Consider the following 72,089-nt stretch of genomic DNA (forward strand, 5'->3'; position numbering starts at 1 on the left):
CCCATGGCCCACATCCCCCACACCTCTGCTGCTGGGTCCCCATCCCCTGTCCCCCAGAATGATGATGGGTGTGGTGTCCCCTGTATGGGTGGCCCCCTTAGGGTGTTCTGCTCCCCCCCATCCCCAGGGATGGGGCATGGCACCATCCTGGGGGACAGGTGCTGAAGGGCTCTGAGGGATGTACCGCTGCTGTCCCAGGGCCATGGTCTGGCTAGGCACGGTGGGCCAGGGTCAACTGGATGTGTAGAGGGCCCTGGTCATGTCCCTTGCCCCCGCCCCTTAACCCGGGAATATGCACTTTGGGTACATAACTGACAGTCTGCTCCCAGAGTCAGGGGACACCCGGCGGGCAGATGCCCTGCTGGACCTGTGGGAGGGGAGGTCGATCAGGAGCCTCCTCTCGCTGCAGCCCTCCTCCTCCTCCACTGTCCCAGGGGTGGGCTCCTCTGGGGGTCCCTGGGGTTCAGGGCTGGACTCTAGCTCTGGAGCCTGCTGGGGCTTGTCGGCTGAGGTATCTAGGGTGGCCAATAGGGAGGAGGTATACCAGGGGCCCAGGATCTCCCTGAGCTCCCTGTGAAAGGGTCAAGTGGTGGGAGTGGCCCCAGACCAGCTGGCTGTGTCCCGGGCCTGGGCATAGCCCTGCCGCAGCTCCTTAACCTTACTCCTGACATGATCAGGAGTGCAGACAGCCTGCTCCTTCTGCCCTATGTTTAACTACACGGGGAATAATAATAATAATTAATAATAATATTTTCTAATTCTTCCTGTAACTACTGAGTTTTATACCAAGATGTCATATATTCTTGACATACTTTTCAGTAGTTGCCATATGGCTCTGACCTGAGTGGCTTAGGTATCAAAGCCTAAACTTTTGGCACTACTGCATTCACATCTCAGCTGCTCCCAAACCCTGTAGGTGAGTACATTTCCACTGGTGAAGTCTCCTAGGTGCCTACATTTCTATTAGTTAGCATCTGCAAAACCACCTAAATCCTGACATCATTTGTCACCTAACTCACATAAGGGGGGAAATTCACAAAGTAGGGGTTTGTCTACTTATCGCCCCAGTAAAAGTTGGTCTGGAAGGTGCTCCAAACATAACTAACCTGCACCAAAAGCAGCAAGGGTTCTCTTATACACTTTTCCCTAGTTGTCAGAGCGGTTACCGAAGTTAAAATCTCCACCCTGTCTTATTCAGAGGAAAGACTTGAATCCAGGTATCCTTCATGAGTGCCTTAACCTCTGGACTCTATAGTCACATCTACGTGGACCCTGCCTTTCAGAAGGGTCATGCAAATATGGCCAATCAAAATGTAAATGAAGTGCAGATTTACAAATCTCATGCCTCATTTGCATACTCTCATGCAATCACGTTTCCTCAAGTGCTGTTTCTAGGCAAAAAAACACATGTAGATCGGGTTCCTTCGTAAACAGACCCTATTTTTGAAAGATCCCTACTTCCTATTTTGTTTCAGGAAGAAGGGATCTTTTGAAAGTGGGGTTTGCTTTTGAAGGAACCCCACCAACACTGCTGTTTCTTTTTCAGAAAACAAGTTTCAGAAAGACAATCTCTTGAGAGTATGCAAATGAGATGAGAGATTTTTTAATCTGTGCTTCCTTTGCATTTTTGATCAGACGCATTTGCATGACCCTTCCAAAAGACAAGAGATGTGTAGACACAGGGTAAATCTCATAATCTCTTGTTGAAGCTGTTCAGCTTTACATAAATTATTCATTGACCCAGCAAGGGAATATAAATGACTCAGTAGTCTACTTGCCCAACACACACTTGAGACATCTGTCTTGCATTTAATTTTTTACTGTTTCAGACAGAGAAGGGATTTTAACTTGGATTGTCCACATGACAAGGAGGGGAAGGTCATCACTGGCCCACTGAGGGTTTGTTTGCTTGTTTTTGGCTTAGTGCTTTTTGCTTGTTTTTGACTTATTTTTTCTTAAATATATGCCAAATTATATTGGACAGATCACAGTTGTGAATCCTAAATCCAGAGAGATATCTAACTCCCTTTAAAGGACAAGCACACAGTTTTGCTCCTGTCCTGTGCATTTCCAGATTACCTCAGGCAGCTCCCTGGTCAGTGTACTGACTACTGTGACTCCCTTCTTGAGTGTCTGATTCTCCTAAGACAAAGAAAAGGGAACCTTGGTGCCTAGTTTAGAGCTATAAATGTCTTAAGACAGTAAGACACTTTTTTTTTAATTTAGCTCTTAGGGCATTATGTTTGCCCCAGACTTTGACAAAAAATGGAGTGGTTGCCTCAGAAGTAAATAAATTTCTTGGTCTGTGAATCTCGAAAGATGGAATTCTGTGAATGTTTTTAGATCCATTCTGTTTCAGGACTATGCTCTATGTGTATAAATTAATTCCTTTTCCTCATGCCCACTGGGAAGCTGACCTACAGTGTCCTGGACAAATGGCAATGCTTGGCTAGAACTGGCAATAGAAATGTCAAAATGGGATGCTGGTATTGAATATAAAGGGTATTATTATTTTTGTTTTCAATCTTACACATTTGTCTACTGGTTATTATTAGTGGAAAAAAACATACTACCTAGAAATTTTGGATGTTGGGGAGGAATATGAAGGGCTTAATTAAGTTTGGTGCTGGAGAATCTGTTAACTACAACACAGTTGCAGTTGGTTTATGTGACTTGGTACCATGAGTACAGTTACTCAGGAGATCAAGGAATAGAACACAGATTTTATTGTACTCTGTCCTGTGCTTTAGCTGCATGACTATTCTGACTCAGTTTAAATTGTTGGCAAAATTAAGATTTTTGGTTTTGTAGATTATTGAATTAATGAAGTTCATCAAAAAAAAAAACTCCATGCAATACACACATGATTATGCTTAATTTATCTGGTAATGTTTTGTAAGATTAGAGCTAAATCAACAAATGTAGCTAGAAAACCTCTGCCAATAGTAGACAGGCATTGTAAATTTTACAGTATGCTATAATGAAGTGGGGAAAGTGGCAGCCAAAAGAAAGTTGATTATTTCATGAAAGTGTCAGGATAGTAGAGGATAAAAAATCACAGGTGCATAAAGTTGTTACTGTGGTGTTCAATTCTTGTGCCAGTGGGTCTGGATTTAGTATTTGAGGCTGAATTACAGAATCATATATTCCAAAGTCTGTTCATCAATTCAGCAGTTTAATAGTCAATGACAGTAGATGCATTATACATCCTTGATGCCAGAGAGTACATGAGCAAAGATTGGTTCCAGAGTTTCTAAAAGACTCTTTTATTACCATCTGTCACTCCAAACATACACACAAGGTTTATAATTCTTAGACCATGAGTAGTATTAAGAAGAAACAAAATTCAGTGGTCGTAGGAGTGTTCAGGAGGTCTCTGAGACCATGAAGAAAGTACTTGCAGATGTAATCAAAGGTCTAGCTTAATGATTTTTTTTCTTTAAAGCATATTTGATTTTGTGCTTTCATAGCCTAAATGAAGTGCTGGGGACTAGGAGAGGGAGTATGTGAGAATTTTAGTAAATTGCGTGCAATGTAAGGCCAGAAAATAATAAAGGAAGGTCTTACTATCAGCAATATCTATACATTTTGCTTATTAAGGTAAGAGTTGAAGACCAGCAATGAGATGAGAAGAGAAGACATATCAAAAAAAGAACGCTTCAGTTAGACCAAAAGAGAAGACCAAAATAAGCAATTTCTGGGAAGACAATCAGAGAGGCTAGGAGCATCAACAGTTATGGACAAGAAGGGGTGAAAATAAAAAGCAAACAGGAGATTTTTTTGGAAGCAGGTCTGGAAACTTAGATGTGAAGACTAGTAAGAAAGTGCTTTTGAAAGGGTTCAGTGCGAATAATGGCAGTGTAAGGGTGTAAACCTTCTATGCAAATTGCTGGTATGTCACTAGTGTATATATGAAGCATGCATTGGTTCAGGAAGGGTGGAGCTTCGTGATCAAGCTGATTTCTTCCATTATAAATTGGTTCTATGCACCTTCAGTTCTTCCATCTTCTTAGGTAAACAATTCTACATTGCCAATGTAGAACCTCATGTAGGTCACAGCTACTTTTCGCAATGTCCTATAATTTATCAAATACTCCCACCCTCTCATCTCCATGTATTCCTTTCTCAACATGGGAATTTGCCATTTTTTTCCCCTAGAGAAAATTGACAAACTACAAAATCCCCTTAGCTTGCCTTTCCAACATCTGTCCTGTCGTACAACTTTTTCCTTCTCCTCCTCCCATAAACACAGGTGTCTGTTTTGGTCTTCTCCATGTTCCCTTCCAGTTGTGTCAGTGCCCCCAATTGTATACCATCACACCTGATCTTCCTTTGCACTCACTCTCTTCATCTCCCTGTCTTCTGGCTCTTTGCCCTCACACTACAACCACACATTAACCTTTCTTTGCTAACAAAAAAAACAAACAAAAAAAAAACTTGACCTCATTCAGCTCTCCAACTTCTGTCCTATCACTCTTCTCAGAGAGTAGTTATTAACGGTTCTCAATCCTGCTGGAAAAGTATAATAAGTGGGGTTCCGCAGGGGTCTGTATTGGGACTGGTTCTGTTCAATATCTTCATCAACGATTTAGATTTTGGCATAGAAAGTACACTTATTAAGTTTGCAGATGTTACCAAGCTAGGAGGGGTTGCATCTGCTTTGGAGGATAGGGTCAGAATTCAAAATGATCTGGACAAATTGGAGAAATGGTCTGAAGTAAACAGGATGACGTTTAATAAAGGCAAATGAAAAGTGCTCCACTTAGGAAGGAACAATCAGTTTCACACATACAGAATGGGAAGCAACTATCTAGGAAGGAGTATGGCAGGAAGGGATCTAGGGGTTATAGTGGACCACAAGTTCAATATGAGTCAACAGTGTGATGCTGTTGCAAAAAAAACAAATATGATTCTGGAATGCGTTAACAGGTGTGTTGTGAACAAGACACGAGAAGTCATTCTTCCGCTCTGCTCTGCGCTGATTAGGCCTCAGTTGGAGTATTGTGTACAATTCTGGGTGCCGCATTTCAAGAAGGATGTGGAGAAATTGGAAAGGTCTACAAAGAGCAACAAAATGATCAAAGGTCTAGAGAACATGACCTATAAAGAAAGGCTGAGAGAGCTGGACTTGCTTAGTTTTGAAAAAAGATGATTGGGGGGGACATGATAATGGCTTTCAGGTATCTGAAAAGGTGTTATAAGGAAGAGGGAGAAAACTTATTCTTCTTGGCCTCTGAGGATAGAACAAGAAGAAATGGGCCTAAAATTCAGCAAGGGAGGTTTAGGTTGGACATTAGGAAAAAAGTTTCTGACTGTCTGGGTGGTCAAACACTGGAATAAATTGCCTTGGGAGGTTGTGGAATCTCCATCTCTGGAGATATTTAAGAACAGGTTAGATAAATGTCTATCAGGGATGGTCTAGACAGTACTTGGTCCTGCCATGAGAGTAGGGGGCTGGACTCGATGACCTCTCAAGGTCCCTTCCAGCCTTAGCATTCTATGATTCTTCCTTTCATCTCTAAGCTTTTAGGATGTATTGTTTATAGTTGTTGTTTAAAACTACTCTTCTATTTAAGACTCTCTCCAGTCTGACTTCCGCCCCTTGTAAACTACTGAACCCACTCTTGCCAAAGTCTTTAATGATGTCTTCCTCACCATATCTCAACCAGTACTCCATCTTATAGACATAGGGTTGAGAGAACCTTGAGATATTATCAAGCCCACCCCAGGTTTTTAACTTTTCCTTTTAAGTCAGGTAATTTTCAACCTCTTGTCATTTCTGTTTTCTTCTTTGGATTCTCTCCAGTTTATCCAGATATTTTCTGAAGTGCAGTGTCCAGAATTGGACACACTACTCCAGTCTTGACCTGACCAAAGTTGGATAGACAGAAACAGTTGACTCCCATGTCCTGTACAGAAAACTCCTTTTAATAAATCCTGAAATGATATGTTTTGCAACTGAATCACATAGTTAGACCATATGCAGATTGAGATCCACCGTAGCCCAGATTCCCCACCAGGAGGAAGTCTGTCTGCCAGTTATTTCCAATTGTGTAGATGTGCATTTTATTTATTTCCCTTCAAAGGTGGACTACTTTGCTTGCATCTTCATCTAATTTCATCTTTTGATGTAAGACCAATTTTTCAATTGGTCAGTTATTTTGAATTCTAATCCTGTGCTTCAAAGTGCTTGCAGCCAGCTTGGTGCCATCTACAAATTTCATAAGTATACTGTCTACTCTACTATACATCATTAATTAAAATATTGAATAGTACCAGCCCAGGACTGACCTTGAGGGACCACACTAAATACAGACTCCCAGTTTGACAACAACCAATTAATAATTATGCTGAGTATGGTCTTTCAGTCAGTTCTCACTCACCTTGTCACAATTTCATTTAAACCATATATTTTCTCATAAAAAAGACTTATGGGATGTGTACAAATCATTATGAGGAATATAAGCTCTATCCTCAACTTCTCAATCACCTTCAACACTGCTGAGCATATTCTTCTCGAAATCTGGGGCTCCATTCTCTTCTGATTCTACTATTTCCTCTCTAACTGCTTCATCAGTGTGCCTTACAAAGTATCCTCCTCATGCATCTTCTAACAATGTGCAGGGATTTCTTCGGGCTATATGTTTGGTCTCCTTCCTTTCCTGTCTCTACACCTTATCTCTCCGTAATCTTAATAAGCTTCAAACACAAATTATCTAAAATCTTTATGTGGATGACTCACAGATCTCTTTATTATGAATCTCTTTACTTCTGTCCAAACTAAAATCTCAACTTCTCTCTCTGATACGTCCTTGTGGATATCATTTCCAACACAGCATTGCTAAAAACAAGCTTTTAATTCCTATACTACACATCCTCCCTGCTATGCCTTTTCACAGTCAATGTGACTGACATGACCATCTTGCTTGCCACACAGGTCCATAAGCTTTTCAGCCGGGTATTGTCTAAAATTTGCGGGTACCATCTTCCTAGCACTTGTAGTAGACAGCCTTTCCTATCCATTCCACTGTTAAAACCCTCACCAAACATTCATCTGCGGCTGCTGCTACACTACCATGGTCCTGTCAGAGGGGCCCTGGTAACAAGGCAATTCAAAGTAATGCATATTCAGTGCTTCATTAGAATAATGGCAGTAGCATTGTAGCCAGACAAAGTCTCCCCCTTACAAGCCAGCTTGCTCGTTGCCTCCCCCCACCGAGGAGCACACAGGGCATGGAAATGGCTGCTGACAGCACAGTATTTGATGCCCTCATTGAGGCCCAGATATGCTAGCTTATCGTGACCCTGAGAAGCAGAAAGTACAGCTAGAAGGCTAACAGGCCAGACTGTCAACATGAGAGGGGGGGGACCCTCAGAAATCACCCCAGCTGGCATTGATCAATATGATGCACACACACAATCACCCAGAAGGGGACGTGCCCCGCCCACACAAAAGAATGTCCTGTACTCCTAAATTGCTTATCTCTTGTCTTACAAGTACAAACTAAGTAAGAAATGCCCTTGTAACAAACTGGTGTCACAAAGACAGACCAGTATGATCTGGCACCATAGATAAGAAAGAGAATACGTAACCCAAAAGGGGTATAAAAGATGGGTCCAGCAGAACTCTAACTTTGAGTGCATCTCCACCAACTACCTGCTGGTTGGGTCAGGTGATTGCCTCCCGAGGTCCACTACTGGGGACGCCCAACCTCGTATTCGTCTTTCCGCGGAACTGAGTGACCGATCCAGCTTGGCTACGCTGGTATCGAGAGACGCAGAGAGGGTAAGATACACCCATGCTAGGTCTCTGACTTTTTTTTTGTGCACAGCTAAAGAATTAGAGCTCTGTAACTAGTATTAAGATATCATTGTGTTAGATGGTAACAGATATCTTCGTATTGGATTGTAACATAACTTGTTAACACCTGTACTTTGCTAGCATATAAGAAGTAAGCAATAGCCTTTTGTAACCACACGCTTATAACTGTAGCTTAAATAAACTTGTAACTAGTTAAGCTCTGAGCCTAACCATTTTGTTAACCCTTTTGTCACTGCAACACAGCCGGCACAACAAAAGAACTTTAACCGTTTGGTTACTACAGCCTGGCCGTGGGTGAGTGTGCTAGGAGCTGCCTGCTCTAACAGTAAAAAACTGGGTTGTTTAGGACCCAGGGGAGTACCTCACCGCACATTACCCGGCCACCGGCTAACAAGCATGAACACATATTGATTTTCAGATTGACAGTGAAGATGGGGCAGCTTCAAAATAAGCTCCGCGCTTGGACATCCCCTTACTCCATTCTAGCTCTGCAGGAGTAAGGGAATGTCGAAGTGGCTTATTTCGAAGCTGCCCCCATCTTCACTTGTAATCTGAAAATCAAAGTTTGTTCACATGGCTGCCATTATGCTAATGAGCACTAAATATGCTTGTTAGAGCCTCATTAGCTTGCTTCAAGTTGCTTCATTACCATGGCCCCTCAACAGCCTCATTTACCCAAACATCTTTCTCCCTGCAGGACCAGCCTTAGGGCAAGGCAAGCAAAGCAGTTGCCTTGGGCCCTCTGCGTTCAGGGCCCCAGGGAGATGGAAGTGTTCCCCCACAGGCTTCTGTACATTACTGTTCCTGATGTCTGATTTATGTCTATTTATTCTTTTTCAAACAGACTGTCCAGTTTAGCCAATGTAAATTGCAGTGGGGCATTGCTGGCACATGATGGCATATATTATATTAGTTGATCTGCAGATAAAGGTAAACCTTTACCAAGCTTTCCTCAAACTAAAATACCCTCCTAAGGAAGTGAGGAAATGGATTGACAGAGCCAGATGGGTACCCAGAAGCCACCTGCTACAAGACAGGCCTTGCAAGAAAAACAAGAGAACACCAGTGACCATCACATACAGCCCCCACCTAAGACCTCTCCAGTGCATCATCAGTGATCTGCAACCCATCCTGAACAATGATCTTTCACTATCAGAAACTTGGGGAGGCAGGCCTGTCTTCGCCTACAGACAGCCTGCTAACCTTAAACAAATCCTCACCAGCCACTACAAATCACAAACCAGTGACTCTAGGCCTGGAACCAGCCCCTGCAACAGTCCTCGCTGCCAACTCTGCTCACATATCTACACCAGTGACATCATCACAGGACCTTACATCAACTATACCATCAGGGGCTCCTTTACCTGCACATCTACTAATATAATATTTGCCATTATGTGCCAGCAATGCCCCACTGCAATTTACAATGGCCAGACTGGGCGGTCTCTACTTAAAAGAATAAATGGACATAAATCAGACATCAGGAACGGTAATGTACAGAAGCCTGTGGGGGAACACTTCAATCTCCCTGGACACTCAGTAGCAGATTTAAGGGTGACAGTCCTGAAACGAAGAAATTTCAAAAATCAAATGGAGAGAGAAATCTCAGAACTGCAATTTATTAGCAAATTTGGCTCCATTAACCAAGGATTAAGCAGAGACTGGGAGTGGCTCGCATCTGACAAAGGCAGCTTCTCTGCCCTGGGTGTTAAGATCTCCTCATTAGACTCTGACAATGGCTCACATCCCCCTGTCCGATCTGACTTGTCTTTTCCTCTTTTGATATCTACTGTTGATAATGGGCAGTTTCCACCTTGCTGAATAGACCTTGTCAGCTCTGGCCTTCCCTTTTTCTGAGACCTCATTCTTTAAATACGCCTCTGAACCCCCACCCTCACTCATTCACCTGATGAAGCGGGTCTTTGCCCACGAAAGCTTATGCTCCAAAATATCTGTTAGTCTATAAGGTGCCACAAGACTTCTTGTTCTCGAAGCTACAGACTAACACGGCTACCTCTCTGATACTTATCTAGGCTTGTTAGCAGAGGAATCAGTAAGTGAAACTAAAGATCCCCCAATATGTTCAATTAGCAGTATAGATGGAAGAACAATGTAAATTCTAAGGGAGGTCTGACAGAGACATGAATCTTCATTCTAGAAAATATTGATAAGATAAAACAAGCAGATTCTGGAGATAACTTCAAATGCTTCTTTTTTAGTCTGTGCAATGCATGCTGCTTTGTTTATTGTTAGCAAAGCAAAGATTCAAATTTGACACATTAACATGGGTGAACCTGGATGGAAATTTTCTGGGACACTATAGGGGCTTGTTTGCATACTTGGCTTAATCTAATTCTTGACTCCTCCCCCCTCACCGCCCCTCTACTCTCTGATTTGCTCACCTTGATATTTTTTTTTCTAATTTGTCCACCTTGATTCCTGTTTTTGGTTCTCTGTGCCTTAAATATTGATATGACTATGGTGGGTCTGTCCCACGAAAGCTCACCTAATAAATTATTTTGTTAGTTTTTAAATTGCTACTTGACTGCTTTTTTGTTTTGATAGTACGTATCCTAGCACGGCTTCCTCTCTGTTACTATTCAAAAATAAACTCTTTCTGTAGCCGTAATCTGGAATAAGATCCATACTCTGGAATAATCTCCCTCCCCATGGTGGGATGCTCCATGCACCAATTTTTCACAGAACCAGCATCAAAGTACGCAGACTTTGGAAGCTAAGCACAAGTCTTTAGCTTCTCAGTAGCTTTGTCATTTACCTCTACAAATCTACAACTTCATGAAGAAGTGCAGATGCAAATAATTCTGTACCTCATTAGCATAACAGCAATGATTCAAAGTCCAGAAGAAGCTCTTCCAGACTCTGAAGTACACATGCAGGCGCACAGCCCTTGAGGATATTTGGGAAGGAAACGCTCCTTCCAGAAGCCCTTTCTTCCCCGAAACCCTATGTCTGCACATGTGCTTTGGAGTCTGGAAGAGCTTCTCCCGGACTCCGAACCATGTGCCAATATGCTAATGAAGCATGGAAAATTTGCATCCACACCTCATTAGCATATTCCAGATAGCTCATTAGTGTGCCACTTCTGGAAGAAGCAGCACATGCAGACACAGCCATCCTGAGTAACCTGTCTTGCCACATTCTTAACATGCCTAAATACATGGCACTGTGCTTGAAAATATGCCTTTTTATCATGTGTGTTTTCATAGTGTATTTGGCATCTGGGACTCCCATGCATCTGTCTCAATAGCAAATGATTATTTCCCCTCCCAAAACTTTGTGATGACTGAAACTAGGCTTGATGTTAGGAAGCATATCTATTGTCTCACCATATAGGCTGTGGAGAGAATTGTCATGAAAGATGTCATTTAACACAGCATAAAATTTGCGATGTTCAGTGATGCTCATGAAGACTATCACAAATAGTGAACCAATTTCTCCCTTTTTTTGGAATCTTTGATTAATACTAAATGTCTCCATGATCACCAACAACTTCAGAAAGAAATCTGCACGATCACTTGCACAACCATTTTGTAGGGTGGTTTTGTTGCTGTTCCATCTGACAGCCTTATAAGGTGAAACATTTATTCCTCTTTTCTTATTCCAGGGTGGGGACATCTTGGTTCTGTAGTAAGACACTGATGGCTACAAAATACTTAGTATAGCATTTTGTCTGCTCCATATTTTTCTCATCAAAATATCCAGTTATAGCTGCCTTTGAATTACTTCTTTTCATAATTCTAATGATCTCCACCAAGGCAACAAATACCTGACTACCACCAGTTTACTGTTTTATCTTGGGTATATTCATCTGCATTTAATTGATATTGGAGATTCTTCTGGTTCAGAATGTGATTCTCTTTTTTTTTTCCTTTAACTACTATCTCTTTTTTTCTCTGTAGCTGGATCTGTTTTTCCCCTGCAGGGAGTTTATGGTTCACTTCTGCGGCTATAGAATCCAGTCTTTTCGTGTTGTAGATATACTGGCAGGCAGCCAACTGGGTCTTGTATTACTTATGACTTTTTTACCTGTTATTTTTCTTTTTACCCCACTTTCCCTGTCTGGTATTCCTCATAATGATGTCTCAGTGGAGGTGTTTGATGTTGATTTTTTTTTATTATTTTTATTTTAAAGTGGAGAAAAGGACAGTCACAATGAGCTGGTGAAAACTGGGATTTTTCAAATACTTCTTCTTGTAATTTCACATTATTTTGATCACAGTAAAATAAGCAGTCAAACTGATTCCCTTTTCAAAGTGAAACTAACTTTTCAGTAAAAAGAAAATCAGGTACAATTTTTGTCCCTTTCCCCCTCCTTTTCTATTTCATTTTGTAGAAAAGAAAAAATAAAAGTGAGGCCCATATTTTTATTGTTTACTGCTGGAGGAAAAATAAAGGAGTTTTTGGAGCTAATTTAACATTTTGAGGAATATTTGAATTTTTATTTCCAGTTGTCTTTATTTAAAAATGTCATATTTGGGGCAGGAGAAGAGTGATTCTTAAACCTCAGTCATTAAAACCTGAGGTTTTTTCCACTGAAACAGCTGGTTAGCACCACTTCGAAATAAACAAACAAGCAAATAAATAAATAACAATAGGTAGAGACAGCTGCAGGACAACAGCAAATGCCTTCCTTATTATTCACTAGAACTTTACCCTAGAACACCAGAGGTAAATATGGGCTACTTACACCTAATCCAACATACACAGGCTCTGCCCCTCACGTGATTGCCACAGGGCATGTCCACACTGCCCCACAGCTCTGAGTAAGAGGGAGTGAATAACTGTTTATATTAAAGTGAAGTGCTCCAGCTCCTGATGTGGACTCTAATGATGTAGACTTAAAGGTTCCTAATACAAGTTAATATGGTTCTCTTTGAACAGGACTAGACTAGTATGAGCTAGAGATCTTAACATTCAAACTGAAGTGTCAAGTTGGCAGTGTAGGAGAACAGAACATGAATAAGAACAGCTATCCACACTCCATTACTTGGAACTGTGGAGCAGTGTAGAAATGCTCATATTCAAGAAAAGCCTCTTTTGCATTTAAATAAAACTCTAATCTGTCGGGTTACTTTTGTATGTAAATATACCCTTCTGTATCCGTTAGTCATTTTTAGTTTATCCTTAGCATCTTCATAGTGCAATCAGACGTTCCCTGGCTCAGTTTTTTTTTTTTTTAATTGTTGGTCAAGCCTCTTTTAATATCACATTTATTTATAGAACTTAGCCAATGCTGCAGTATTTCTGCAATCATAACTATTATAGTAGAGATACAGGGTACACTGACTGTATAAATCTCTCTTTTAAAGTATATAAAAGGGAGAAAGGAGGACCTGGAAACTACAGAGCAGACAGCCTAAGTTAACAAGATCTTGGAATCAAGGCCTCCCAGAGATTTTGTGAGGGCCAGTGCACATTTAAAACCAAGTCCCCATCTTCCAAAAGATATCATAGAGATGAAAGTTTAAGAGGAGGGGAAGAGATGTGAGTTAAGAAAAGGCCTGTGCCTGCAGGGTCTTCAACCCCTCTGTAAGGATGCATGTGCAGAGATTATGCCTATCCTTCATGTGGCAGATAGGACTGATCCTGCCCCTCCCTCTACCTGTCCTCCGTGCCCTTTTCTGGATGAGAGGAGTGGTACCCCTGACTCTGCTCTTGGCTCCAAGATGCACTGTTGGTAGCCACTTTAGGATCTTAGCTCATCTTGGCAAGGTGGGTCGCTCCCTCCACTAATGGTGGCATGTACCAAATTTCTGTGATGTTGTCAACTGAGCCGCGTCTACACATGCACTCTACTTCGAAGTAGTGGCGCCAACTTTGAAATAGTGCCCATCACGGCTACACATGTTGGGCGCTATTTCAAAGTTAACATTGACGTTAGGCGGCGAGATGTCGAAGTTGCTAACCCCATGAGGGGATGGGAATAGCGCCCTACTTCGACGTTCAACGTCGAAGTAGGGAAAGTGTAGTCATTGCGTGTCCCGCAACATCGAAATTGCGGGGTCCTCCATGGCGGCCATCAGCTGAGGGGTTGAGAGACGCTCTCTCCAGCCCCTGAGCTCGATGGTGGCCACGTGGAGTGGCCCCTTAAAGCTCCCCACCCCCTCCCTTCCTGTGCAGGAAGCTGAGAGAACGGGCAGGCGGCAGCCCCGACACGCGGCCAGCCTGCACGTCCCTCAGCCGCCACAGACACTCCCCCCAGCTGCAGTGGCCGCACGCCAGCCCCCTAAGCGCCCCCAGGGGACCCCCCCAAGGGAAGCCAAGGCTCCCAGCCCAGAAGCCAGGCGGGGAAGCAGCAGCGGGGCCCCTCCTGGACGGAGGCCGAGCTGCGGGACCTGCTGGGGCTCTGAAGCGAGGAGGAGGTGCTCCAGGTAATGGGGAGCAAGAGGCAGAATGCGCATGCATTCGCTTTGCTGGCCAAGGGCCTGGCCACCCGGGGTCACCCTGACCGCACTCCGGATCATGTCCGGAGTAAAGTGAAGGAGCTGAAGCAGGGTTATGCCCAGGCCCGGGATGCGGCCGGCTGATCTGGGGCCGCCCCCGTCACTTGCCCCTTTTACAGGGAGCTCAGGGACATCCTGGGCCCCCGGCACACCTCCTCCCCTCCGGCCACTCTTGATACCTTGGCTGAGGAGCCCCAGCAGGCCCCGAAGGTGGATTCCGCCCCAGAGGCAAGCTCCGCACCCTGGGGGCCCCCCCAGGGTCCCACTCCCGGGGCACCGGAGGAGGAGGAGGGGGAGTCCTCCTCCAGCGACACCAGCCTCCAGATCATCCTGCCATCCAGGAGCTCCAGCCGGGCATCCGCCTCCCGGGTGTCCCCCTACTGTGGGAGTGGACCATCAGGTATGTACCCCCCCCGGTGCACACCTCCAGGGTTGAGGGGCGGGGGTAATAGATATGACCAGGGCCCTCCACATGCCCAGATGACCATGGCCCCAAGGACACCAGTGGCATGTCCCTCAGAAGAATGCATCAGCCCCTGCACCCCCCCCAGCATGACAGTGCCATGCCCCATGCCTGCGGCTGCAGGGAGCAGAGCCTCTAGGGTCCCCCGGGGGGAGGGGGTGGGACACCCAGCAGCAGCAGCAGCAGCAGCAGTAGCAGCATGTGATGGAGTAAAGGGGGAGTGCAAATGTGAGACTCAGGCTACATATGAGAAACAAGCAGAATAGCTCCCAGTGGCTAAGGATGATCCTGGGGCTACAACTGGCAGGTTACACCTCTGCCCTGAACAAAGAGGAGGGAGGAGCCGAGCTGGGTTTGAATCAGGGGTGGCAGTTAGAGGCTAGGGGAAGGGAGAGCTAGAAGGCAGCCAGCCTGAGGAGGGGGAAAGCTACACCCCAGAGGGGCACCCCTCGGGGTCTTCTCCCCAGGACGGGTTGGAAGGACTGTCTCTTACTGCTGTACTGTCGCTTCTGTGAGAAACTGGGCATCTGTTGCCTAATAAACCTCCTGTTGTACCTGCTGAGTGAGAGTCACTCCCACCAGGGGATGGGGTGCAGTGTAGGGGACCCCTGAACCCCATCCATCACAGCAGCATCTCCCGGGGACGGGGATGGGGAACCTGCAGTGGAGGGGTGGGGGGACAAGGGCCATGGCTCGGGGCCCACACTAATGGCTGTCTCCACTCTTCTTCCCCCACTCCTGTGCTCCGCAGCTGCATCATCAGAAGGACCGGAGAGCACCAGCGAGGCATCAGTGGTCCCAGACAGCCCTCAGGGGCCATCACTCCAGGCCAGCCCCTCGGCGGAGGACCGACCAGCCCCACGGCAGGGAAGACAGCAGACCCAGCACCACCAGCCGATGGCAACGGACCCCCAGCTGCTGGCCCTCCACCATTGGCAGCTGGAGGTCGCCGAGCAGAGGCTGCGGGTGGAGGAATGCCGCCTGCAGCTGCAGAAGCGGGCGCTGGCCTGGCGCCAGGAGGCATGGGGGGCCTACATGTGGACCTTCAACCGTATTGCGGACTACCTGGCCCCCCATGCTTCGCCGGCTGCCGCTGCACCCGCCCTGCCTCCTCCACCTGCTGCTCCACCCACTGCTACAGCCGCTGCGCCGTCTGCCGTCACACTGCCACCCACCACCAAGGGCCCTTCCACCGCAGGGGACCTGGGGCCAGCTGACACCCGCCGGCCATATCTCCCGGTCCGCCCGGCCCCAAGCCAGCCCCGGACAGGGCTGAGGCCGAGGCGGGGATCCCGGCCGCCCACCCCCAGTGCTGGACTTTAGGGGGTGTGGGGCCCCGGATGTGGCCCCCCCTTCCCCTTTGTATATATTCCCCCAGTTTTAAGTTAGTTTGTTGTAAATAGTTTGTATATTTGACCCCTGTTACTATGCTGATCCTTACCCCCACATGTAAATAGTTCTCCCCTTCCTTGTCTTCCCCTTTCATCTTATCCCTATTTATAATACATATATATATGTTAGATTTTGCCTGTAAATAGTTAGTCTTGTTGATAATGATAATAAGAGTTCTACAGATATTTGAGTTGACGAACAACTGTCTGCTTTTATTTACAAGAAAAGTGGGAGGGGTGTGCTCTTGGGTGCTCTGTGGTGTGGGCGTAGGGGCAGGGAGTGTTGTGGAGGATGGAGGGGGGAACAGTGGGGGGCCTGCCAGCATTCACCCCGTGGCCTTATCGAACTGGGCTTGCAGGGCCTTCCGGACCCGGGTCCCTTCGGGGTCCACCTGGCGACTGGGGGCAGCGGGTGGCTGCACATTGGCCCTGCCGGCCTCCGCAGCCCAGCCCTGAAAGAAGGCCTCCCCCTTGCTCTCCACCAGGTTGTGGAGGGCGCTGCACACACCCACAATCTGGGGGATGTTGGTGGGGCCTGCATCAAGGCAGGTGAGGAGACACCTCCAGCGCCCTTTGAGGTGGCCAAATGTGCGCTCCACCACCTGGCGCACATGGTTCAGGCGCTGGTTGAAGGGCTCCTGGCTGGCAGACAGATGGCCCGTGTACAGGTTCATGAGCCAGGGCCGGAGGGGATATGCCGCATCTGCGATGACGCAGAGGGGCATGGTGGTGTCCCCCACAGGGATATCCCGCTGGGGGATGTAGGTCCCCGCCTCCAGCCGGCGGCACAGGCCCGAGTTCCGGAATACCCGGGCATCGTGGGTGCTGCCAGGCCAGCCCACATAAATGTCCAGGAAATGGCCCTGGCTGTCCACCAAGGCCTGGAGGACCACTAAGTGGTAGCCCTTCGTGTGTAAGTAGCGTCCTCCACTGCGTTCCGGGGCGTGGATGGGGATGTGAGTCCCATCCAGAGCCCCGAAGCAATTGGGGAGGCCCAGGGTGGCAAAGCCCACGATGGCGGCATCTGGGTCCCCAAGCCGCACGAGCCTGTGGAGGAGCAGGGCGTTGATGGCACAGACGACCTGCAGGGGGAGCACATGGGAGAGCACCAATGAGGGGTGTGCAGGGTGTGTGTGGCCCTCCCCTGCCAGGGCCCCCCTCCCCACCCACCAGGGCTGCCTCCCCCTCCCCCCATGGGTCCTCTTACCTCCATGAGGACAGCCCCGATGGTGGCCTTGCCGACGCCTAACTGCTGGCCCACAGATCGGTAGCTGTCTGGAGTGGCCAGCTTCCAGACAGCGATGCCGACCTGTTTCTCCACACTGAGGGCACGCCGCATGAAGGTGTCCTGGTGCTTGAGTGCGGGGGTGAGCCACTGGCATAGCTCCAGAAATCTCTGCCGGCTCATGCGAAAGTTCCTGAGCCAGCAGTTGTCGTCCCACTCTCCAAGCACGAGCCGCTCCCACCAGTCGGTGCTCGTGGGGTAGCTCCACAGCCGGCGGCGTGTGCGGCGGGGGGAGGGGGCGGGGTGCTTCAGGGTTGGGGGTTGTGTCCTCCTCCCCTGCGGGCAGCTCCTCCTCTGTGGCAAGGAAGTGCTCAGCTGCCTCCTGCATGGCATTGAACAGGGCGAGCACGCTCCTGCAGGGGCAGCTGGGTGGACCTCTGGCTGCTGCTGCTGCTGCTGCTGCTGGGGGTCCATGACTGCGTCACTCGAGGTGTGCATGCCTATGGCTCTGCAGACTGTGTGCTGTGCGGCTGCATGTGTCTGGGAGGGGCCCTTTAAGGGAGCAGCTAGCTGTTGCCCCGGAAGCGCTAGTCAGCCCTGTGACCCTGTCTGCAGCTGTTCCTGGCACCCTTATTTCGATGTGTGCTACTCTGGCGTGTAGACGTTCCCTCGCAGCGCCTATTTCGATGTGGTGCTGCGCAACTTCGACGTTGAACGTTGACGTTGCCAGCCCTGGAGGATGTGTAGACGTTATTCATCGAAATAGCCTATTTCGATGTTGCTATATCGAAATAAGCTATTTCGATGTAGTGTGCACGTGTAGACATAGCCCTAATCTACCAGGTCTCTCTGCCTATTACTCAAATATGGCTCAGCCATACCTCTGTGATTTTAAGCTGCCCTTTCAAATGAAGGACAGGGCACATTTACCCTTTTTGTCTCCTACTGCAAGTCCCTAGATGACTCGTACAAGTAAGTGTTTATTACAGGTTCTAGTAAACACCAATCTATGTCTATACTAGAGTAATCTGCTGACAGATGTTGCTGTTGGAAGAGTTCTTCCAACAAATCTTCTGTCAAAAGACTGTGGCCACACACGAAAGGTGATTGCCCTATATATCTGCTGTGATGACAGAGAGCAGCCAGAGTGCTTGTTCGCTCTCTTGACAGAAAGGCCAACTGGAAGCACAGCAGACAGGGCTGTCTGGTGACCCAGAAGTCCAGACTGTTGACACAGGGCCCCCCAGAGCATCCAAATGGCTTTTTCATTGACAGGTTTTGTCAAGAAAAGCATTCTGCCTCATGGGAGTGAGGCAAAAGGCTGTGGACAAAAGTGTCAAGTTCTGTCAACGGTATATTGACAGAATGCATTTTTAGTGCGGACACTCCACAGGTTTTGTCAACAAAATACTGTAGGATCGATGTAGCGCTAGTGAATAATAGGCTTATAAGGAATAGTCAACCTTGAATTAGCCAAGAACAAATAATCATAGAATCATAGAATTCTAGGGCTGGAAGGAACTTCAGGAGGTCGTTTAATTTAACCCCTTTCCTAAAGCAGGATCATCTCTAACTAAATCATCCCAGTCAGGACATCATCAAACCAGAATTTAAAAACCTATAGGGATGGAGATTCCACCACCTCTCTAGGTAGTCTTCCAGTGCTTCACCAACCTCCTGCTGAAATAATTTTTCCTAATATCCAACCTACACCTTTCCCTCTGTAACTTCAGACCATCACTTCTTGTTCTGCCACGACTGAGAACAGCCTGTCTCCATTCTATTTAGAGCACCCCTTCAGGAAGTTGAAGGCTGCTATCAAATCACCCTTCAAATCCTCAGCCACTGCTCATAGGTCACAAGTTCCAGTCCCCTAATAATTTTCATTGTCCTCTGCTGAACCTGCTTCAATGCACCCACACCCTTTCTACATGGGGGCAGAATGGGGGTGGGCAGAATTCCAGATGTGGCCTCACCAGTGCTGAATACAGGTTAATAATAACTTCTCTAGCTCTGCTGGAAATGTCCTTCCTAATGCACTCTGATATGCCATTAACCTTCTTGGCTACAAGGGCACACTGTTGACTCATTCCCAGCCTTTCATCCACTGTAATCCCCAGATCCTTTTCTGCTGCACTGCTGCTTAGCCAGTCATTCCTCAGCCTGTAACAATGGCTGGGTTTTTTTTGTCCCAAGTGCAGGACTCTGTAATTGTTCTTGCTGAATCTTATCAGATTTCTTTTGGCCCAATCCTCCAATTTATCTAGGTTACTCTGGACCCTATCCTTACCCTCCAGTTTATCTATCTGTCCCCTTAGCTTAATGTGATCTGCAAATTTGGTGAAGGTGCAATGCATCCCCTCATCCAGGTCATTAATAACGATGTTGAACAGTACTGGCCCCAGAACAGATCCTCGGGACATTCCACTTGAAACTGACCACAAACCAGACATAGAATCATTGATCACTACCAGTTGGGCTCAACTGTCTAGCCAGGTTTTTATTCATCTTATAGTCTATGTACCCAATCCATCATTAAGGGCAAGAATGTCTAGTCTATGTATCCAATATAGTCTATGTATCCAATATACGTATATGTATAGTCTATGTATCCAAACCTTAATTAAGGGCAGAAATGTTCTGGGAGACTGTACCAAATGTTTTGCTAAAGTCAAGGTATACCACATCCATTGACTTCTCCATGTTGATGGAGCTGGTTACCTGACCATCAAAGCTAATCAGATTGGTCCGGCGTGACTTTTCCTTGGTGAATCCATGTTGACTACTCTTGATCACTTTCCCCTCTTCCAAGTGCTTCAAAATGAACTCCTTGGAGATCGCCTTCATCTGGAGACTGAGGTAAGGCTGACAGGTCTATAGCTCCCTGAATTGTCCTTCATTCCTTTTTTAAAGATGGGCACTATGTTTATTTTTTTTCCAATCATCCATGCCCTCTCCCATTCTCCATGAGTATTCAAACATAATAGCCAAAGTCTCTGCAATGATATCTGTGTCTTCCTTCAGTTCCTTGGATGCATTGAATCTGGGCCCATGCATTTTTGTGCATCTAACCTTTCTAAATCACTCCTAACACATTCTTTCCCCACTGAGGGCTGCCTACCAAATGTCAAATCAATATAATTTCTTCCTTGACAGGCTACGGAAATGTGGAAAAAAATTAGGAGTGTTTAGTCTAGAAAGACTACTACATCCCATGTTCAAGGACATACACATTTCCTATAAATGAGATAGTGATCAATTGTTCTCTCTCTTGGCCAATGGGAGAACAAGAAGCATAATTTGAAGCACATGAGATTTATGTTGGATATTAGGAAGACCTCTCTCACCTTAAAGATATTTAAGTTTTGGAATAGGTTGTGGAATCCCCATATGTGATATTGGCAGACCAGGAACAAGCTGATGCCAAGTCCCATAGTCCTCACTGTATTCAGAAATGCATATCAGTCTGGCTCAAATACATTTGTATCAGTAAAATAGCTATTAGATTTATAGAGATGTATAGTGTTTGGACTTTATGAAATTTTTGTGAGTTGCTGCATGCATTAATCTCATGAATAAGATCTGTGTTCTATGATATAGAATAATATTTAGGTGTTTGCTTGGTAAATATAAAAGTACCTGCTAAGAAACTGGAAACCCTTACACTTGGGAAGAAGCATGATCGAGCATAAAATATTATGATAAAATACTAGACACGAAGAGGTGTCCTCCTGCCCAACACAATAATTCCAGTGGATACTGGACAAAAGACTGTGAAATGCCAGTGGACACAAGACTTTGACTGCTACCCCTAAACTCATGAAGAGATGACCTGTACAAACCTTTTCCCATTACAGTTGAACTTTGGGGGAATGGAATAAAAAATTCTGATCAAAATTATCTGTATCACGTTGCTGCTTGAGGTCTGGAAAGGAAAATATTTCTATGCATGAGAAAGGGTTCCCTGATCTTGACTTGGGTTTCTCGCAAGAAAATAGAAACCTTGCATATCACAGCAGTTTCTAATAGATTTGGAACCTAAGATGGTAACTCATTTGTATATGAGTTTACCTGCCTTAACTGTGTAAATAACTTTCATTTATTTTTTCTAGTTAATAAACATTTATCTTAGCAACATGTGTCTTTGGTTTCAAATCTGAGTTATGGATCTTTTTGGGACTGGGATTAACTGAAATATTATTGTGAGTTGTGATGAAAGGTACCATCTTTCACAATGCCAAGTTCATCGGCAGGCAAGATAGAAGGTTGTCTATGAAATCAACTAGATGTGACTCCATGGTTAGGCTGCTAGAGAAGAGGAGATCACAATTACTATAGGAGTTCACCATTGATATTTGGTTGAAGAAATCTAAGTATGGCTTGTACCTTGCTTCCTGACAGTCTGACCTTCTTGACACTGTCACTGGACATTTTTAAAGATCTGGTTAGAAAAAACACACCTGTCAGGACTACATATAGATAGACATAGTTCTGCTTCAGCATAGCAAGATGGATTACATGAACTCCAGGTCCTTTGCAGCCTTATGTTACTATGATTTTTTAGAACCTTATAACAGGATGAAAAGCTTGATTCTAAATGGTCCTGAGACCCCGGCCCTAATGAATTGAAGCACTGAAAATATATTCTTGATCGTCAGCACATGAGTAGTACTGTTCAGATGCATAGTTTTGGTTTTTTAAAAACGATTTATCCACTGTTCCATTTAGCATTTGAACACTTGAGTCTTATTGAAAACAGTGAACAGGAGCAGCTAACAGGGAGTTTGCCTTGGAAAGCTTCCAAGAAGAGTTCAAGTTAGTGTGGCATTTGGGGGGCTGTGCTGTGAGCTGGTGGGTTGAATTTCTGCCTGTGTGTCTGAGCATTTGTTTTGTATTGCAGAGAGGGGCAGTTTGAATAGCTGCCTGTGTGCCTGAGCATCTGGTTTGTAGACAGGGGCAGTTGGAAAGTGTGTTTGGCAGTTTGGCAAGTTTGCAAGGTGTGAAATGGGAGAGCTCCGTTCCTTCCTTCCAGGTGGGCCTTCAAGGGCTGATTAGATTGGAGGCAAAGGCTTTGAGCCGGGCCTAACCAGCTAGCAGCTTTATAAGAAGGCAGCCACTGTGAACACTGTGAGCAGCCAACAGGAAGTTTGCCTGGGAGTTTGCCTTAGGGAGGAGCCCCATATCTGTTTCCCTTTCTTATATGTTGTTTCTCTTGTGCCCTTCAGGGCAACACTAGAAACAAATAAGGGATCTCTCTGAAAAAGGAAAAAATGAACAGTGACATGATTAGTGAGAAATCTGCTGTTGTGACCTGCATGACATATGCCCTGTTTGTCTTCCTCCAGGACGATAGAAAGGATTTTCTTAATGCAAGCTGGTAGCCATTTTGGAAGAGAAGGTTAGAGGACTTGAGGTGCAAATATGGAAATATGGATTGGATCCTTGGACTTTAAGATGGATAGAAAGCTGGCTCGATGGTTGGGCCCAACGGGTATTGGTCAATGGCTCAATATTTGCATGGCGGTCAGTTTAAATTGGAGTGCCGCAAGGCGCGGTTCTGGGGCTGGTGTGTTATTCAACACCTTTGTTAATGACCTAGATGAGCGACTGGATTGCACTTTCAGCAAGTTTGCAGATAACGCAAAACTAGGGGGAGAGTTAGATACGTTGGAGGGTAGAGAGAGCATCCAGAGTGACCTGGATAAACTAGAGGACTTGGCCAAAAGAAATCTGATGCGGTTCAACAAGGAGAAATGTAGAGTCCTGCACATAGGGCAGAACAATCCCAAGCATGGTTACAGGCTGGGGATTGACTGGTTCAGCAGCAGCATGATGCAAAGGGACCAAGGGGTTATGTTGTATGAAAGGCTGGATATGAATAAACAGTGTGCCCTCGTAACCAAGAAGGCTAATGGCATATTAGGGTGCATTAGGAAGAACATTTTGAGCAGATCTACAGAAGTAGTTATTCCTCTTTATTTGGCACAGGTGAGGCCACATCTTGAATATTGTGTCCAGTTTTGGACCCACCAATATAAAAGGGATGTGGATTTGCTGGAGCAGGTTCAGCAGAGGGCAACAAAAATGATTAAGGGTCTGGATCTGAAGACATATGAGGATAGGCTGAGGGATTTGGGCTTGTTTAGTTTACAGAAGAGAAGAATTAGTGGTGATTTAATAGCAGCCTTCGACTTCCTGAAAGGGAGCTCTAAAGAGGAAGGTGAGAAACTGTTCTCAGTGGTGTCAGATGACAGAACAAGGACTAATGGTCTGAAGTTGAAGAGGGATAGGTGTAGGTTACATATTAGGAAAAACTACTTCATCAGGAGGGTGGTGAAGCATTGGAATGTGTTGCCTAGAGAGGTGGTGGATTCTCCATTCCTCGAGGTTTCTAAGTCCTGGCTGGACAAGGTCCTGACTGGGATGACTTAGTGGAGGTTAATCCTGCTTAAAGCAGGGGCCTGGCCTAGATGACCTCCTGAGGTCCCTTCCAGCCCTATGATTCTGTGATTCTGTTAAATATCAACACTCAGATCCATCAGAGAGGGTGAAGACTTTCTGGATAGAAGGCAACATATATTACTGCAGGAACAGCAGGCTGCTCAAAACAAGGAGGAGAACTGGAAGCATGTTACCTCCAGGAGGAGAAAACCATTTCAGGTCTCTTCAATTCCAGTGGAGTTAAGTAACTGCTTTCAGACTCTCTCCACAGGTGATATGGCAGAGATAACTGTGGATGATACCTCACAGGGATTGGATCAGAATGCGTCTAAGGCATGGGATCTGCAGTCCTAGGGATGGGGGTTCTATGACCACCACCCCAAGTGAAAAAGACTTGTGGTGGTGGTCAGGGACTCCCTCCTACAAGGGACAGAGTCATCCACATGTTGTCCAGACCTAGAATTCAGCAAGCTTGCTGCTTGCCATGAGCTAGAATCTGGGATATTACAGAATCTCTGCCAAAAATTGTTAAACCTGTAGACTATTACCCCTTCCTACATCTCTGTGTAGGATCCAACGATACAGCCAAGAGCAACTCTGATGAGATCACAGAAGATTACATAAACCCTAGGAGGGAAAATCAAGGAGTACCGAGCACAAGTGGTGTTCTCATCTATCCTCCCTGTGGAAGGAAGGGGGCCACATAGGGACTGTCAAATCACAGAGGTAAATGCATGGTTGTGCAGGTGGTGTAGCAGAGAAGGATTTGGATTTTTTGACCATGGGATTCTCTTTTGTGAACAGGGATTGCTGGGAAGAGATGGGATCCATCTAATGAAGAGAGGAAAGAGAATCTTTGCAGGCAGGCTCGCAAACCTAGCGAGGAGGGCTTTAAACTAGGTTTGTCGGGGGATGGTGACACAAGCCCTAAAGTAAGTGGGGAAGAAGGAGGGAAAAATCAAGCAGGTGTCCTGGGTGAAGAGGAAAAAGTGGGCCAATTAATCACTTCTCTATGGTGCTTGTATACAAATGCAAGAAGCCTAGGGAACAAACAGGAAAAATTAGAGGCCCTGGCACAGTCAGAGAAGTATGAGGTGGAGACTTGGTGGGATGATTCGCATACTGGAGCAGGGTCATGGAAGGTTATAAACTATTTAGGAAGGACAGATAGGAGAAAAAGAGGACGGGATGTGCTCTATGTGAGGGAGCAGTATGATTGCTCAGAGCTCCAGTATAAGGAGGGAGAAAATCCAGTTGAGTGGCTTTGGGTTTAGCATAGAGGAGGAAGTAACAGAGATGATGTTGTAGTTGGTGTCTGTTATAGACCACCAGATCAGGGAGAGGAGATAGATGAGGCTTTCTTCAGGCAGCTTAGTGAAGCTTCCAAATCACAGGCCCTGGTTCTCATGAGAGACTTTAATCATCCAGACATTTGTTAGGAGACCAATGAAGCAGCACACAGACAATCCAGGAAGTTTCCGGAGAATGTTGGGGATAACTTCTTGGTACAAGTGCTGAAGGAACTGCCCAGGAGCTGTGCACAACTTGACATGCTGCTCACAAACAGGGAAGAACTAGTAGGAGAAATAGAAGAGGGTGGAAACCTGGGCTGCAGTGACCATGGCTACGTCTACACGTGCAGCCAACATCGAAATAGCTTATTTCGATGTTGCGACATCGAAATAGTCTATTTCGATGAATAACGTCTACACGTCCTCCAGGGCCGGCAACGTCGATGTTCAACTTCGACGTTGCTCAGCCCAACATCGAAATAGGCACAGCGAGGGAACATCTACACGCCAAAGTAGCACACATCGAAATAAGGGAGCCATGCACAGCTGCAGACAGGGTCACGGGGCGGACTCAACAGCAAGTCGCTCCCTTAAAGGGCCCCTCCCAGACACACTTTCATTAAACAGTGCAAGATACACAGAGCCAACAACTAGTTGCAGACCCTGTATATGCAGCACGGACCCCCAGCTGCAGCAGCAGCAGCCAGAAGCCCTGGGCTAAGGGCTGCTGCCCACGGTGACCACAGAGCCCCGCAAGGGCTGGAGAGAGAGTATCTCTCAACCCCCCAGCTGATGGCCGCCATGGAGGACCCCGCTATTTCGATGTTGCGGGACGCGGATCGTCTACACGTCCCTACTTCGATGTTGAACGTCGAAGTAGGGCGCTATTCCCATCCCCTCATGGGGTTAGCGACTTCGACGTCTCGCCGCCTAACGTCGATTTCAACTTCGAAATAGCGCCCAACACGTGTAGACGTGACGGGCGCTATTTCGAAGTTACTGCTGCTACTTCGAAGTAGCGTGCACGTGTAGACGCAGCTCATGAGTCGTAGATTTCAGGATCCAGACAAAAGGAAGAAGGGTCAGCAGTAACATACAGATCCGTGATTTCAAAAGAGCAGACTTTGACTCTGTAGTGAGCTGCTGTGGCCTCCCACTGACTGAGAGGCAGAGGAGGCTGTGCAGAGGCCCTGGTGGGTGGGCCCGGAGCCAGAACACCAGTGGCCCGCCCCTCAGAGTGCGGGGCCTAGAGCCAGAAAGTCCAGGGGCAGAGCTCAGAACCCATTAAAGGCTGGGCATCCAGGCTGGGAGGGAGCACCTTCGCGGGCTCCTGGATGCCAGGGGCAGAGAGCCCGCCACCGGCCGGCTGGCTGGCTGGGAGGAGCAAGCTCGCAGCGGCCCAGACAAGCCAGGATAGCTATGGATGCGGGTGCCCCAGGGGATGTACCCAGACTTCCCAGATCTGCCAGGGCCCTCATGCCAGTGGAGGACCCCCTCCTTGAAGGAAATCCCAGCCCCAGCCAGACAGGCGGGGGCTAGCAACCACGAGGCCCCAGGAGCGGCCTGCTTTGGAGTTCCAGTGGACCCCTGCAGCCCCCAGGCCCAGGATCACCTCGGACCCACCATGCTACTGCCACTGAACTACCCCAATGATGTGGAGATGACTGACTGGCTGGAGCCCCAAAGGTAGACAATTTGGAGGGGGCTGACCCCTTCAGACCCCCTGACCAGGTGGACTGGGACCCTGCCCCAATGGAGGTGGGAGTAGGAAGTGGCCCAGGGAATGCAGCACCAGAACCCATGGTGCTGTGGAGCGACCTGGATCCCCACTGCTGTGGTCACATGTAAGCAACCTGTAGGGCCCCAGGCTGGGTCGCAGTGGTGTGGGAGGGCCTGCAACCCCCTACCCCCTATCCTTCTTGACGGACTTGTGCTACAAACCTTGGGCTGCTGCCCCGCCCTGAACTGAGGGCTGGGCTTGTGCTACAAATTGTGAGCTGCTGCCCCGCCCTAAACTGAGGGCTGGGCTTGTGCTACAAACCTTGGGCTATTGCCCCACCCTGAACTGAAGGCTGGGCTTATTCTGTAGAGCCTTGTGCGGTGGCCCTGCCCTGAACGGGGGCTGGGCCTGTGCTGTAACCCTTGTGCTTTCGCCCCACCCTGAACTAAGGGCTAGGCTTCCCAGGACAGCCAGTGTGGCTGCGGTCCCATCCGGAGCTATGGGCAGTGCCATAGCCCCGGGTGCCTACACACTCCCTGAGAGAACTGATGAGCAGGATCCCTTGGGAAATGAAGATGAAGGGGAAAAGAGTTCAAGAGAACTGGCAGTATTCTAAAGAAGTCTTACTGAAGGCACAGGAACAAAAGAAATGCTAACATGGTAGGCAACCATCTTGGCTCAACAGGGAAATTCTTAGTCAGCTTAAACTCAAAAAAGATGCTTATAAGAAATAGAAAAATGGACAGTTGACTAAGGAGGAGAATGCTGGAGAATGCCAGGAAGTAATCAGGAAACTGAAAGCAGAATTGGATATGCAGCTGGCAAAGGATGTGAAGAGTAACAAGAAGGGTTTCTATAGGTATGTTAACAATAAACAGGTTATCAGAAAAGGTGTGGGGCCATTACTGGATGAGAGAGGTAGCCTAGTGACAGGTGATGTAAGAAAAGCTGAAGTACTCAATGATTTTATTACATCAGTCTTCACAGACAAAGTCAACTCCCACCCTACGGTCCCAGACAATGGAGTATGGGAAGGTGGAGAGCAGCCATCTGTAGGGAAGGAACAAGTTCTGAGCCATCTAGAAAAATTAGATGTACAGAAATCCCTGGGTCTGGATTTAATGCACAAAAGGGTACTTAGGGAATTGGCAGATGTCATTGCTGAACCTTTGGCCATTATCTTTGAAGACTCTTGGAAATCAGAAGAGATCCCGGATAACTGGAACAAGGCAAACATATTACCCATCTTCAAAGAAGGAAAGAAGTATGATCCAGGGAAATATAGACCGGTCAGCCTTACCTCAGTCCCTGGGAAAATAATGGAAGGGTTCTTAAAAGTATCCATTTTGGAGTACTTGGAAGAGGGGAAAGTGATCAAAAGTAGCCAACATGGATTCTCCAGGGGCAAGTTCTGCCTGACTAATCTCATTAGCTTCTATAATGGGGTAACAGGCTCTGTGGACATGGGGAAGTCAGTGGATGTGATATACTTTGTGTTCTGCAAAGCTTTTGTTACAATGTCCCACAACATTCTTGCCCATAAGTTAAGGAAATATGGATTGGATCATTGGACTTTAAGATGGATAGAAAGCTGGCTTGACGGTCAGACCCAACACATAGTGGTCAATGGCTCAATAGCTGGATAATGATCAGTTTCAAGCAGAGTGCCACAAGGCTCAGTTCTGGGGCCAGTGTTGTTCAACATCTTTATTAATGACCTGGATGAGAGACTGGATTTCACCCTCAGCAAGTTTGCAGATGACACAAAACTAGGGGGAGAGGTAGATAAGTTTGCGGGTAGAGAGAGAATCCAGAGTGACCTGGATAAACTGGAGGATTGGGCGAAAAGAAATCTGATGCAGTTCAACAAGGAGAAGTGTTGAGTCCTTCACCTGGGACAGAAGAATCCCAAGCATTGTTATAGGCTGGGGACCAACTGGCTAAGCAGCAGTACAGAGGAAAGGGTGCTAGGGGTTTTGGTGGATGAAAGGCTGGGTATGAGTAAACAGTGTGCCCTTGTAGCTAAGAAGGCTAATGGCATACTAAGATGCATTAGTAGTAGCATTTTGAGCAGCTCTAGAGAAGTGGTTTTCCCCCTCCATTTGGCACTGGTGAGACCACATCTGGAATATTGTGTCCAGTTTTGGGCCCCCTGGTATAAATAGGATGTGGATGTGCTGGAGCAGGTTCAGTGGAGGGCAACAAAAATGATTTAGAGGCTGGATCGGAAGACCTATGAGGATAGGCTGAGGGATTTGGGCTTGTTTAGTTTACAGAAGAGAAGACTTAGAGGTGATTTAATAGCAGCCTTCGACTTCCTGAAAGGGAGCTCTAAAGAGGAAGGTGAGAAACTGTTCTCAGTGGTGTCAGATGGCAGAACAAGGACTAATGGTCTGAAGTTAAAGAGGGAGAGGTGTAGGTTGGATATTAGGAAAAACTATTTCACCAGGAGGGTGGTGAAGCATTGGAATGCATTGCCAACAGAGGTGGTGGATTCTCCATCCCTCGAGGTTTTTAAGTCCCGGCTTGACAAGGTCCTGACTGGGATGACTTAGTGGGGGTTGATCCTGGTTTAAGCAGGGGCCTGGACTAGATGATCTCCTGAGGTCCCTTCCAGCCTTTTGATTCTCTGAAAGTTAAAAGGATTTAAGTAAGTGCCCACATCACTTTCAAAAGTGAGATTTAGGCTCCCAAATTCACATATTGCAACTATAACTACATGAATGTCTAAATATCTTTTAAAAAACATCCCAAGATCTTATCTTGGTTGGAACCACCATGTTCGAAATGCTTGAATGTTATTGAATGTTATTCCCGTAATTCCAAATAATCTGCAGAAAAGTATATATTTGCTTTAGTAATTAGAGATGCAAAATTTCATATGTCCTGAAACACCTGAATGTATGAAAGATATATAACCTTGTGCCATAATACATAAGAGTGAAACTGACTCTGGTACAGTGTCTATGCTGCAATTATATCCCAGTTAAATCCTTAACTGTTCAATATATGCTCTTCATTCTGGCCTTTTGTACATGAGGAAATATTCTACACAACCATTATTTTAAGCATGTCGGATGCTGAATGCTTTTGTTTTATCCAGATTCTTAGAGAGGCATCTGTCAATATTGTATGTGGTTTCTATCACCTTGGTGAACTCCCAAGTATCAATATCTTCTCTGATTTTAGATATCTTGATTCTGATTTTTACATATTGCCATTTTAGAATGTAAATTCTGCAAAACAGAGTCTGTTCATGCGCTTGTAAGCACCTACCCCATCCTAGCTGTGGCACTTCATTCACTGCCACAATATAAATGTTTTCTATTATTTATTTTATAAATTTATCGTGCTAAGTCAGACATTTACTTCATTAACATTTCTTATGACTAATCTGCCTTCTTCTAAAGGAGTGAAAAATAAATGCCAAAACAGAAGGCAAATATTTTGCTACATTAAACATCACATCCATGTATTTGGATTAGGCAAAAAACAAACAAAAAAACAAACAAGGAATTCAAGTTTAAATCCAAGCTGTTTTATGTAATGATGCAATTTAGTTCTATTGTTTTTATGATTCATTGACATTAATTTTGCAAGGACATGTCACAGGATTAGTGTGACAACTATTTCATATTAGTCTGAATCTATTTATATGTATTTTCTTCTGTTTAACATGACAAGCCATGACAATAAAATGTCTACAACAGAGTCATAAAGAAATTAGTTATGGGAAGAAAACGCATTAAAAAGATTTTATAGCTCACAATTCACGTTTTCTGAACACGTCTATTTTAGAAAACACTGTGGGCTGATGCGTATTCAATGGTGTTCAATTTTACAAGTATTTGCATCCATGAATCAGTGCTTCATATTAAAAACTAAAATAGAAATATGTCAAAGTAGGACATTTGAAGTTGAACATAGTAATTTAAGCCATAATATTGTCAGCATTGTTGTTTTGACTTCACGTTCATTATTTTTTGATCAGCAAGCACAAATTTTCATTTATGTCAGCATTGTATTTTACCTAAAACACTTTTCAGAAGTTGATAAATGCATGATGGCAAAAAGCATGAAGAGATCAAGTACTGAGGCTTGAGCTATGCTAGTTTGTTTTTATTTAAAAACAAAAACAAAAACAAAAACAATAAAAACAGAACTGTTCTCAGTGCTGCTATATGACTACATTCTCCCCTCAAACAAATGTCCTGTTTAAGTTACTGTAAACTTGGGCATGAATCTAATGGTAAAATTTGAACCTAAATATTTTGAGGACCTCCTCATTAAATGAGGGTACCAAACTGCCTATGTCAGGGTCAAGCATCTACCCTCAAGCAGGATAGATGTTATTTTATTCTTCTCACCGACCAAAATTGTTCTTCTTGGAGTGGTCAATGCATATGGCTAGAACATGTTATTTAGGACTTAAAACCTGTTATGCCTGCTAGAAAAAACATCTGACAAAATCCACTTTGCTGTTAGGCACTTCCATACTCAGAGATTTTTCAGTCTTTTCCTTCCTTTTCCAGTACTGTATATTCTGAGGCTTTCCTTTTCTTGCTGCTCTAACCACTGCACTGCATTTAAATATTCACAGCTGGCCCAAGACAACCGAGTAAGGGGCTGTTTAGCAGCAGTGTAGACATTCAGACTTGGACTGAAGCACTGGCTCTAGGAAGTTGGAGGGCCCATAACCTTGAATGCAGTCTGAGACTGAAGGTGTGCAGTGCAAATGAGCAACCCCTTAGTCCATGCCAGGCCCACCACTGGGGGAGGTAGTAGCCCCATGAATTGGAAATACAAAAGGACCCAGACCTTCTAGCCACAGTTATCACTACTGCAGCAGGGGCAGCTGTAGCCCTGGGCCCTTTAAATTGCTGCTGGAGTACTGCTGGAGTGGGTATGCTCCAGGTGGCTCTTAGGGATGCTGGAGAAGTGGCAATGCCCTGCCACCTGCTCCATGCAGTGATAAAGGCTGGTGGGACAAGCGTGTGCAGTGGTTTGGGCAGTCCTAATGGCCAGCTGCCCCATCCCCACCCAGCTTTTCGAGGAACGATCCCTTCCAGGGGCACAGCAGGGCCCCTTACTTTGCTCAGGGATCCAGTGAGGCTCTTTGCTCTGCTGGGCCAAGCTCCATAAACCACAGTCAATTGGCATAGGTATCTAATTGCCAAACGTAATGGTTGGCTTACCCTCCGCAACAGAATTGAAATTTCTTTAAGGGTGCCTTGCCTGCAGTGCAACATGCCCACTTTATTATTGAAGCAGCAAGACATAGCTGATAACAGCATGCTCAACATGATACGTGACCCAGAACAACTCAATGAATATGTCACGTTATATTACAAATGGAAAGAGATACCACTTTGGGGTTAAAAGCAGGTACAAGTAGATAATTGCCTGTGAAATGTGTGTATTTTCCATCTCCGGTGGATTGGTGAGGAAAGAGGCTTTTGAGGCTGCTAGCACATCTACTACTAGACCAAAGTGGCAAGATAAGCTTTTAGGGAAAGGGCATTATCCCAGTACCTTGTGTAGCTTTCCAGATTTAGCATCACTTGAAATAAAGAGTACAAATGTACAGCATTCTTTTCTAGCCTCCAAATCCTGTCTCCTCCCGCCAGGGAACAAATTTTGTGACCTTCACTTCAATTACATAGAAAATCACCTTTGACCTCAGTGATAATGACAATAGTTCCAGAGGTACTATTTTTCAAATAGTAACAGAGAGAAAGCTGTGCTAGTCTATATATTATCAAAATAAAAAAGCAGAGAAGTAGCACTTTAACAAAATAATTTCATTAGGTGAGATTTTGTGGGACAGACCATAGCCATACCAGAACAGACTCAATATTTAAGGCACAGAGAACCAAAAACAGTAATCAAGGAGGACAAATCAGAATGAAAAATATCAAGGTGGGCAAATCAGAGAGTAGAGGGACAGAAGGGGGGCGGGGGGGAGTGGAGAATTAGATTAAGCCAAGTTAGCAAACAGCCCCTATAATGACCCAGAAAATTTGCATCCCGGTTCAAACCACGTGTTAATGTGTTAAATTTTAATATAAAAAGAGTTTGGCAGCCTCTCCTTCCAAAGTAGTGTGAAAATTCCTCTACAGTAAGATGCAAACTCTTAAGTCATTAACAGAATGGCCCACTCCATTAAAATGTCGGCTGACATATTGTAATACTACTATTAATTAATATTTTAATATTAATATTTTTGAAATACTCCCCCACCATGTTCATACTAGATGACCCTTCAGGATGCAGCAACTGGCAATTTGTTTTCCGCCTTCAGTATCTGTCCAATGTTCCTTTGAACCTATTTAGCATAGGCATACTGAGTTAGTGAAGACGTAAACAAGCAAAATTAATTTTAGATTTGATGACAGTTAGTACTTGAAATTCAATAGCCATATTGTATTTCATTCTATGTTTGAGACCTATTATGTATTCCAGGCAGGTATACAATACTGGACCTCATGTAGTTACCACTTTTTCTTGCTGCTCCATGAAGGGAATATTATTAAGGAGATGGTGACAAGCCTCAATTTCTCTCACATGCCAGGTCACATGTTAGCTATACTACAGAGTAGAAACTAAGTATTTTGGATGCAACGCTTTTGAAATTATTGGCACTTTTGCTCCCATTAAATAGTCAAATCTAATATCAGTAGACTGGTAGGACTTGAAGAACACCAAGAATGCTAGTAACCTAATTACAAAATCCTTGCTAGTCAATGTGTGCAGTGAGATCCTAGATGAAGCCCCTTGGAAGAGACAACAGATGGCATCTGAAATAAGTCTGCTCTGTACCCAACATGCACTTCACCTAAAAGCAAATATTATGTGCAAAGAAACTTCCGTTGAGATCTAGTACCCAAAATGCCCTCCAAGGTCTGATCTTTCTTTATGGAAAATAAAGCCCTTTACCTTTAACTTCAGAAGCATGAGCCTTGATTTAAATTTTCCCCCAGTATTCTGCAAACTGTCAGAACCATGTTGGAAATGGTACTGACACAGTTCACCAGAAGCAAGGTGACTTGTTCCCCTTGCTAATTCTTTAACAGTTTGTTGAAGCTCAACTAAATAATGGCCCAGTGGGCTTTTAACTCCACAACAAAATTAAGTGTGTTGTAAGGGTTATACGGACCTAACCAAATCTAAGGGTTGCCTAGTCACAAAAAAACAAGCACCCCTGCCTTACCCCCTTTCATTTTCCTTACCATGGGATGGGAGTGGGGTGAGGGCTGTGTGATGGGACCAGGAATGAGGGGTTTGTGGTGCAGGAGGGGACTTTTGGTTGGGGCAGGGTTTTGAAGTGCAGGGGAGCTGGGGTCTGACTGGGAGTACAAGCTCTGGGTGGGGCCAGAGATAAATAGTTCAGCCTGTAGAAGAGGATTCTGGGCTGGGTCACAGGATTAGGCTCTGGGAGGGTGAGAACTGTGGATGAGGCTGAAGGCTCTGGTCTGGAGCCAGGGATAAAGGTTTGGGATATAAGAGGGGCTGGGAGCTGAAGGCAGGTGGTGCAGGATATGATCTCTGAAAGGGAGTTTTGGTACAGGAGGGAACTCTGGGGTGCAGCAGGGGGTTGGAGTACATGAGATGGTGTGGGGGTTTCGTAGAGCTCACCGTGGCTCTTGGGAAGCAGCCTCCAGGTCCCTACAGTTCCTAGGTGCATGGGCAGCCAGGGAGGTTGCAGTCACTGCACTTGCATCATCAAGCCATCCCATCAGTTGCAGTTTCTCACCAATGAAAGATGTAGAGCTAGTGTTTGGGGTAGAGGCAGGAAGAAGAACTACCCTTTGCATAGGAGCCTCAGGGACCTCCTGGTCACTTCTGGGAGCTATGCGCAACAAGGGTAGTTAGGGAGCCTGCCTTAGCCTAAGTCCTCCACTGCAATGCTAACTGGAGGTTTAATGGGACTTAACTGATAAGAGACACCACAATCTTTTTTCAGTCATGTGTTCTGGTCAAAAACATGACACTTCACAACCATTCCCAGGCTTTGGTATGGTTGGGCATTCCTCCTGTCCTCTCCCAACCAGCACTCCTCTCTATGTGCACAAGTCAAGCCTCCTTATCTTAACTGGGAGAAGGGGTCCCAAATGGGTACTGCCTCCTCAGTGACCTTCTAGCGTGTTGGAGGACCAAGGCTTGTTGATTCTGCAGATAGCAGAGCCTGAATTGCTTCTCATGGCAGAGCCCAGAGATCCCAGCTCAATGGCTCTCATTCACAGGTGACACTTTTCCTGTAGGCAGGTGAGTCAGGAAAGTAACACTTCCAACAGGGAACAGAGAAGGCCTGGGATGCTGTTATAGACACCTTTTCAATAATGTTGGAAAAATATATTCTCTTACCAGTCCCTTTCAACAGCTAAATGATTATAACTTCTTCTTCTGACCTGTGACTCAGGCATCCTGTGTGGCTTCTGCTCAGTTCCTTGCCTCTTAGCCATGCATCAACCCTATTTTGTAGAAAGTGAATTCAGTAGCAAGATCTGTTCTGGCTGCACCTTCAGTTATCCATTGCTGGGTATAGTCCAGTTTCTCCTGGCTCCAGTACTGCCAACTTTTCTGGTTCTATTTTATTGGTATCTAAAATAAAGTGCTTTATGCAATTTGTTTAAGATGCTACTCCTGTGGCCTCTACTGAATGTGTTCCCTGATTAGATGTGAGCAGAAACAGTCTTACATTATCCATGCTCTAGAGCTATGTCAGTGCATTCTAACACCCGTTAAAACTTTGCCTTTTAGAACCCTTACTTTAGGGTTGTTCATAAGTGTGGCTTTGAAGCAAACTGGAATACTCTGTTTGAAGATCCTTATCCTACAAGTTGTGGAGCCCCAGGCCTTTGGATCTTCAACAGAGGACATCTTGCTGCACACAAGATCTGATGGGAAACTGTTTAACCTTGCAAGGCTGAAAGCTAAGTCTAAGGTGCGAGAAGTCCTCATCAGAGACATGCTGTTCACAGACGATGCTGCTGTAGTGTCTCACACAGAAGACCAGCTTCAAAAAATTCTGGATCGGTTCTCCAAAGCGTGCAAGGACTTTGGGCTTACCATCAGCCTAAAGAAGATGAACGTACTCAGTCAGGATGTTGCTGAATCCCCATCAATCAGCATTGATAACTATACGTTAGAGGTTGTCCACGAGTTCGTTTACCTCGGGTCCACCATCACTGACACCCTGTCGTTGGACACTGAGCTAAATAGGAGGATCGGAAAAGCGGCCACAACTCTGTCCAGACTCAGCAAGAGAGTGTGGAATAACAACAAGCTGTACACTCACACCAAAATGCAAGTCTACAGAGCCTGCATCCTCAGCACCCTCCTTTATGGCAGCGAGACTTGGACCCTGTATGCCCGCCAGGAAAAGAGGCTGAACGTCTTCCACTTGCGCTGCCTCAGGTGCATCCTTGGAATATCATGGAAGGACAGAGTGACCAACACTGCCATCCTCGAGCAAGCTGGAATCCCAACCATGAACACCCTCCTCAGGCAGCGTCGACTCCGCTGGCTTGGCCACGTCCACAGGGTGAATGATGGAAGGATTCCAAAAGACATCCTGTATGGTGAGCTAGCCTCTGGCAAAAGACCTCCCGGACGCCCCCAGTTGCGTTACAAAGATGTCTGCAAGAGATACCTCAGAGAGGTAGACATCGAGCTGGACAACTGGGAAGATGTAGCAGACGACCGCAGCAGATGGAGGCAGAGGTTACACAAGGGCCTTCAGAAGGGCGAGTTGAAGATCAGACAGCTAGCAGAGGAGAAGCGAGCGCACAGAAAGCACAATAAGGACTTGCCAGACACCCACTACATCTGCAAGAGATGCAGCAAGGACTGTCACTCTCATGTGGGTCTTTATAGTCACAACAGAAGCTGTAAATGAAGTCCTCAATTGAAACTTTAAAGGGCGCGATCCATAGTCTATGCAGACTGAAGGATGCCTACTAACTTTGAGAATAGGTATCGTGCTCATTGACTTTCTTTCTTTCTTTCTTTCTTTCCCTTTGATACAATATTTCAGGTTGCATATCAACTCTGTCCCTCTTGCTTGGGAGTTGAGGGAGGGGAATTCCCTCAGGAGACATGCCCAGAAATCAGTATGCATCTATAAAGCAATTACTGTTTTGTTCTGCTTTTAAAACAAATAAATTCTGTCACTATAATCATCCTGAGAAAACATTTCTTATACATGGCTGTGCCCTATGCAAAACATTAATTCAAATGCAGCACAGGGGAAGCTAGAGAGAGGATGATCTTTTATTAGACCAACTTCAGTTAGTAAAAAATGACATGATTTCAAGCTTACATAGAGTTTTACTTCTCCTCTTGAAGTAAGATTAAAAGTTTGTTTCCTTCACCACCAGCACCTGGACTAATATTAAGGCTTATCTCACCCATCTTGTCTCTCTAGTATCCTAGGACCAAAATGTCTACAACATCATTGCATAGAAAAACAGCTAGAAAATTGCCTTTCTGTGACTCAACTCATTAGCTTTCTAACTTTGCAGGATGGGAAAAGTTTGACCATACTCATCAAGAATTCTAATATCAGTCACTGCTTGTGTCTTCCTCTGACACTTTACACATGATACATTGTCCTCTGATTTACACGTGGTGCAATCCTTTTGACTTCCATGGATTGCATCTAATGCAAATCAGGGCAGATTTTAATACTTGTTCAGCGATCACTGTCAATTAAATGATGTTCATTTAGGCAAGAGTCCACAATACTAATACATTCTTTATTTTCTCTAAAAAGCTCTTGGGGACCATAATGAACCCCAGTTTTAAAAAAGCCTTCTATATAACAGCTTATTTAAGACATAGGGTTGGATACACACACACACACACACACATACATACATATATATATTCATAAGTGAAGGTATTCATCTTGAAATATGAGAAAATAAACACATTAGTCCAGGTACACTATTGATATCTGGGTCATGCCCCCTTAGAATTAATAGGTTTTACCTGCTTTTGTCAACAACGTCTCTAGCCCATCACATAAAATATACTAGTAATTTCTTTTTCTTTCTTTCTTTCTTTCAGCGAACTTTATTAAAAACCTTTACATTTTTAAACAGCATAATTCAGCAATTTAAAAAAAACATGGACTGTACTGAAGGCCATTTAGTTCAGTACCTTGTCTGTTGATAGTGACCAATGCCAGCTGCTTCAGAAGGAAAAAAACAGAAGAGATCAGACATGGAGTAAAGCATCCCGTCATGTCCTCTCTACTTCTGGCAGTTAGGGGTTTAGGGACACCCAGTGCACAGGGTTGTATCCTGACTGTCTTGATTAATAGCCACTGATGGTCTAATCCTGCATAAACTTTCCCCTTTTTGTTTTGTTTTGTTTTTAAGTTTCATTATAATTTTGGCCCTCAACATCCCCTGGCAATGAGTTCCAGGGAATAACTTCGTTGTGCGAATATGTACTTCCTTTTGCTTGTTTGAAACCTGCTGTTTATTAACTTCATATGGAAGAGCTGAATAAGCTTTGTCCATTAACTCCAGCAGATCCCTCTTGACCCTCTTCTGAAGTGCAAGCCTCTTCTCAGCTGGGGAAGAGTGTTGCACCTTGGGATGAAGTCATCTCAGTGAGCTGTCATGCGGACAGACCAGGTGACAGCTTGTGCTATGGCCCTTAGATCTCACTAGACATTAACAAATGCACAGTTCAAAATCAGCCTCGTTCAACAGTCTATTATCTTTGTTAAATAGTCTTCATTGAATGCTTGTAAGATGTTGCATGGGTCGATCTCATCATATCAGTAGCCCTTGGTATAAAGTTATATTTAGAGTTTGCATTGTAAATGTCTGTAATTGTGTAACTTGTCAAACAAGAAAGAATCATTTAAAAATTCCACTCATATTGATATCTACTGAGTCTTTATAAAATAGATGACAAAAATTTTGTTGATTTCAAGTCCCACCCCAAAACAATGAAGCAGAGACAAAATAAGTGTCACTGTTTATCACTCTGGGGGAAGGAAATAAAAATGCCAGACCAGAAGGAACTGTGCCAGGATGCTGCTTTAAATTCAAAAGGGCAATATTTCTAAACATATAAGTGTGGGAACCCCATGCTTGGTAGTTTGGGTGAGCCTTAAAGGATGTATAGAGTTTGCATATGTAGCAACAACCACTTATTTTTCTGTGTATGCATCACCTTTTTATACAGCACATTTTTTCCAGTTAATAGAAGTTTTAGTTAGTATTGTATGTGGCACTTTGCTCATAGGAAGGGCTGTACTGACACTGCTCAAACAGCGCAAACTGCAGAAGAGACTATACTCAGAACTGGTGGTTTATTCTTACACTTAAAGCAAGCATCACAACAGCTTCTATAATATATTGTCATTTACTAAGCAGCTAAAATACAGTTCTCTTTAAGCAAACCAGCCTTTAACTCCTACCCAAGACAGCCAAGTCTATACAGTGAGAATTATTTAAAACTCTGTTCACATGATGTTCTACCAGTTCCAAGAGATCAGACACGTTACATACCAAGACAATGAGTATTTCAGACTCTACCTATATACCTACTAAAATGCTTACAGACAATTCTTATTAATGTAAACATTATTTTAAATGGAAAGAAATTCACTGTATTTAAAAAATGGGTATACATAAAGACAGATATGAATAAGGACAGATATGGGCTATGGCCATTTTGAAGTTTACTAATGAAGCGCTGAAATACATATTTAGCACCTCATTAGAATGCCAGCAGACACGGCACTTCGAAATCGACGTGGGTAGCTGCCATGCAGCTTGTCCGGAGTGGGCTCGTTTTCAAAAGGACCTTGGCAACTTCAAAATCCCCTTATTCAAATCTGCCTTTAGGAAAAGGGGGATTTCGAAGTTGCTGGGGTCCTTTTGAAAAGGAGCTTCATCTGGACAAGCCAAGCAGCGGTGAACCGCATCAATTTCGAAGTGCCACAGCTGCTGGCATTCTAATGGGTCACTGAATTGCATGGCCATTTTGAAGTTTTGGGCTAGTGTAGACACAGCCATGGTGGTGATGATGGTTTGTGAAAGTCCTTTTATGCTCAGTTCTGTGAGTTATGGTCAAATACATAGTCCGTGTGTAGTTTCTCTAATTACTTCAGGAGAATTTACAGGGATGAACCAGGACAGATCTGAACATGTCAATCCTATAACTGGTGTCAGGGGGTAGACAAGTTAGTCTGTAGTTTTAAAAACAAAAATAAGTCCTGTGTCACCTTAAAGGCTAAAAGACATTTTGGAGTATAAGCTTTTGTGGGCAAACACCCGATTCATCAGAGGCAACTTGACTTAGCTATGATTTGAGCATCTCTTGAGAAAGTTAAAGCAAATCATTATCTGGCTTACAGCTTCTTACAGCAGACATCACAGAAAGCATTCTTGGATGAAAAATAAGGACTGAACATTGTTGCTTTGAAGTAAGTCTTTATTTGCTAGGCATACACCAGTAGCTAGTTAAATTAATTAACATATGTTAAGTAACCATTGAAGTGATTTGGAGTCATAAATTTAAAAGAGAAATTAAGATATAATAAAAACGATGATGACGATGATGATGATTGATGATTTATAGTCTTGCAAGCAGAATTCTACTTGTAGATCCTCTCATCTACATGATTGTGATGCTGGTAAACCAGGTGCCAGTTCTTCTAAAGATTGTAGGTGTCAGCTGTACACTGAAAAGTCATATCAGAAAATGAAACCAACTCCCTTAAACATTTCAAGCTTGTGATGAAGTGGGTCTTTGCCCATGAAAGCTTATGCTCCAAAATATGTTACTCTATAAGGTGCCACAGGACTTCTTGTTGTGCCTTAAATATTAGTAACATTCAAGATAGGTGGGTAATTTTTAGTGTTTAGGGTCTACAAAATGCTTGTAAGTTGCAACAATCTTACTTGTAATGTTTGTTTCCAGTGCTGTATGGTAATATGAAAGTTTTGCTTCATAATTGGAAAATAAAAGGTGTGCTCCAAACTTATGCATGTTGGTAGGGAGAGTGGTTCCCAGGACTATCAAAGAGGATTTTCAAGACTAAAGTTGCCTTTGTGGAACAAATATTTTTTGACTGCCCCATCCCCACATGAAGGAGTTTTGAGCTCTGGGGGAACAGTATATAATGCTCAAGAGAAGCAATGGTTATCTCTGTTCAATTTAAATTATCTCAAGAAAGCAAAGCAAAGATCCTAAGAAGAATATGGAATATCACTAAAACAGATTCAGTGCTGATAAATTACTTTTTCTGTTACCTTTTGGAACTATAGTCACTTGTGCTTATCTTGCCTGCTTAAAACTGTACATAACCCTCTTATTTTTACTTAATTATTAAATCTTTTGTTAGTTTACTATAGGATAAGCTACTAACATTGTCCTTGCTATGAGATCTAGGTTACAAATTAATCTGGGGTAAGTGACTGGACTTGGCATTGGGAGCAACATGAGATATTTGTGATCTTCAGTGTGTGGCAACCTACTGTTACTCTGGGCCCAGCTAGCCCTGCCTTGTTGTAAGGCAGTTAAAATATTTCAGGAGTTTATATTTTTATTAGGTTGATGAAATAAAATTACAGAACATATAATCAGTTTGAGGTGTGTTCCCTGCTTTTTGACAGTCTGCACTGAATTTGGCACTCGTGGTCATTAACAGCTCCTCACAATGGCCACATCTATGTGGGTGCTTAGCACAGCGCTGTTTCTGACAGCACTATGCTAATGAGGTTTCTAGAAATTGCAAATGAAAGCCCATTTGCAAACCTGTATGGGTAATTAGCAGAGCCACACAAGAGTTTGCTGTCAGCAGAGGGTTGCTGACAATTCAGAGGCCATGTAAGCTGTGTCTACACATGCATGCTACTTCGAAGTAGCGGCACTAACTTCGAAATAGCGCCCGTCGTGGCTACACGCGTCGGGCGCTATTTCGAAGTTAACTTCGACGTTAGGCGGCAAGACGTCGAAGTCGCTAACCTCATGAGGGGATCGGAATAGCGCCCTACTTCGATGTTCAACGTCGAAGTAGGGACCGTGTAGACGATCCGCGTCCCGCAACATTGAAATTGTGGGGTCCTCCATGGCAGCCATCAGCTGGGGGGTTGAGAGACGCTGTCTCTCCACCCCGTGCGGGGCTCTATGGTCACCGTGTGCAGCAGCCCTTAGCCCAGGGCTTCTGGCTGCTGCTGCTGCAGCGGGGGATTCATGCTGCATGCACAGGGTCTGCAACTCGTTGTCGGCTCTGTGGATCTTGTGGTGTTTAGTGCAAGTGTGTCTGGGAGGGGCCCTTTAAGGGAGCAGCTGGCTGTTGAGTCCGCCCTGTGACCCTGTCTGCAGCTGTGCCTGGCACCCTTATTTCGATGTGTGCTACTGTGGCGTGTAGATGTTCCCTCGCTGCACCTATTTCGATGTGGTGCCGCGCAACGTCGATGTTGAACATCAACGTTGCCAGCCCTGGAGGACGTGTAGACGTTATTCATCGAAATAGCCTATTTCGATGTCGCCACATCAAAATAGGCTACTTCGATGTAGGCTTCACGTGTAGACGTAGCCGTAGACATCTATATGGCCTCTGTACTACTGGCACCCCTCTGCTGACAGTGAAATCTTGTGTGACTATGCTAATTAGCTGTGCATGTTTGCAAATGGGCTTCCATTTGCAATTTCTAAAAACCTCAGTAGCATAGTGCTGCCAGCAGCAGTGCTGTGTTACGTGCCCATGTAGACACGGCCAGTATGACTATGACAAATTAATTTAGCATACGCTAATCCTCTTTAGTATTATTTAGTAGAGTCTCTGTGTTAAATAATGTATGATGGTCTAAAGAAAAGGCAAGAAATAGAATAAATATCCCTCCACCATTTAGATTTAGGACACTCACTATAACATGGGGCTTGGAGGGCCATGTGGTCTAGTGGATAGTACACCTGACATCCAGCATCTTGCTTCCCTAGTTGATGTGCCTCAGTCTCATAGGTGTCAGGACAGGGCACACAGGCTGTTCTAATCCACCAGATCACAGCTGTGGGCTTTGTGTGAATCAATCCTTGAACAAGAAACCTTTTTCATGGGGAATATAAATCCATTGCCTTGGCTACTTCCATCCACTCTGTGTTCAGTTTGGCTCATAGTCCATACAGTTCAATTTGCTGAGGGGGCTAGCCTCCTCTAATGCCCTTTCATGGGCTATGTGCCACACACTGTCATGTTTCCAGGCTCCTTTGGGTGGTCCAGTCACTCAGTTATTGGAGGTTCCTAAGTCCTCTCCATAGTCTCCTTTGGCTGGGATGATAGTACTCACTCTCTGGTGGCTTCTTTGACTCATTCTTTGTCTATAATGCAGGCTTCTGTCAGGAGCACAGTGGTGTCCCAACAGAAGTCTGCTGTATCAGGAATGTTCTGCTAACATCCTGGTTGTCCTCATACCATGAAGAAGAAGGGATGTCTCGGTGGGGGGTCAGGGGAGGCGGTCCTGACCTTTGGCCCCTTGTGGATGGGCCAAATGTCAGAAAAACATCTCCCAACTGAACTGTCAGCAGGAGATACACAAATGCATTGCACAATTTGCATATCTTTTGGTGACAGTCGTTGGTGATCTAGACATAGCCAAAGGTTTGAATCCCTTCCCCTCAGATAGAGAAACACCTAGTCTTTTCTGTAGTCAGCCCTAAGCTGAGCCAAGTTCTGTCCTCTCCTCCCCTTCATTTAAACAGCTCCTTAGTCCAAGGACTGTGAGCCAGTTACCTGATATGGGGCAACCATGGCTATTTTAGGAGGTGAGGGGTACTAGTTGAGCCAGCTTGCTGAGTACCTTTGCCCTGCCTATACCTTGTCCATACAGTTATAAGCTTGGTTTGACTAGCCCGCTCCACCTGTTGAAAGATAGAACTGGATAGTAGGGTTTTAATACTTTTCGGGGGAGGGGTAGCTGAGTGGTTTGAGCATTGTCCTGCTAAACCCAAAATTGTGAGTTCAATCCTTGAAGAGGCCATTTAGGGACTGATGCAAATAGATGTCAGGCATGGTGCTTCATCCAGCCAAAAGGGCAGGGACTAGACTAGATGATCTCCCAAGGTCTCTTCCAGTTCTAGGAGATGTGTACCTCCAATTCAAATGCAGACTTAGTCTTACCTCCACCTCCAAAGGAAGAAGTAGACACATTACAAAGCAGAAAATCCTGAATGTTACATTTAAGACTGAAGTCAGGCTTAAACTTTTCAGGGTTAAACTTAAGCACACACATGACATATGACTACCACTCTTGATACAGTGGCCAGTCCCATAAGATATTAAAATCACTGAGGGGATGTCTACACTTATGGGTGATCAACACATTGGTGATCAGTCTTCTGGGGTTTGATTTAGCATGCCTAGTAAATCAAACTGTCATGTACTACAACCATCAACTACAATATTCCTGGCAGTTGCAAGGAGCAAGGGAAGTCAGCAGGGAAGCTTCTCCCATTAAGCTCCCATTGTAGGTACAGTGGCAAAAATTGACTTTAGGTATGTAGATTCCAGCTATGCAAACCTCATACCTGGATTTGTGTGTCTAATCTTGAATGTTACCCACTAAAATACATCTGGCTTGAGATAAAGCACGGAAACTGTCCTTCCAGGTTCAAAGGCTTTGGGCCCAGCTAGGTCTATTTTGTTATACTGCAGTCCCTTCCTGACTTCAGAAAAGTTAGAAATTGTCTCTGATTTGAGGGACTTTTTCATCAACACTTGATTTTAATTCACAGTCCATTTTCCATCACTCATAACTTTCTCTATTAGGTTTCCTAACCTGACCAAACAGAAAACACGATTTTCAGATATTATATGGTCCATAACACAAACATTGAAAGTCTTACGACCTAAGTTCTGAATAAAAGCAGTCAATATTATGGTCACATGCATATGACTGATGTCCAAAGACAAAGTCTTTATGGAAAGAATGAACATGGTTTCTTTAGTTTAGTTTAGGTTAGTTTTTTTTAGTTTTGTTTTGTTTTGTTTTGCAAAGAAAGAGTTTTTTTTCCTTTTTAGAGAAGGCAAATTTAATTAAATAATTTTCCAGCAACAGCAATTGACAGGTAAAACTCCTGATCAAAACAAGTTATAAGCTATCACTTTGCTGCATGAATATCTGTACTCGTTGCTGAGAATGTCAAAACGTGTATCTCTGAAATATATGAACTTTTGTGGAAATGTGCAAATATCTGTTTTTAAATATGGAGAGTGCAGCAGTGCTTTCAAAATAACACAAATGGCGCACAAACATCTAGATAATCACTAACTGAGTAATTATGAGATCAGTAAATGCAACTGGGAAATCCTTAAGGCCTTCAAGTGACTTCCCAGGATGAAGGGAAATACAAATGCAAAATACAAATCTGCAAACAGATTACCTGACACATAAATTTCGTAACTGTTTCTTTGTCTGGTAAAGTATTTATCTTTAGCAGGAGTGATGAGTTCTGGAGTCAACATGTTAAAACATCCAGAGTCTTGTCAGCATTCTACCTGCAGTATTGTAATGCACAGAATGGTTTAATTACAGTATTTTGTCATGTATAATTTAGTAAATGTATAAATCTTCAGTAGCTGTGGCACAGTGCAGAAACCCATGCCAACAAGAATTGAATACAGGCCAGGAAGACAGAAGGTAAGAACCAGCTGAAGTCAATTATGACCACTGTAAAGATTTGTCTTTCAGACAAGACTCTGAGGTTGCGTCTACACTTCCCTGGATGATCAACAGCTTCTACACAATTTTTGGTATGCCAGTTGTGTACCAAAAACTGACCTTGCAGCCATCAGCTTCCATGCCTGTCTTCGTGGCAGAAGGTCGATGGAAGCACTCCTCCCGCTGCTCAAAAGAAGTTCTTGGGTCAACATTGATCCTGGAATGTGACATTTTGCACATGCTCGTGCACAAAATGGCACCCTGGAAAGTGGAACATGAGTGTTCGATCTTGTGCGGTGAGTGCATACCCAGCCACAGTGGAGAAGAGTGACTGCCTCCTCAGAGCTTGGAGAAGAGGACACAAGGTTACTGAACTGCAGGATCATGGAGGTCATTTTCTTGGCCTGGCTTGCAAAAAAGTCACAGGCCAGTTTCTCTTGTTTTCTTTGTGCGTATTCTAGAGGGCACGGACACTTTGGCTGTGACTGTGGTGCTACATTGCCCTGCCTGTGAAGGGAAAACTGGGCAAAATGAGAGAAAGGAGGGTCGTGGAAGGAGGGGACTTGCATCTGACACAGAGGTAAGGCATTTTTTCCACAGAAGACTAGATAGTGCTGAGCTGTTAGTGATATACTTATACTGCAGTAAATGAGATTCGGTTACTAGAATATCTAGAACCACTGCAATGAACAATGTGGGCTTGTTGAAGTAAAGTTAATGGCTCAGACTCTGTTCTTGCTTAACATCTTGTACAGTTCTGTGGCCTCCGCTGGCTTTTGTGATTGTAAGACATCAATGCAGTGTTTACTACAGTTACTTTGCTATAATGACAACCTGAAAATCCTTTATTTAGCGAGCATGGTAGAACCTTTAACAATTCTCTAACTGGAGAGTACTCTAACTGATGTGGATGGGACCAGGGTTTGTCCTTGAAATTTGTAAACACCCACTTAACAAAATTATTCTGAAATTTGCAAAGCCTGTGCATAATTTTGTCCTATGGCCTTGGTTAAATTCAATAGAAGTTACCTAGTTACATCCTTTGAAACTTTCTCTTTTTTTTGAAAATCCATCCCCATTGAACATTTTGAAAATGCATCCCCTAAAGGAAACTACAGGGGCTGCACACATATGAAACATCAACATCTTAACCTTAACAAGGGCAGTGTCTGAGAGAAAAATGGTCTCTTTGATCCTCAGCATGACTTTAAGAATCAGCAACTAAGATTTTGAGATTCTTTGAGAACATTTTGGCTTCTGCAGATCAGACAAACAATACTGTATAAACACAGAAAGAATGTATCTTTTGAGAGGAAAGAAAGTGAAATGTCAATGCAACATTAAGGTTCAATTAAAACAGGAAAGTCAAGATGTTTGAAACAAAAAAAAACATGGGCTTTGATCCTACAGAAAGGATGTGTATGCAGATTCTGATCACTTCAACAAAACTCAGCACAGTTAAAGGTCCACATGGAGGCTGAGATAAAATGCCAGTTTTCTGTTTTATCGCTGCCTCTAAGTATTTTCACAATATCTGTAAGCCACACTTGTCAATGATATTTTTTAATGATTAGAAGAATTCTGCTCTCTGATTTGAATATATATATATATATAGAGAGAGAGAGAGAGTTTTTCTGTCCCTTCTTTTTCTTCTTAAGCATAACCCTGAATGCTTGAATGTGGATATTTTAAACTCGGTTTAGAACATACAGGAAACACAACATTGATAAGAATAAAGTAATTCAAGCGCCTTAATTCTGTTATTCAGGGCTTTATTTTTTTCCCCCAGTGGACATCAGTTGAACTATGTTCCACCACCATTATTCCTGGCACCACCATTTTTAAAAGGTGACTGGACACTTCCAGCAGTGAGTGGCTCTTTAAGGAGATACTTGCAGCTACTGCAGCTGTCACTGCTCTTCCTCCAGCTCCCTGCCAGCCACAATGAAAGAACAGAACTCGATTTAATTGATTTAATGGCCAGCAGGAGGGATTGGGCCATTAAACCAATTAAATTGAATCCTGTTCTTTCAGTGTGGCAGGTCAGGGAGCTGACCTTGCTGTGCTATATGAGTGGGGAATGGGAGGACTGGCAGGAGCCACACAGAAGAGAAGATGGTGGCCAGTGAAGGAGCAGCAGAACACGGAGCTCCTAGGTAAGGTAAGTGAATCCTGGGTTTAGTGGAGAGGTGGTTTGGGGCCACCAGGGAAGGTGATTAAAGCCTGCGGACTGTTTGGGGCCAGGTGGGGTGTTTAAAGTCTGAGGTCAGTTTGGGGGCCCTGGGGGTGGTTTGGAGTTGCATGGGGTGGGAATTTGCCAGGGGGTTAAGCCTTGGAATGTTTTGGGTCTGTGGGTGGGGTTAAACTGGGGGTGTTTTGGGGCTGTAGGTGAAATTAAGCCGGGGGTGTTTTGGGGCTAATGGGGGGTGTATGCCTTGGGGCTGGGAGCAGGTGGTTGGGACTTGTGTTCCAGCACCTTTTTTATTTCCTAGAAAAATAGTTCTGCTTTTATTCCTTATACTTTATACATTAAGGCTATGGATATACAGTGGTTGTTATTTCAGGATACATTGGTATTCAAAAATAGCAACCTCACAACTACACTCCACACTCAAAATAGCAGGGGTCATGAGAGGGGTTGCAGAAATTTTGAAATAGCTGCTTATATCAAACTTCAGGTTCACATGGCAATAAGTTCAAAATGATTTAACTTGAAATAACTTACACAATGTGCACTAAGCAAATTGCATAAGTTATGGCTACAGTCTAGCTGTAGCTTAATTCTGCAACTTGAAACAAAAAACAGCCTAACAGCCTAATGGAGCCAGTTTAAACACAAAATACTATCACCGCAAAATTAATGTTTTTGTCCAATAAATCCCAGTACAGCAAGTAAAAGAGTTTAGCCTTGCCATAGGATAGGAAACTTAAAATACACCTCAGATATTTCTATACAACTTGATAAAGATCAGAAGCGACTTTTATTCAAGCAGAACTCTTATCTGAGTTCTATTAGCCATTTAGCACTACTACCATTTGTTTATAATACATAACACAGCAAACTTTATTTTAAAGAGAAAATACTAAGATACACTAACACAGCTGTCAAAACAAAAAGCAGTCAAGTAGCACTTCAAAGACTAGCAAAATAGTTTATTAGGTGAGCTTTTGTGAGACAGACCCCCTTCTTCAGACCATAGCCAGACCATAGACAGACCACTTCTTCAGACCATAGCCAGACAGCTGTGTTCCTGACAGATACTCTTATTACGCTAAATGTATGTTGATAGACAATGTAGGTTTCTGAGCAGTGAGGCATATATATCAGTAGCAGATAAGTTTTAATTATTTAAGTGCAAGTACAGAGTGTATCGTATTAATGCTTACTGGTACAAGTGTTGAACCCAATGGCTGGAACAGGGCTTAATTACACGGACTTGTCTGTAACTGTCTGTCTTACTTACTTAGGATTGTGGTGGATTCCCCATCAAGATTTGGATGTTTTTCTAAAGAGGGTCTCTCTAGTTCCTCTAGTTCAAGATTTCCATGAGTAAACGTCCTGTGTTAAGTCTGATTACAGGATCACAGTGGTGCCTCCTGGGCTTCCGGCAATGAATCTAAATGTTTTTAAAAATGAACTTTTGCTCAATCAGTGTTAATCAAATGGCACCATATTGTGGTAGCTGCAGCTAGGTTTAACTGAAATATGCACATAGTTGCTATAAGATGTTTAAATGCCACCTTGCTGATATTGTTTTAACCTGCTCTATGATGGCCAACTTTCACATGTGTCTCAACCCAACAACTTGGTTAAAATAATGCATCACAAAAAATCTGGGTGAACTACTTTTGCATCTGTAAAAACATAATTATACAGACTTGGAAGGCCATTCATTCTGAATGGTTCTATTTGCATACAAATCACTGTAATGTCATTCTTACCATCCGAACAATGCAACATCACTCATTTTGTTTCTTCATCTGGCAGCAACTCATTTACTTATTATCTTGCTTCTTGCTTGCTCTCAACTAATTATACAAGTGCCTGTAAGAAGATCTTCAAATCCTTCAAATCATAAAGCAAGCTCTAAACTGAATTTAATTTCAAAGTAGTTATATAATTGATCTGTCTGGCTGACAGTTTCTTTAAGATGTTTGAAAACCTTCATAAATTATCTTGAAGGCAAGTGCTTCTGTATACCATAATTACTGTATGCTCATTTTTTTAAGGAAGGTTTTGTTTCAAACTCAACCAGGCATACTTCAAAGTCTCCCCACTGAGGCAGTAAGCATGGATCATTTTACTTCCAATAGCCAAAGGAACATGCATAAATTGATTTGAACACAGGTTCTTCAGCTGTCTTTTCAGTCGAATGTCTGCTGGTGCCTTTGTACTTGCTTAAGGCACTCTTTTTTGCATTTTTGAATGCTTAGAATTGAAATTATAATATAGGCCACCAACATCAATTAAATTCTTAAGTTTAGTACCTCTATAATTATCCCAAGGGTGAAAATTTCTGCATAGTCCAACCTAATTGGTTTGGCTCTAGCTCAGGTCTGCTGGGAAAGAATTTTGATCTGGGTCTTTGGTCCAGAAGATTACTTTCTGACTAACCAAGAAATGCAAAAATGACTCTGAAGTCACTTAAAAACTAATCACATTGCTAATTGCATCTGGATTTGAAGCCATCTTGGTGTAATTTCTCTATTTTAAGGTACTGGTGCCAGTTGTAAATTGTAGACAGAATTTCTGAGAACTTCCTTTGTTTGAAATTCCATAAGCAGAGCAAAATTAGTGTTAAATCGCAGGTTATTTCTTTCAGTTCAAACTTTCTTTTCTCCTATTAGGTACCTGCAAATGTAAATAATCATAGGCTATTTGCTTGGTAGCTTGATTTAGATTAAAATACAACATTCAAAAAGTGATCAAGGCTTTATTAATGTTAGTATACCACTTGTTTGTAATGAAATGTCTTTCATGTTGAAGTAAAAATAACTGCAATTTTTATACTGTTAGGCTATGTCTATGCTAGCAAGTTTTTTTGAAAAAGCTGGGGCTCTTTTGAAAACTCCCACAGATTGTCTACATACAAAAAGAGTTATTTTGATATTAAATCAGAACACAGCACTTTTTCCAGTGGCTCTCTTCCTCTCCTGGATGAGGAAGAGCACCTTTTTCTGAAAGATTATTTCATTAAAAAATGTGTGTAGATGCAATGGGGACCCTTTTTTGAAAGATCAGTCCTCATAGCTCCAGATCTTTCGATCCCTGGCCTGTTCCTTTGAAAGAGCAGGTCTGCGTGGACATTTGATTTTTTCATTCCCATTTTTTTGTGTGTGGACATACTCCTTTGAAAGATGTTTTTTTTTTTCAGAAGAGACTTTCCAGAACTTCTTTCAAATGATCACCGTAGTGTAGATAGTAACAGAGAAGAAGCCGTGCTAGTCTATACCTCACCTTGATTATCTTTTTCTGATTTGTCCTTCTTGCTTACTGTTTTTGGTTCTCTGTGCCTTAAATATTGAGTCTGTTCTGGTCTGGCTATGGTCTGAAGAACTGGGTCTGTCCCACAAAAGCTCACGTAATAAACTATTTTGCTGGTCTTTAAAGTGCTACTTGACTGCTTTTTGTTTTTGTAGTGTAGATGTAGCCTTAGTGGTCTGCTTCTGCTTTGTGTGTGTGTGTGTGAGAGAGAGAGAAAGAGAGAGAGAGAGAGATGTAAGATATGCCTATTTTAATTTTAAGCTGCTGCTTCTTTGAAGTATTTACTGCTTTTGCAAATTTTAGTTATCAGTATAGGCTTCTTTTTATTAGGTTTTAATCTGAATGTTTAGAATTTATGAACTCACAGAGTAAAATACTACAACAGCCTTCAGTGTTTTGTCAGACATAATTTGTTGATTTATAGAACATCTTATTGAACTGAAAAATTTCTTCTTGCAATAAGAGCTAGACATTCTTGACATTAAATATGCAAACTGAGAAATTCCCATCCTTAAACCCTGTAGAATTGAGTTAAGACACTTTTATTAAACAGGAACTATGAGCACTCAAGTCAGGATTTATATGTTTGACGTAAATATCCATTAAATAAGTGCAAGACATTGCCCAGTACAAGTAAAAGTAAATAAGTCACCACAATGTGTAACATCATAAATTATTATATTCTTAATAGGTACAGGCCATCCTGCCAAACAACCACACTCCTATAAAAATCCACATAAGTTTTGGAAACAGTAATGTGTACAAAATAGTTTACCTGGTTTATTAGCACCGAAGAGTGGCGACGTATAACCTTTCATTTAGGGTCTGAAATGCACAAATCACTAATAACTTGTTATAGAACCACAGGGCTAGAAGAGATATGAGAGGTTTTCTAGTTCAGTATCATGCACTCATAGTAGGACAAAATACTGTCTGGACCATTCTTGATGGTTGTCTCTCTAGCCTGTTCTTAAAAATCTTCAATGACATATGTCACAACCCCATAAGTAATTTGTTTCAATGCCTAACAACCCTGAAGGGGAGATTTTTCTAATGTGTAACATAAACCTCCCTTTCCCAAACTTCTAGCTTCTTCTAGCATCAGTCTCTCCTTTTAATGGGCTTTTATGTATTTGAAAATGCTACATCTTCTCCAGAATAAACAACCCCGCTTTTTTTTCCCTCATGGGGCGTATTGTCTAGGCTTTTAATAATTTTTGTTGCTCTTTTTTGGACTTACTTCAATTTACTCACTTCTTTTCCAAAATATAGGTCTCAGAACTGGATATAATACTCCAATCAAAACCAATGGAGTAGACTGGAAAAATTATTTCTTATATCTTTCTTACAACACTCCTGCTAATACAGGCCAGAATTATGTTTGCTTTTCTTCCAGCAGTGTTACACTCTTGAATAATATTTAGCTTATGGTGCACTATGACCTCTAGATCCCTTTCTCCATAACTCTTTCCCAGGCAGTTCTCTCCCATTTTTTGTGTGTGCAAATTATTGTTCCAGAACTGATCCCTAAGTGACCTCATTTTGTAAGCTATGGCAATTTGCCTTTGAACTGCTGATAACTACTCTTTGGGAATGATTTAACAGTTGTGCTCCCACCTTTATAAATCTCCATCTAGTTTGTTTTTCACTCGTTTGTTTATGGTGTCATGCGAGGTAGTATTGAAAGCCTTATTAAAGTCAAGATATACAACATCTACCACATTCCCCCATCCACAAGGCTGGCTACCCTGTGAAAGACAGCTATTAGGTTGTTTTGATATGATTAGTTCTGACAAACCCATGCCGTTACTTATCTTCGAGGTGTCTGAAAATGGATTAATTATTTGCTCCATTATCTTTCAAGAATTACGAGGTATACTTCCTTGCGTTGTCTTTGTTTCCCTTTTTATAGGCTGGATGTATACTTTACTCTAATGGCCATTCCACCTCACAGGCCCCATGGGTAGGGGAGGGAGTGACAAGTAGGCTATAGCTGAAAGCCTCCAAGTTGGGGGCAAAATTGAGAAGATAGAGAATTTAGCACGTCTCAACTCTTCATTTTCCAGATAAGGTAGACAGAAAGTACCATTCTAAGCCTCTCAGCAGAACAGAGAAGGATGTGGGGTTTAGCTAAGGCAGTCAGCAAACACGTGTTCTAGACCTCAGCAGCCTGATGGCAGGGGCAAGCCAAAACAACATAGAGGCCTTCCAGCCAAGTGGGTGTCAGTTGGCATCATTGGAATGGTGGGAGGTAAGAGAATATGAGCCTAGCCTACTTCAGTAGTCCCCGCCCCAAGGTCCTAAGAATGACAGAGGGGTCTGCCTGTAGGTCAGCATGGATCTCACTGAAACATACTGACTTGCATTCTGACAGCAAAAGTGGACTGCAGCCTGGCTTCTTCCAGCTATTCAGCAGGGATCTACATGTCAAGGGTCTTCCATCTCCTTGGAGGACGAAGAATTTGTCTGATAATACTTTATAAACCCTTTCCCTTATGTCCCCACACAGCCAGAATCATACCTGATCATTTTTTTGCCTTCTTGTTCCTAGCTGTAGTTCTGAGGAACCATAATTAGGGTTTTGATTGGTAGTGTAAGGAATGTGCCAGCAGGAGCTCAATACTGATGAAGGATTTGGAGAATGTCTCCCTCAGAGATCATGCGAATGAAAATGCAAAGATGTCTTTATGTAATGCTTTGTAAACAAAGCCTAATGGGATTAGGTGAAGCTATGAGTTTTGTCTATTGTAAACAACACATTGTTGTAAAGTCACAATTTATGCTATCATCCAGTGTAAGATATGTTGAGTCTCACCTATGCTTGAAGTTGTTGTGGTGGTACAGGGCAGTCATCACTGTGGTGTAAGATATGGCTTGCACAGGCCTCCCTCCATCTAAGCATTGTGAGGTGAAAGGTGGGAGGGATAGTGGTTGAACCATCTGGCTGGAAGCTTTTTGGCTATACAGCTGTAAAACTGTTTTGACTATTCCCCCCGTCCCCACTGCCCTGCTTTTCAAAGGTAGACCTAAAGATGGGTCTTTAGTTATTCTGTGAGAATCCACCGTGGTGACACTATGAGCTGAAATCACTGAGAACTGAAACTATGGAGAACTGGAATCACAGGGTTTTGCCAACAGCAAAACCCAGCAGATAACAATGGGTGGCCAGCAGGAGCAATGGGTGGCTGGCTGATAGGGGAAGCAGTGGGCAGCCAGTGGGAGCAACCAGTGGCTGGCCAGTAGGAGAAGCAGCAGGTGGCCGGTGGCCAGCTGGTAGGAGAACCATAGGGCAGTGGGCAGGATTGACTGGTGGGCAGCCAGTGGGGCAGCTGGGAGGAGCAAGCAAAATGCCGGACCAGTACAAAGGTGGCATTACCTCAGGTTCAATATGGGAATGCAGCAGCGTGCTGTGACAGGACCTGCACAGACTGGACAGAGTTGTAAGTGGGGCATTTGAAGCCAGGTGTGGAGAAAGTTTGGGTGTGTGGATTGGCCGCTTACATTATTGGACTGGTGAGCCTGAGAGGCAAAGGGCACTGCTCAATCCACTTGGGAAGAGACAGTTACTTGAGGGTTGGTTATGAACTCTGGGTGTTGTATTTTCACAAGCTTATGCCATATGTCTTTTCTGCCTCTTTCATAAAGTTTCTTTTCTACACTCAGACTCTGTGCTTGCAAGTGGAGAAGCATTGCCTCTCCTAGGCACCCAGGGGAGTGTGAATTTCCCAGGCTACTAGGTGGGGGCTCAAATTGATTCTATGTGAGATGGATGAGAAAGACCCCCAAGATGTTGAACCCGGACCTGGTTGCTGCCGACTCCTTCTGGCAGAAGGGTTACACAAGCATAATCCACATGAATTGCTACCAAAACAAAAAAGCAGTCAAGTAGCACTTTAAAGACTAACAAAATAATATATTAGGTGAGCTTTTGTGGGACAGACCCACTTCTTCAGACCATACCCATACCAGAACAGATTCAATATTTAAGGCACAGAGAACCAAAAACAGTAATCAAAGTCAACAAATCAGAAAAAAAATGATCAAGGTGAGCAAATCAGAGAGCAGAGGGGTGGGGGGAGGCGGGGGGGAGTCAAGAATTAGATTAAGCTGAGTATGCCAAAGGTCCCAGCTGGACAAGGTCCTGGCTGGGATGACTTAGTAGGGGTTGATCCTGCTTGAAGCAGGGGGCTGGACTAGATGACCTCCTGAGGTCCCTTCCAGCCCTATGATTCTGTGATTCTGTGAAGAAATGGGTCTGTCACATGAAAGCTCACTTAAAAATTATTTTGTTAGTCTTTAAAGTGCCACTTGACTGCTTTTTTGTTTTGATAGTATATAAATTAACATGGCTCCTTCTCTGTTGCTATTGAATTGCTACATTATTCAATAGTTTCTGTGCTCCATTTTTTTTCCTTTTGCAATTGTCAGGGTGCCTCATTTAAAAGGAATTTGTTCTTTTTTCCATATTCTCATTATAAGTAGAATGCACACCTCCTTCTTGCAGCTGGATTCAAATATCAGCTGCTGTCAGTATCTGATTGTCTCAATATCGACAGGAAGCAGCTTTCCTAGCATTGTCAGATTATTAATATGCAGTTTGCTAATGCAAATACAGCAGTTTTCATTCTTCCATTTCATTTACATTGCTCTTGTGTTCAGGCGGAATTTTTCAGAACATCTTTAAAAAGGGAGTATTCACTACAGTTTCTGAGCTATTGCTTTTAGTTCCATCAGGGTTTAACAGGAGTTTATATTCTGTTTAAAATGAGCCACAACACTGTTATTTCCAGTAGGAAAAAAATGAGCTTGTAAAATAGCCTTTTTAAATTTAAATGGCCCTTTATCTTAAATGGATATCAAAGTATTTATTGTCTATTTACTTGACAATCCCAGTGTGACAATCAGGGTCCAGCCACCCCAACTGAAGAACAGCAAGTTTAAACCCCCACCACCAAAAACAGAAGGCACCAAACCAACTGAATGCATGCTGTGTTATCACGCTATAAAACGAACTTAATGGTTCTTATGAGAGATACAGACTGTGGTTACAAATTTATGGTTTTGTGTATCTGGAAATCTCTATCCATAAATTGTGCTGCAGAATTCAGCTACATCTCACAGCAGAGAAATGGAGGCAGAGCTAGATGGTGCTGTGGTCCAAAATCTGCTATTTGTGATGACACCCGTTTCTGGGTATCAAATGGTATGGGCCAAAACTCCACTAGGGGTATGGGAACCAGCTAGTTGAGATGACTCAGTGGTGAAGTTAGGCAATGCTGTGACCCAAAAAGCTTCTGTCAGCAGGATAACTCTTCAGGGCTGTTATGTTATGTGGGTCAGAGCTTCCCTGTAATGAAGGAAATTCTGGCTGGTAAAAGTTCTGACAAATGCATGTTACCCGGAGTGGTATGAAGCAAACTCTGGAGCAAGTGTTGATGTTAAGGAGCCACTGATACGAGATGGAGTTGAATCTGCACACACAGTATAAGCACAGGTTTTGACATGCACAATATACATCTCTCATTATTTATGGGTAGTGGGTGGCACCATGGCTTGGGAAGGCAAGACCCCACCAGCCACACCCCTTCTGCCCAAGACCCCACCATCCCACTGTGGTCACAGCCCTCCCTCTTGCCTCCCCACCCCGCTCTGACATACACACACTCTGGGGCCACAGACGCTCAAGTCTACAGTGCTCCAGGGAGCCGGTGGGCAGCATGGTCAACTCCCAGCCTGCCTCTGCCCAATCTCTGCTACCCACAAGAGCAGCCCTGGGGGAGGGAGTCTGGGGGCTTCAGTAGAGCAGGGGTGGTGACAGGTGAGGCAGTTTAGGAAGTCATTTTCTTCCTGTGCCTATGATAGCTGCCGCATATGCAACAATCGTTAATCTTAATACTTTACAAGTTTTCATAATAGATCACACTCAATACACATTTACAGTGCAGTGAGGCACTATGTAATCAGTTGGTTCAGCTGTTCATTTTGGGGGTCAAAGTTTCTGTTCTCCACTCATTATCACACCTTGAAAAAATGGTTAATGGGATTATTGGTTGAATGGTTTATTAACAGTTTATTAATGGTTTATTCTGGGTTTGGTAACCGTTGCGTATGAATTGCCGAATAACTAACTCCCCAACTAATATAAATATTGAGACTCAAATGGATTCTTCAGAGCATGTATAGTTTGGGCATTTGATTCCATATTTCTACACCAAATGTATCTTTTTAATGCATCAGGATTTAATAGCATGAAGCAGGTTATACAGGAAGTGGTCTCCAAAACACTTTCAAAATGAAGCTTCTGTGATTTTTAAACTTTTAGAGGGATGTTAAAATTTTCCTCTTCAGGGGAAAAAAACAGATAAAAATTAGCATATCTTTTGAAAAAAAATGCATGGTTGGAAAATGTCTTAGTTTAAAGAAATGAGATTCAATAAGAATATTCCTAGAAATCTTTGGTGCACCTTTAAAACTAAAGACTTCTTTTCTTTGCAAAAGGAAAAGTGAAAAGTTCTGTTTTTTATTTGTTCTGACTTAGTTATATCTCCGATAACACCTTCAGCACTTCTGTCTGGAATATCCTGAATAAAGTATATCCTTGCTCCTTCACATGACCAGGTCTCTTTCTAAACAATAAAAGTCCTATAAAGCTTCTTTTTCTCCTTGGAGTTAAAGATCATATCTATATTAGGCTGCTGTCTTGTGTAATGGGGATGATACCCTATTCTCTGAGAACATACGCATGGTGTTCATAGTCATAGTGATAGCCATTGTCATCATGCTAGACAATGATTCCTAAATTTGTAGAAAATCTACAATTTGCATTTGGGCTTGTATCAAATAATAAATAACAAGAATAAATCACACTAATTAACCCTTAAATGCAGCATTCAAAATGAAGTCTAAGAGTCACAGAAATTTAAAACATGCCAAATCTGGAAACCTGCATTGCAGAGTCTGTATAAGCGCACTTGGAGGTAACAAATATGGTTTTATGGTAGAGCTAGGTAACATTTTTTCAGATGCGGTTTTGGATAAAATGAAACTCTATGGCTGTGTCTGCATGTGCACATTATTTCGAAAAGACTGGCCCTCTTTTGAAAGAACAGAGGGAGCGTCTCCATGCACCATGCGCTCTTTCGATCAGAAATCGGAGAAGCATGGCCCAGCCGTTGAAAGCTGGACCCCAATCCCCATTGAAAAACAACATTGAAAGAAGGCATGTGTAGACGCTCCACAGCCCGCTCTTTCGAAAGAGGAGTCCTCTACAACAGCACCCACCTGGAGCACAGAGACGCCCTGCCCCGCAGAGTGGAGCTTTAGTACCCACATGTTCAGCTGCTCTTAAAGCTGCACAGACCTGTAAACCCCATGGCAGGAAGCTGAGCGCAGGCAAGCTGCGAGCGCACAAGCTCCTCACAGCACGCCTGCTCAGCTGCCACCAACGACAACCCAGGCCACATGGCCAGTGCCCAGCAGCCCCTTGAGACCCAGGGCCCCCCTCCGAGCCCTCACAAGGATCCCAGGATCCCATCCCAGAAAATAAGAAAAGGGGTGCCTCCTGGATGGACCCCAAACTTAGAGACCTCCTGGGCCTCTGGAAGGAGGAGGAGGTCCTCCATGAGATGGGAGTCAAGTGGAGGAATGCCACCACATTTGCCCTTCTGGCCCATGGACTCTCCAGCCAAAGACACCCAGAGCGGACCCCAGAGCAAGTCTGGAGCAAAGTCAAGGAGCTCTGACAGGGCTATGCCTGGATTTGGGATGAGGCTGGGTGCTCAGGGGCAGGTCCCTCCTCCTGCCCCTACTATTGCGAGCTCCACACCATCTTGGGGCCCTGGGACACCTCCCTGCCCACAGTGGTCCTGGACACCTCCACAGACCAGCCCGAGCTGGAGGAGCCAGGACTGGCCAGCCTAAGCCAGGGGGCAGACACCACCCAGGAGTGGTCCAGTGATGAGGGTGACCTCAGCATAGTCATCCCCTTGAGGTCATCCAGCCGGGCCATGGGGACCAGGGCATCACTGGAGATCATCGTGGTCCCCCCAGTAAGTGCACAGTGGGGCTGGAACCCCCGCTGGCAGGGCAGGGGTGGCAGCATTGTCAATGGACTGGGCAAAGGCTCAGAGGCCCGGGGCCAGACACCCCGGCTTGCCACAGCCCCCAACTTGCTCCTTACGCCCGCCTGCACCACCCAGCACCCAGACCCGTGGACAGATCCAGGCACACAGTTGCCCACTGGGATGCCCACAGGCTGGCCCACACCCAGGGACGGTCCCACCTGAAGGAGAAGTCCTGTGCGTACCCAATGCCGCAGGGATACCATGCCCATCATGGCGGGGCACTTGGGAGGGGACGGGGATGTGGGTCCCTGAGGGGACAGAGTCCAAGGGGAGACAGTGGGATGGGGTCCTGCTCTGGGACTAACATGCCATCTGTCTCCCCTTCCAGGCGCAGTGAGCGAGGGCCCCCACAGCCCATTGGCCTCAGTGGTCCCTGAGAGCTTCCCGGAGGCATTGGACAGGGGCCAAGCTCCTGCAGCTGCACCAACGTGCCAGATGTGCAGCTATTGGTCACAGTGGTGCATAGGGGATGACCTCACCAGCCTCCGCCAGGCAAAGCTCATGGAGTGCCGCCTCCAGCTGGAGGAAACCAACCTGGCATGGTGGAGGTAGGCGAGGGACTGGCTCATGTCCCACCTGGAGGGCATCCATGGGACTCTATGGGAGCACGTGGGCAATGTGGCACAGCTCCTGACCCTCCACACACAAGATGCCCACCTCCATGGGCCCTCCACAGAGGCCTCCCCCTGAAGAGGCCCCTGCTCACCCCCCCAGAGAGACCCCCCACCCCACCCCACAGCAATTACCCTGCTGCCATCCCACCTACCTCCTGGTGCTCGCCTCCCTATCCCAGCTCCACCATGGAGCTCGCTCATGTGGAAGAGGATCCCAGGGCTGGTGGGGCTCTCGGCCTGCAACCCCCTTGCACAAGTGACCCTCCCAGTTCAGGTCCCTGCTCACCCCCTCCCAGTTCAGGACTCCCTGCCCACCCGCCTGCCATTTCAGGCCCCTGACCATGCCCCCACCCCAGTTCAGAATCTCCAAGCACACAGCATACAGGGATATCTCCCCACCCACATTGTAAATATTAAAATGTTCAAATAATACATGGTCTTTGGTTTAAGTTATAGATGTTTATTGTGCACCAATGCCCATGTCCTGTGGTCCCGTGGTGGGGGAGGCATGGGTGCAGTGGTGGTGTTTGTGCATGTGGTGGGGGGGTGGATGTGTGGGGGGCTGGTGAGGGGTGGGCATCGGGAGGATCAGTGAGGCCCAAGGCTGAGCCTTACCCAGAGGGCCTCCCAGATCCGGACCCCATCAAGGTTTGCCCAGCAGCTGGCAACAGCGGCCAGCTGATCAATCCCTATGGTGGCCTAGGCCACCCATCCCTACATGTAAGAACCCCGCTGCCCTCCATGATGTTGTGGAGGACACAGAAGGCACCTGCCACTTGTGGGACATTGCACACCCCAACCTCAAAGCAGGTGAGGAGGCACCTCCACTGCCCCTTGAGGAGCCCAAAGGCCCGCTTGACTATGTGCTGGGCCTGGTTGAGGCAGGTGTTGAAGGCAGTGGGGGTACGCTGCATCCATAACCATGCATAGCGGCATGGTGGTGTACCAAGCCAGCATCTCCCAATGCTGGGAGATGAAAGTGCCGGCCTCCATATGCCGGCACAGGCCAGAATTGCGGAAGACCCTGGCATTGTGGGCTCGTTGTGACCAGCCCACATAGGTTTCCATGAACCAGCCTTTGTGGTCCACCAGGTCCTGGAGGACCACCAAGTAGTAGCCTTTCTGGTTGATATAGCGGCTGGTGCCATGTGGTGGGGTATGGATGGGAATGTGCATCCAGGGCACCAAAGCAGTTCAGGAACCCCGATGATGGCATCCAGGTCCCCGATGCAGACGACCCGGTGCAGGAGCCTGGCCTTTATAGCACCGACAACCTCCATGGGAAGGACACCATGCACTTTCATGAGGATGTGGCAGGGTGTTCCCAGCCAGTGACCCCCTCCCAGCCAGCAACCCACTCCCAGCCCCCTCCCAGCCAGCAGCCCCGGAGGGGTCCCTGTCCTCATGGCCTTCCTTCCCCCTTCCCATGGTGGGAGTGTGTCCTGGGCCTTGCTTACCTCCATGAGCACCAATCCGACAGTGGCCTTGCCCACCCTGACCTGCTGCCCCACTGAGTGGTAGTAGTCCTGGAGTGGCCAGTTTCCATACCACTATAGCTACCCACTTCTCAAGGGAGAGTGCAGACCTCATGGTGGTGTCCTGGTGCCTCAGTGCAGGTGCCAGCCAGTGACACAGTTCCTGGAAGGTGTCCCAGCTCATGTGGAAGTTCCAGAGCCAGGTGGCATCATCCTACTGCCCCACAAACAATCACTCCTACCAGTCCGTGCTGCTGGGGACGCTCCAGAGATGCTGGGGTGCCTGGTGGCAGAGTGCAGGCTGAGGGGGGTCCATGTCCTCAGGGGGCTGTTCTGTCTCCCAAGGAGGAGGGGAGTGGCTGTGGTGACCACGCAGACAATGTGGGCAACAGTGCCCACGATGTCTGCATCCAGTGCGAGAAGCAGGGTGTCATCGGCCATGTTACTGCTGCACTGGGGACTGCAGTCAACTGCTGCACTGGGGTCTGCGTCTGGCAGCTCAATGGGCCTCGGCTAGTGCATGGCGGAAAACTGGAGGGGGGCTCTTTAAGGTGGTGGCAGGCTGCGGGCCTCAAAAGGGCTTGACGGCCATGTGACCCCGTCCGTGACTTCTCCACCTCCCTTCTTTCAAAAGAACACTCATACCCATGTGGACACTTCCTTTTGAAATAATGGAATGGGTCATCGAAAGAGGGGGTCGGAACCGTGATCTGCCTTTGCTGTGTAGTTGTGTTCTTTCAAAAACCAGTATATCAATTTCTGGCTTTCGATTTTGCCCTTTCGATGGTGGGCTCCCATGTAGACACAGTCTATATGAATTTGCTTTACATTTACCAACCCTGCATCTGAATTTGCTAAACTGTACATGATTTTTTGTAGGAGGTTGAAGAGGTATGTGCCTAACTCACAGGAGAAACTGGTGCTCTTCACAGAAGTGGAGGGAGAAGGTGTACCTTATAACTAATAGTTCAGTGGTCAAGCCATTCATGTGTAATGTAAGATCCCTACTTCCAAATTCCTTGGAAACTTAGGTCTCCAAGATTTGTGGCCTATTCACCAGGTCTATGGCTATTATGAGGTTGGTGTCTTTCTTGTTGGCGTTCTACTTCTCATGAAACATGCAATTATTCATTGAGCCCAAGAAAAAAATGGAGAGTGACTATATATCCTGGTGTTTGCGACACAAGCCTGAATTTTGGAGAAACTACAATAGGAATTCAAACTTGGGCCTCCCACATCTTAACTGACTGTCCTATCCATTTTGAAAGGACTCCCCTGCCTCATGAACGTTCTCCTCTACAATTAATATAAAGCTTGAAATGCCAGGAAACAAAGGTTTTCTTTAAGGTCAAACAGAAGATATTTGACCCAAGAACATTGGTCACATTTTTAAATTTGCTCTAATATTTTGCAATGTTTACAATTTTTATTGTGTTGTTTTCCAGAGCTGCCAATGAACTAAGCCATTATTTATCCAACTGTACTGTATGGCTGAAGAGATATAGTCATCTAATTCTACTGGTGCTTGTCACTGCTTGGCTAACAGAACAATATTTCTAGGAATGTACTTAATTAGTTTGAACATTTTGATTTGTTACAAAGCATTTGAGCATATCCTGCAAGCTTCACATGTCTAAAAATATTTGAAATCACCTCTTAATTCAGTAAAAGACATAAAATTAGAGTTTTGTAACATGTATATTTCCCTCAATATTGAGTTCAGCCTTCACAATGGTGTGAGACGAAAAACAAGAAAGACAAATAATTAGTCGGAAAACTAACAGTTGTAGTTCTTCCTATCATTAGGGTTTCCTGGAACTTCCTTTTCATAAGGCTATTTTCAGTAGCCTAATTCTATGCCATATTTCAAAGCAGGAGAGAGAACTCCTTGACCTTTGGGTAGAGTTAGAATTCCGGGATGTGGTCTGTGCTGCTCAATTTTGTTAACTGTGACATGTCTGTTTCTGTTGAAGTATGAGGTATATTCTGTTAAAAGTAAAACTCCTTGCTTTTATGGATTTTTCAGGTATGTTGTGTGGCAAATTTATTTGAAAAAAAAGCCCTGAATAATTGTGTTTTTATATACTCGTTTTGGCCACTTGTACACATGCAGGATCTTTCAGAAGAATGGTGCCTTCTTCCAGAAGATCCACAGAGTGTCTATACACGCAAAGTGCTCTTCCAGAAGACGGCACCCCATCTTCCGGATTCCATACTCCACTATGGAATCAGGAAGAGGGTCTTCTTCTGGAAGACTCCTCTGGAAGAGGGCATGTGTAGACGCTCCCGGACTGCTTTTTCCAGAAGAAGCGGTCTGCCATGGTGGCCGCCTGCTGGAGATCAGGGATGCTTTAGGCGAACCCAGTGGGCACCTGTGGACGCTGGGTCCTGCTGCTTTTAAAGCTGTAAGGACCCGGAGGCCCCATGGCAGGAAGCTGAGCTTGTGAGACAGGCAGCACCTGGAGGGCTGCCAGCCACACTTCCCCAAGGCCCTGCAGCATCCATCGAGCCCTGAGCCCAAAAGATGGCCAGCATCCCACACCACACAGGGGAGCCTCAGAAGCACAGATGAGGGCAGCCAGGACTCTGACCAGGCACCCAAATAGAGGGCCCCTCTTGAACTGAGCCAGAGCTCCAGGACCTCCTGGGGCTCTGATGTGATGAGGAGGTACTCCAGGACACCAGTGGAGGAATGCCCCAGCCTTCACCCACCTCACCCAGGGCCTGGCTGCCTATCGACATCCCTCCTGGATAGCTGAGCAGGTTGATTGCAAGGTGAAGGAGCTGCAGCAGGGGTACTTGAGGGCCCGGGACAGTGCCTGCAGATCTGACCATGCCCCAGCCAGCTTCCCTTTCTACTGGGAGCTTCAGGACCTCCTGGCAGTGGAGGATGCCTCACCACCCTGTGCCACAGTGGAGATGGCTGCACCCGAGGCCCCTGCTGCACCAAAGGAAGAGGGGCCTGCCACTGTGGATGTCCCATCTGACTGGGAGTCCTCGAACAGGTCCTTTGTCATACCACTGCCCTCCACTGCCAGCAGCCAGGCCCCCTCCTGTCAGGCATCACCCTATGTATATGAGGCTACCTCAGGTAAGTGCACACCATGGCAAAGCCCTGGGGACGGGAAGAGGCACACCTGGGCCCCGCCTAAAGCCCTGAAGCCCTATAGACCATCCCTGGTAGAGGCCCAGGACACATCTGTGCCTGCGTATGGCATCTGGCTCCCTCCCACATGGAGCACCCCCTGAGCATGTCCAGGGTCCCTCAAGCAATGTGGCTGTGCCCAGACCCTCCCATGGCCATGACCCCCCAGCCTGCAGGCTCGTTTCCAGGGTGGGTCAGCATGGGCAGCACCCCAGCCCTGGCACCATGCCGCAGGGCCCAGTGTGGCAAGTGCACGCAGGCCCTCACAGTGGCATCCCTGGGTACATGGCTGTCCCGTGGGTCTAGAGAGGGGGCTAACACCCAGGGGGACGGGGGCCATGCCACCCAGGGTTGGATGTGGCACTGACTCGCCTCTCTCCCCCCCAACCATCTTGCTCTTACAGCAGCACCACCTGAGGGCTGGGCAGCCGGATGAGGAGCCTGGGGCCTGCCAGCCCCATCCAGGCTGGAGCACCCAGAAGCACACCAGATGAGCCCAGACCAACCCCCATGGTGCACCAGCCATGGGTGCACTGAACCAAGTGCCAGGGCCACAAAGACAAGCTTGCAGCCTGCAAAACATCCTTCCACCACCAGAACACCCCCGCCAAGAGGCGGCTGGCCCTCAACAAGACCAAGTTGCAGTGGAGGCGGGACACATGGGGGTGGTGGTGGGGATGCTGTGCACCATGTGTGGGGCACTTGAAAGCCAGCATCCAACCCCCTAATACCCCTCCCCCTTGTGGTCCCTCATGCTGGCCCCTCGAGGCCCTGCCCACTGCATTGGCCCCTTGGCTGCTTCTGTTCTCCCAGCCCATGACCCTGAGCCCCTGGCTGCCCTACAGCCCCCAGGACTGCCTGCAGCTGCTTTGAGGGACCATGCAGCATAGCTTGTGGCCATGGTGGGCCCTAAGAAGGGTCCCCCGAGCCACAGCCCACGCCCCCAGCCCCTCTGCTGAGGCTGGGCCAGGTACCGACCGACCATACCTGCCTGTGCTCCCGGCCCCATCAGTGCCTTGTAGGGGACCACACACTCGGGGAGGACTTGTAGGGGACCACACACACTTGCTAGGGTACCCACATTCCTGTCCCATTCCTGTTCAGGTTCATATGCCCCTCCTCCCTTACCCCCATATATATAGTTTGGTCAGTATAAGGTTATAAGAAGTTATTTTTATTATTTCCTACTTACTATTTAAATCATTTTCTATTGTTATACGCAGTGGGTTCAATACATGTTTACATTTTGTACCCCCTGTATCCCTGATTACTGGAGGGGAGGGTGAGGAGTTGGAGGAGTGTGTGCATGGAGGCGTGTGCAGGGGGGCATGTGGGGAATGGGGGGGGAGTTAGTAGTTCTCCCTGGTGAATGTCTCCCAGAGTGCCTTCCAGATCCGGAGTTTGTTGCCGTTGAACCACCTGTCGGGTGCCGCAGTGGGCTGCTGGTACTGGGGAGCCAGCTCCGCCATCCAGCCCTGGGGCAGGGTCCCCTTGTATGCCTCAATGAGGTTGTGGAGTGTGCAGCAGGTGGCCACGACCTGTGGGGTGTTCTCCACCCCCACATCGAGGAGCACACTCGATGGGATACCAGGACTGTGTGAGACGGGCATTAAGCAGCTCCTGGGAGGGTGTGAGGTGGCCCATGTATGGGCACATCAACCAGGGCTGGAGTGGTAGGTGGGATCACCCACAAGTTAGAGGGGCATAACTACTTCCCTGATGATGCATTCCCACCAGGGCATGAATCTCCCTGACTCCATCCTGCAGAACAGGGCAGAGTTCCACAGGATCCGTGCATCATGTGCCCTGCCTGGCCAGACGACATAAATCTCTGTGAACTTCCCACTGGTGTCCACCACCCCCTGGAGCATAATGGAGTGGTACCCTTTGTGGCTGACTTATCGGCCACCACTGTGGTCCAGGGCCCTGATGGGGTTGTACGTCCCATCAATCGCTCTGAAGCCATGGGGGAACCCAAGCTCGACAAAGCCCTCGATGACTGCATCCAGGTCCCTGATGCTCACCAGCTGCTGCATCAGCACATGGTTGATGATCCTCATGACCTGCAGGGGAATAGGAACAGGTGCACTCATGGGTGTATGCAGGGGGGTCCCGGCCCCCATCCCCTTCCAACCCCTCCCTCTCTAAGCCTCCCCCCCGCACTGGGGGACCCCTCCAGCAGCATCTGTGTGGTACCCATCTGGGCTAGGCTTGCCTATCCCCAACCCATCCCCCTCCCAATTGGCCCCTGGGGTCCCCTGAAGCAGGGCCTGGGGCAGGGCTTACTTGTAAGATGACAGCTCTCATGGTGAATGTGCTCACCCCAAACTGCTGCCTGATGGACCCGTAGCTATCCAGGGTGGCCAATTTTCATATGTCAATGGCCATGCACTTCTCTGGGGAAAGGACCAGCCTCATCCAAGTATCCTGGCATTGCAGCATGGGGCAAGGCAGCTGCAGATCTCCAGGAATATCTGTTTCTTCATCTGAAGGTTCTGCAGCCATCAGTTATTGTCCCACTCCCCCATGTCAACCGTGTCCCTCCAGTCCATGCTGGTAGTGTGGGTCCAGATGTACTGGACAGCCTGGAGGGACCCTGGCAGGGATGTTGGGGGTTCAGGACCCAAAGGCCTGGGTCTCTGTCTCCACAGGAAGCCAAGGAGTGTGTCAGGAGGATGACTAGCCTGTGGGTAAGGGCAAATCTGCTGTCCTGTCGCTGCTGCGGGTCCATGCCTGCTGGTCAGCAGGTGCTGGACAGGGACCTGGGTCTGGCTTGCTGTGCACAGACATGGCAGGTCTCAGCAGCTTGCGGGGTGGGAACTGTTTGGACGGGGCCTTTTAAAGGGTCATGTGGTCGGCAGCCCCGAAAGGGCTCCCAGGCCATGCGACCCCATGTGCGCCATTTTCTGCCCTGTCCTTCTGGAATGCATGTGTGGACACACTCTTCCAGAAGAAGAGACAGCTCTTTCGAGGGCCTATTTAGTGTGTAGATGCACTCTTCTGGAAGATGATCCTCTAGAAGACGTCTTCCGGATGATCATCTTCCAGGACAATTGGCATGTGTAGAAATGGCCTTTATGTGTATACTTGAAGCATATGACATTGACACTCTTCTGTACCTAAAATCTTATACAAATATTACATATACTCATTCCTTTTTCACCTTTACAATACAGGATGAGAAACCCATAAACTCCACTTAGGGTGTTAAAGACTCTTCCAGAGGTGATCTAAAGATATCCAAACATAATTTCGAAGTTCAGTTGTTTGCATACATACTAGTAGAAACAATTGACAAATCTTAAGCATTTGATTTGATTACCCCTTTAAATGAATATTACAAAATGTGTGTGTGGTCAGGGAGTGGAATAGAACATGAGCTTTGAGTGTGTGTGATTTTTTTTGCTTCAATTTTACTTTAAGCCAAAGTAATTATGCTAGATTGACACCAATGCAAGTCCATTTGATCCTGTTCTAGTTGCTTTTTCTGGCGGAAATGTCTTGCCAGGTTTCTCCACTGACTTTGCATTTTATTAAACGTGACCAGTGCATCTTCATTATAACAAAACAAATACCAGAAGATATTTGAAGGTGAGAATAAAACAATTATTAAAAAAAAACACTCCTACTGCATTTGTTTTTCTTACATAATCTGCTTGAAAAATGTCGAAAGTAAAATGTACCAATTGTTTATTTACAAGCAATTATAGGAGGTTGTTTCCTTCACTTAAAAGAATCTTAACTAAGGCTATGGCCACATAACAAGGTTATTTCAAGATAACAGCTGTTATTTAGAAATAACTTTGTGAGCATCTGTACTATGCATGTGCTATTTCAAAATAAATTTGTAATAGCAGGTGCCAGTGTTTTTTTTTTCCTAGAAAAAAGCAGTGCTGGAATTCAGGTCCAAACTGCCCCCATTCCCACTCCCAGGTGGTTTAAACCCTCACAGCCCTCATAGGCTTAACCCCTCCCTCCTCAGCCTAGAATTCTCTTATCTTACACAGGAGCTCAGCATGCTGACACCCTCCACTGCCCATTATCTAGGTCACCATCTGCTCTTCCCACAGCTGTATGGCTCCTTCCAGCCTTTCAGCTCCCCCCCCACATACAGTGTTGCAGGGGCAGTGTTGGTTTAATAGCCAGATCCCTCCCTGCTGGTTGTTGAACCAATTACACTGAGTCTTCTTTCAGCATGGCAGGCAAGGAGACAGAAGATAGCAGCAACGGCAGCGGCAGGAGCCCCAAATGGCTCCTTAGAGCAGTGGCATTCAATAACGAATCAAGGATTTCCACACTTGTAGTTGTCCTTGCTTATTTGTTGCAGTTCCCCCCACTCTAAATAAATGCCTTCCCCCTGCCCCAAAGCCAGGCTGCCCTGCCCCGCAACTGAATGCCCTCCCCCTTCTCCAGAGCCAGGTACATCCAGCCACACCCAACGGAATGCTGTCCCCTTACCACTGGGCCAGGTACCTCCAGCCCTCACCGCTTCCCACTCCCCCCAAGTGAATGCTGATGAGTTACTGACTTGGTGCTACATGGCTGCTCCAACTAAAGGCACCCTGGGCCACAGAAAACACACAAACACCACTCCAGGCCTCTGGGACCATGCTGGGGCAGCAGGAGCCACGCAGCTGCTGAGTGGAGCTGTGGGAGCCACACCAGGACTAGAGGATCAGTGTGTGGAGTGGTGCGTATGTGGAATGGGGGGAGGGGTGCAAAATGTGTGCAGGTCTACTGAGCCTCATTTCACCACCCGCCACTGCCCTGAATGGTGAGTGTAGGCCAGCCACCTTCCAAAACAGCAGTGCTGGGGGAAAATGGTATTGGAACACTGTTCTGCAGCATTCTGGCAGAAAAAGATCCCTAGCGGCTGCATTATTTCGAATTTCATAAACCTCATTGTAGAAGGAATAACACCCATTTTGAAATAGCTGTTTTGAAATAGTCACTGTTAAGACCCAGAATAGCCTTACTTCAAAATAAGCCATGATGGCATCCGATGGCACTATTTCAAAACAGGGACTATGTCTCCATACATGCTGTTTTGAAATAGCTGGATCATCATCATCATCACCAATAGCCGTGGGCTCAGTGTCTGTTGGTGTCTGATGCCTCTCGCACTATTTTCTTCCATCTTTCCCTGTCCAGCGTGGAGTTGCTTAGTTTCTGTAGACTAGCTCCGCACCAATCCACTATATCATCTATCCATTTTCTGTGGGGTCTGCCTCTACTGTTCGAACCTTCCATTATGCCGAGTACCAGGGTCTTGATTCTTCATTCATCATTCATTCTGCAAATATGCCCAAATAGTTGTAGCTTCCGTTTTATAACCTTCTGCAGCAGATTCTCTTTTGGCTGTATCTTCCTGTATAATTCGTCATTGGTGACCTTCTGCATCCATCCTATTCTCAGAATGTTTCTATAACAACTCCTTTTGAATGCCTATATTCTTCTTTTCGAATCTTTCATTAATACTCATGTCTCCCATGCACACAACATGCTGCTGAATACACACGTTTTCAAGATGCTCAGCTTTGTTCTTAAGCAAATCGCTTTGCTTTTCCAGATATTATCCATCGCCATCAAACTCGCTCTTGCTTTCGCTATTCTAGTTGCTATTTCCTTCTTACAGTCTAGGTCATAAATTACGTTGCTCCCCAGATATGTGAACTTCTCTACATTTACTAGTTCAATACCATCGATACTGACCTTCCTTCCGATTACCTTATCTCCAAATGCCATCGTTTTTGTTTTATCAATGGTCATAATCCTTACCGCTTCCCTTCTTCGTTTAACAGCTGCACTGTTTTTGCTACCTTCTCCTCATCTTCCTCAATGATAACTATATCATCTGCAAACCTCAAGTTGTTAATTCTTTTCCCATGCACAGATATCCCTTTTACCTCTTCCCTGATCTTATCCATTGCTCTCTCCAGATGTGCAATGAAGACACTTGGCGATATTGCATATCCTTGTCTCGTACCTCTACTTGTTTTAAACCAAATTCCCAACTCCCCTCATGTTCTCACTGCTGCCTCCGCATTGCCATTGATATCCTTCAACAACCGTTATCAGTCTGCTATCCACTCCATATGACTCCAACACCACCCAAGTCACTTTCTGATCTGTACTGTTAAATGCCTTTTGAAAATCAGTGAAGCAAGTGTGTGTGTTCTTGTTCTTTCATGGAGTATTTTCTGCTATCAGTCTTAGTGCCAATATCTGCTGCATGGTATTTCAATCTTTTCTGAACCCCTCTTGCTCATCTGCTATATGTTCTTCTATATGTGTGTAGGGAATGTGGCAGAAGGAATGCAGTGCTGCTGAAGGCTGGGAGGAATGAGTCTCCCAGAGATCATCTGCATGAGAATGCAAAAGATGTGCATGTGTGATACCTTTTCAGGCAAAGCCTAATGGGTAGCAAGTAAGCCATGAGATTTGGTCTATTGTAAACATGTAGTTGTAAAATCACAATTTAAGCTGACACAATGCGGGAGTTGTGAGATCTCACCAATGCTCTGGGTTGTTGTGGGGGACAGGGCAGTCGCCTTAGCTGTGTAAGACATTGATTACACAGGGCTCCCTGGTTTAAAGCATTGTGAGAGACGGGGAGGGGTACTGGTTGAGCCAGCTTGTGGAGTGCCTTGGCCCTGTGTATGCCTTGGCCATATAGCTATAAGCCTGGCTTGACTAACCCTCCCCACCTGTTAAAAGATAGAGCTGGACACTAGGGTGTTTGTGAAACCCCACACAAGAGATACCAAGAGCTGAAATCACAGAGTGGCAGCTGAGGCCACACAGAGCTGAAATCACCGGGTTCTGCCTTAGGGCAGTCCTAAGCAGTGGGGTTAGGACTGGCGGACAACAGCAGGACCAGCAGGCGGCCGGTAGGAGCGGCGGTAGACGACGGCGACCGGCGGGCAGCCGGTAGGAGCGGTGGCGGTAGATGACGGCGACCGGCGGGCGGACGGCTGGTAGGAGCGGCGGCGGCGGTAGACGACGGCAACTGGCGGGTGGCGGGCCGGTAGGAGCGGCGGCGGACGACGGCGACTGGCGGACGGCTGGTGACAGCAAGGGGAGGCTACAGACAAGTGGACAGCTAGTATTGCCCTGGTGATGTATCTGTGGGCTTTGAGTTTGGGACTGCACCGCAGAGGGTACACCCTGTAACTGTGTGTGTGTGGAAAAGGGCCAAGAGCCCCAGCAAGAGACTGGGTTCTACTGCATATGGGGATGGTATCTGGGTAAAAGGGGTTTTAGTCTCTTCTGTGCTGAGATATACTGCATCTGTCGCTGTAACCTTGGGGTAGGTTACGGTCATTAAACAAGCCATTTCTATCTCAGACTCTGTGCTTGCGAGGGGCGGGAGAACCGCCTTACAGGCACCCAGCACGGGGGTGAAATTGTCCCAGGCCACTGGGTGGGGGCTCGAGCCGGTTGGTTGTATCCCTGATAGGAAAACCCCACAAGAGTTGAACCCGGCCCTTCTGGCAGGCATCTGGCGTTAACAGAAGGGTTACATGTGATTTTAGTCTCTCAGTCAGTCTATGTCTCCAGACATGCTGTTTTGAAATAGCTGGATATTATTTCTACATGTTTTCTTGTGTGTATTTTTCCAGAATGGTTTATTTTGAAATAACACTGATGTGTAGATGTAGTCTAAGAAAACAAATTCAATGGGGTGGATAGCAAGGAATCAAAGTTAGGTTTATTCTTAGGTCTAATATGAAGAAAACA

The sequence above is a fragment of the Carettochelys insculpta genome, chromosome 2 (assembly GCF_033958435.1).
Source record: "Carettochelys insculpta isolate YL-2023 chromosome 2, ASM3395843v1, whole genome shotgun sequence".
Taxonomy (NCBI): domain Eukaryota; kingdom Metazoa; phylum Chordata; order Testudines; family Carettochelyidae; genus Carettochelys; species Carettochelys insculpta.